Raw genomic sequence first — 62,117 nt, forward strand, 5'->3', positions numbered from 1 at the left:
GGGTTTCATAAACGTCATAAACGATTTTCATAAGTTGGAAAACTTATTTTAACCACTATTTCTATGACATTGTCAAGCGTTGTTATATAAACGATGTGATAGATTGGCTTATTGATATGAACTATATCACGACTATGCCTACATGGTTTAAAAACTATTTTCATATTACTTCCAAAGTTATGTTTTTTTCCTATTTCAACAAATTCTGAGTGGTCGTATTGTTAATTATAACCATGATGAAGGAAAAAGTCCATGGGGTCCCAAATTCAAAACATCCATGTTTCAAAATTGTTCAGTTGATCAATTATTCATTAATTTTAATCAATCAAAGTGAGGAACCTAGTATGATTAGCCAACACCTTTATCGTGTTATGTTTGACCTCATACAGTTGGAAAACAGCCACGGTTTATACTAAATGTTATTTTCAATCAAAAGAATTCATCCATCGACATTGCTCGTCGACATATAAACTCAACACCTGAGAGACTCCGTTTGTTTTTCTTGTTTTCATGACATAACATCTACTTCCTTCTTGTTTGTTATGTAAGAACCGTTTTACGATTGATTTGATGCATTTTTTATATCACTATTTTAATAAAGAATCCAACAGTTTGAACACGAACCAACGTATGCCTTTCAGCAGCACAATGTACCGGAACCAACGTGTGCCTTTCAGCAGCACAATTTACCGGAACCAACGTGTGTCTTTCAGCAGCACAATGTACCAGAACCAACGTGTGCCTTTCAGCAGCGCAATGTACCGAAACCAACGTATGCCTTTCAGCAGCACAATGTATCGGAACCAACGTGTGCCTTTCAGCAGCATAATGTACCGAACCCAACGTATGCCTTTCAGCAGCACAATGTATCGGAACCAACGTGTGTCTTTCAGCAGCACAATGTACCAGAACCAACGTGTGCCTTTCAGCAGGACAATGTAGCGGAACCAACGTGTGCCTTTCAGCAACACAATGTACCGAAACCAACGTATGCCTTTCAGCAGCACAATGTATCGGAACCAACGTGTGTCTTTCAGCAGCACAATGTACCAGAACCAACGTGTGCCTTTCAGCAGGACAATGTAGCGGAACCAACGTGTGCCTTTCAGCAGCACAATGTACCGGAATCTACGTCCACATCACTCACTTAACCTGTTAACGGCAACTATTTACATTGAAGGAAAGAAACAAAACACGGGGAAAATGTGTAAATACTTTATTTTTTTTATACTTTACTGATACAGAAACATACGTTTGAACAATAATGAATACAAATATACCTTAATTACATCATCAACTATATTGTTTTGCAGTTGTATAAAAAAAGACTAACATTAGATACATTGCCAAAGTGTATCATTCTTGAATACCTAAAAAAATCTTTTTTTTTTCAATTACAGGCCTCAATAAAGAGGTGAAAATCCATGATTTACTTACCACAATCATGTCAATATAAAGATCAATTAATAGGGCAAGATATTCATTGAAAAAATTATCAATGGTCATATTTGACCCAGGAATACATATTAATTAAAACAACTATCATTGTCCAATCGATTGAGGAACAAATATTACAATTAGGTTTTTAAAGCATATTTGATTTGGGAATATTCCAATGCACATTAAATCATATATTCGGTGGATGGATAAATCAACAGACATATCTATAGATAGTTCAGGAATACTAGATCTACATACACAATGGTCCATAATAGGAGGTAGATTATTCGAATGGACACTCATTAGCTTGTAAGCTTACAATACAGCCATTCAGTTAGATGTCGATATTGGTTTGATTGTTTTACCCTGCTTTTTCAGTTTTTCATCAGGACATATTACGTCATGTAAGTCGCATTATAAGTAAACTTACATGTTGGCTGTCCGTTTCATATGTTGCAAAAACTGTTTCCATATTAATACAAAGAGGTACAGCGTTTTTAGTAAGATAAATGTCTAAAACTGCTCATTTTATCTCTGACAAAACAAACAAATCTTTGGTAGTTCTGTCTTGATTAAAGAAATGAAGAACATAAACCATTCAATGTACAACGAAGAGATGTTGAATAACTGTCCAACTGTCCATTGCAATTTAGGAATCATAAAAAGATGGAGACATAATGACTTAAGATGGTCAAAGAAAGATCCTAATAATAAAAGTTGGTAATTGGCATTAGTCGTTACTTCACACTTCTCGTTGGACCTCTTAAAAATAATAAAATAATACCGAAATTTAAAAAATAACGTTATAAAAATAAAAACAGATAAAACATAGATAAAGTATGAACAAAGGAAAGATTTACAAAGATACCATTGAAATGGTTTTTTTTATCGGACCAGACATTCCGGCGGGAAAAGCGTCGCTTGTTTCATCTACAACACCCGCAAGGGATTATAAAGATCAAGTCATAGCAACTATTTTATTAAAATAACATATAAAAAAGAACGTCGATGATACACTTACTGCTCTTTCCAGCAATTAGGATTGTTAGATGGCGGCATAACTTAGGTAATTTGTTTGACAAAAAAAATGGCTTATTGATTCCCGTTCATAAGCTGTCAGTGAGCTGATCAGGAAGATGGTGACTGGAAAGTGAGATAATCAGCTAAGTGTTGGTTACGTAGTCAGACTCATTCGGAACACCTCGCCCCGATTACAGTTTCATACATCCGAGGTTAGATGACCGAATCGGCAAAGAAGTTCCGAGTGAGTCAGACTACCAGATTAGCGGTGGCTACATAGTGGACAAAAGAATCGGTGGCAGGATAGTGAGACTACCGGATTATCGGTGGCTAAATTAATGAGTCTGGCTAGTGGGACAACCAGATAAGTGGTGGCTAAATTAATGAGGCTGGATAGTGGGACAACCAGATAAGTGGTGGCTAGATAAATGAGGCAGGATAGGGAAACTACCGGATAAACGGTGGCTAAATTAATGAGGATGGACAGTGAGACAACCATATAAGTGGTGGCTAGATAAATGAGGCTGGTTGTGGGACAACCAGATAAGTGATGGCTAGATAAATGAGGCTGGATAGTGGGACAACACGATAAGTGGTGGCTAAATTAAAGAGACTGGATAGTGGGACTACCGGATTAGTGGTGGCTAAATTAATGAGGCTGGATAGTGGGACAACCAGATAAGTGGTGGCTAGATAAATGAGACACGATAGTGAGACTACCGGATAAACGGTGGCTAAATTAATGAGGCTGGATAGTGGGACAATCAGATAAGTGGTGGCTAAATTAATGAGGCTGGATAGTGGAACAACCAGATAAGTGGTGGCTAGATAGAGAGACAACCAGATTAGTGGTGGGCTGGATAGAGAGACAGCCAGATTAATAAAATATATTACGTGTAACTGAGCGAGATCGGGTTATCTCAGTCGAGGGTTACACAATCCCAACCTCGGCGGATGTTACAGAATCTTAGCCCGAGACTGAGATAACCCGATCTTGCTCGGTTACAGGTAATTGGGTTTTTTACGTACGTCGGAGGTGCGAGAAAAGTGTTGGCTGGATAGAGAGACAACCAGATAAGTGGTGGGGTGGGTAGAGAGACAACCAGTTAAGTGGTGGGCTGGATAGAGAGACATCCAGATTAGTGGTGGGGTGGATAGAGAGACAACCAGATTAGAGATAGGCTGGATAGAGAGACAACCAAATTAGAGATAGGCTGGATAGAGAGACAACCAGATAATTGGTTGGCTGGATAGAGAGACAACCAGATAAGTGGTGGGCTGGATAGAGAGACAACCAGATTAGTGGTGCGCTGGATAGAGAGACAACCATATTAGAGATAGGCTGGATAGAGAGACAACCAGATTAGTGGTGGGCTGGATAGAGAGACAACCAGAGTAGTGGTGGGCTGGATAGAGAGACAACCATATTAGTGATAGGCTGGATAGAGAGACAACCAGAGTAGTGGTTGGCTGGATAGAGAGACAACCAGATTAGTGGTGGGCTGGAAAGAGAGACAACCAGAGTAGTGGTGGGCTGGATAGAGAGACAACCAGAGTAGTGGTGGGCTGGATAGAGAGACAACCAGATTAGTGGTGGGCTGGATAGAGAGACAACCAGAGTAGTGGTGGGCTGGATAGAGAGACAACCAGATTAGTGGTGGGCTGGATAGAGAGACAACCAGAGTAGTGGTGGGCTGGATAGAGAGACAACCAGAGTAGTGGTGGGCTGGATAGAGAGACAACCAGAGTAGTGGTGGGCTGGATAGAGAGACAACCAGAGTAGTGGTGGGCTGGATAGAGAGACAACCAGAGTAGTGGTGGGCTGGATAGAGAGACAACCAGAGTAGTGGTGGGCTGGATAGAGAGACAACCAGAGTAGTGGTGGGCTGGATAGAGAGACAACCAGAGTAGTGGTGGGCTGGATAGAGAGACAACCAGAGTAGTGGTGGGCTGGATAGAGAGACAACCAGAGTAGTGGTGGGCTGGATAGAGAGACAACCAGAGTAGTGGTGGGCTGGATAGAGAGACAACCAGAGTAGTGGTGGGCTGGATAGAGAGACAACCAGAGTAGTGGTGGGCTGGATAGAGAGACAACCAGAGTAGTGGTGGGCTGGATAGAGAGACAACCAGAGTAGTGGTGGGCTGGATAGAGAGACAACCAGAGTAGTGGTGGGCTGGATAGAGAGACAACCAGAGTAGTGGTGGGCTGGATAGAGAGACAACCAGAGTAGTGGTGGGCTGGATAGAGAGACAACCAGAGTAGTGGTGGGCTGGATAGAGAGACAACCAGAGTAGTGGTGGGCTGGATAGAGAGACAACCAGAGTAGTGGTGGGCTGGATAGAGAGACAACCAGAGTAGTGGTGGGCTGGATAGAGAGACAACCAGAGTAGTGGTGGGCTGGATAGAGAGACAACCAGAGTAGTGGTGGGCTGGATAGAGAGACAACCAGAGTAGTGGTGGGCTGGATAGAGAGACAACCAGAGTAGTGGTGGGCTGGATAGAGAGACAACCAGAGTAGTGGTGGGCTGGATAGAGAGACAACCAGAGTAGTGGTGGGCTGGATAGAGAGACAACCAGAGTAGTGGTGGGCTGGATAGAGAGACAACCAGAGTAGTGGTGGGCTGGATAGAGAGACAACCAGAGTAGTGGTGGGCTGGATAGAGAGACAACCAGAGTAGTGGTGGGCTGGATAGAGAGACAACCAGAGTAGTGGTGGGCTGGATAGAGAGACAACCAGAGTAGTGGTGGGCTGGATAGAGAGACAACCAGAGTAGTGGTGGGCTGGATAGAGAGACAACCAGAGTAGTGGTGGGCTGGATAGAGAGACAACCAGAGTAGTGGTGGGCTGGATAGAGAGACAACCAGAGTAGTGGTGGGCTGGATAGAGAGACAACCAGAGTAGTGGTGGGCTGGATAGAGAGACAACCAGAGTAGTGGTGGGCTGGATAGAGAGACAACCAGAGTAGTGGTGGGCTGGATAGAGAGACAACCAGAGTAGTGGTGGGCTGGATAGAGAGACAACCAGAGTAGTGGTGGGCTGGATAGAGAGACAACCAGAGTAGTGGTGGGCTGGATAGAGAGACAACCAGAGTAGTGGTGGGCTGGATAGAGAGACAACCAGAGTAGTGGTGGGCTGGATAGAGAGACAACCAGAGTAGTGGTGGGCTGGATAGAGAGACAACCAGAGTAGTGGTGGGCTGGATAGAGAGACAACCAGAGTAGTGGTGGGCTGGATAGAGAGACAACCAGAGTAGTGGTGGGCTGGATAGAGAGACAACCAGAGTAGTGGTGGGCTGGATAGAGAGACAACCAGAGTAGTGGTGGGCTGGATAGAGAGACAACCAGAGTAGTGGTGGGCTGGATAGAGAGACAACCAGAGTAGTGGTGGGCTGGATAGAGAGACAACCAGAGTAGTGGTGGGCTGGATAGAGAGACAACCAGAGTAGTGGTGGGCTGGATAGAGAGACAACCAGAGTAGTGGTGGGCTGGATAGAGAGACAACCAGAGTAGTGGTGGGCTGGATAGAGAGACAACCAGAGTAGTGGTGGGCTGGATAGAGAGACAACCAGAGTAGTGGTGGGCTGGATAGAGAGACAACCAGAGTAGTGGTGGGCTGGATAGAGAGACAACCAGAGTAGTGGTGACCGAAGTAAGAGTTTCGGTAGCGCATGTAGTAATGTAGATAACATGTGAAATCCTCAAGGTTATGTGATCCAAAACATACAATCCCGGCATGTAAATGTTTACATACAACAATTAATTTGTTGACGATGACAATGAAAACACTTACATAGTTATACGTTTTATTGCAAGTATACAGTAAAAACCTTTACAAAATAATATAAATATATATTTATATACCATACCCTATTCAAATACACAAAATATATAAATGTTTCACAAAAAATACTTCAAAATCTTTTTATCAGTCACTGAAACTCAATGGCACGGGAAAATAACAAACACAACATACAGTATTCTAATTAGATGACAACCATCACATTTAACAATAGCATGACAAAAACAGTAACTATCAACCCTGGTCAGTGATGAAAAGTCAAATCCTACATGGCTCATAGTACTTGTTAGACGGGGAGCAGGACACGCGACATTCTCTCCCTCTGACGTTTCTCAAATGTTCACCATTTCTGATCAGAGGTTACGCCTCTAATTTCTGTATCATTGTATCGACTATACCTAACTTGTTGACATCTGTCACATTGTACGGTGTACCAATAGGCACGGAATTAGATATTTCACATAAATATTTACATTATGGTAGCTTTATAAGGTTAATGTTTGCGCGCTATTATATGACACTGGGTTATGGTTTTATAATCTTTGATTCTTTGTTTGTTTGAGCGGTTTTACGTCCGCTTCACTACCGGGTAGTTCGGTTATTGGCCTACGTCTTTAAAGTGAACAGGTTAGTCACCCAAGGATTAATAAATAACTTTTAATTTCAATGATAATATATTTTCCCATTTTTCGATAGTTTAACGACAACTTGAAAATACATTAATTTTATCCACTCTACCAACTAATAATTTAAAGTGCTTGTTAAGACATTTTACATGTTTAATGCAATTCATTTTTTCCATTGAGAAGCGTTGACTTATGGAATCGAGGAATCGGCGTCAGTGTCGGTGAGACTGGTGAACATTCGTACGGCATCATGGTAAAACCTGGTAAATCAAGACTACAATCAAAGCCGGGCACAGTCCAAAACATTAATTATGTGAAATCTCATATATCATTTTAACTCTATCTATATTCAAGTGTCATAACAGGTATCATAACCCATGCCAGTGTCGTGACAGATCCAGGATCGTTTTTCGGACATTAATTATTTTAAAGTTAGTGCAGGTTTTTTTTGTTATTTTTGTTATTTTTTTTCAAATTTCTAACAATGCAAATATATCATACATAAACATTATTCCTGTCACACATTGCAATTCATTCATTAAATATTCATTTATAATAAAACTGCATATTTCCAGGTATAATTAATAATTAATTATGTTTATGTATAATTAAATTCCATCTAAATTGTGTCCGTTATATAAAAGCATTGTTTAGAAGTGATAGAAAAGAGGTTAGAGCAGGTCCTAGAGGTATAGAAGGGAAAGTAAGACTAAGAGAGAGAGAGAAAAAAAGAAGAAAGAAAAGAAAAAAGAAAAAAGAGAAAAAAAAAACGAGGGGGGGGGGATATTGAGAAATAAAGAAGCTATATAGATGTGTTGGAAGGTTCAAGGAGTTTTACATATAAGTATTTAGAAGTACATGTTTATATAAGAAAACTCGATAGTTATATGTTCATATTTTGGCAAAGACAGGGTTTAAGCAATATTAATTAGACTTTCCCATTTTTTCCACTCAGTATTGAATTTCAATAAGAATAATTCACTTTTATTAACAGCAATATATCTCTGAGTAAAATATGTGTCCTTGATAACGTTCTTAACTGCAGCTACTGACAATGACATCTGTAACATCTCGATTTATAAATATATTGTTTTATAAGTAAAATTATGGTATTATCTACCCTACTACTGATACTATTTTGATTAAATAAATCGAAAATGAAGGTTTCCTTGTTAAAACCAAATGGGATTAACAATGCATCATAAAAAAGTCTTGTACTTTCTCACATTCCCATAGTGTGTGAATTATTGTCGCTATTTCAGTCTTACATTGAAAACAAAGAGCACTATCGGTAAGAGCTGCTTTAACTAGATAAGAGTTTGTTGTTAAATGTGTTGATTTATTCTGTATTGAAGCCATTGTAATTTTGAATTTCTAGTTACTGTAAAAGGAAGCATATATATCAATTTCCATGTGTCATCATCAAATTCAAACAATTCAATCCATTTGTTTTTCCCAGTGGATATGGTACTATTTTGGCACAACAACTTATAAAAATCTTGAGTTCCTTTTTTATGCATCATAAATATTTTTAAATTTAAGGGTATGTATGGATAACTAATCAAAGTATTTAAAGTATCATCATTGGACATGTAGTTTTTTTATAGTATTAATAATACCTTGATATGTGAGAAAGTTAGTTTTTACAGATCCAGGATCGTTTTTCGGACATTAATTATTTTAAAGTTAGTGCAGAGTAAACAAAACTAACAACAATTGTTATCGGTTGTACCCAACAGAAAAGATACGAACTAGATCCAAAGGGAGATAACTTTGACTATTTCAACCCACTTACCGGTTTTCATGATATGGCTCCGGCAGTTTAAACGGGTCTCCATCTATATTAATGCCGAGATTCTCTTTAAGTGGGCTGTCCTCTTTTACTTTCATAATATAACCAGCTGCCTGATAGCACTCAAGGTAGTCTCCTTGTAACTGTTAAAACACAAAGAAATATAATGTTATCCTATACGGGTATGAGGGTAGTCATGTGCAATACAATCATTATACATTATTCTAAAATTGATATCTGCAGTAATGTATCCCAGATAAACCCCGTTACGTTTAAATCATCGGGACTATGAAAGATCCAGAGTTAGATACACCACGTACATGTATAAACTCTACCGAGCTACACAAGCTCAAAATACATAGAAACCATAAAACCTTTACGAGGTACCGAGAACACAGATTAACTCCCAACATTCTTGAGTTCATGCACATAGAGCAGAGCATAGTGTTTTCCCGATGTTCCCGTGTTACGCTACATAGAATACCATCCCAAAATTGAAGTTATGACGTCGAATTACACAAGAAAACATAGAAAATCCATAGAATACATAGAAACACTCCCAAGGTGCCCGAGTTACTACTTAACGACTGTTACCCACTGCTACGATATCAGTGTTAAATGTATAGAAATAAATCCTGATATCAAGATTGACCCGATCATATAGGAAATATATAGGAATTGGAACATAACAATGTCAGAAAATCTTAGCTCAACTATCACATATAAGATTTAGGTAATGGATTTGTGCGCCCGTTTGCAGCCTTAAAAACCCTAGAACTAACTTAAAGCTTCATAGGTCTTGAAGTAATTATTTTTTTGTCACTTAGTAATGACTGGCCTTTTATTACCAGATAATCATTGTTAATATATTAATTACACAGAAGTCGCTTTTTGACCTTTGTGTAAAGCAATGTTGATTGTCCTTGTACAAGTCAGTGCAAACCAAAGGAGGATTATCTGCGAACAAATAAGGAGAACGGATGGACGACTGAAAATAATATTCTGACAAAATAATTATTAATTCAGTTTTCATTCTAATAAAAATGTCTACCCCAACGCATGGTCTCTTCATAAAACGTATCTAATTCCGTTAAGTAACTTTGGCGAGTATACCTGTCTGTAGCTGTTACATTGTACCATTGTCACTTGTTTTGATGTTGACATTTGAGATTAATGTTTATAAAGAACCATCTTCCTATCATTCCTATCTCTAATTCATAAGATGTTTATGGATTCACAGGTTTATTTCTGGACAAGCACGGTTGATTGGTGACAGCAAAATGCGTTTTAGATGTTAAGATGTGAACCTTGTGTGTGTATGGGACACTCCACCTGTAAACATGATCACAAATTGCTACTTTGATCGCAAGTGTGATGTCACAACTTGATTTGTTTTATGCAACAACAATAAAACAAATGTAAATAATATAAACAGTTGCCTTTTAAGCCAAGTAATGAGAAGTTAAAAGACTCACCGCCTCCTTTTTGGCCTTAAACAATTTCACAACATGCCATAGGAATTGATATCTGGTGCATGCCTTTTTGTACAGGATGAATGTCTGGAAAGGTCCTCTGTTCGGCCATATCTGGGGTTTACCGTGGACATCTTTTATATTCCAACACAGCACCATGGTATTGAAAATGTCTCCCTCAAACTTTTCTGTAATGGATTGTTGTTTGCTTTGTATTTTACGTATTATCAAACATACTATACTTGCATCAGGATTTTTAAATACAAATATAAGCCAACAAAGACCAAACATTCATACAATTGATGATTTCAGTCATGTAGCCCCCAAAGTAGTACCGTATAACATGAAATGTTCGTTGTATATAAATATTCGTTGTTTTCGTGGTTGCTATTGAACCACGAATATAAATACAGCTAATTTGAATGATACACGTATCTAATGTTTGTTAATATAGGATATCAACCAAAGTCTGTATCACGAAACGATCTTAAAGGCTTTCAAACCACGAAGGAAAATATCCACGAATATTTCGTGTTATACAGTATCTAATAACCTGTTTTAACTGAATCGTAGCATTATATCGTCAATATAAAAAGAGCAATATGACTGCCACAGATGTATACCAAATCAAAGTGACTCTTCAGATAATATGTATCCCTATGCCTTACATGATTCTACTTCTACGGGAAATATTCAAAATGACACAGTAATGAGGCTTTTAAACGCTTTAACATTAGGAGGCGTGGTAGTCTAGCGGTACATTATAGGACGCCGGGCTCGTGACCGAAGGATTGCGGGTTCGAGTCACGGCACGGCTCTGTGTTGTATCTTTGAGCAAGATACTTTACACCGCTTGTTCCAGTCTACTCAGCTGTACATGAGTACGTGGTTGGGCAGTGCTAGAACTGTGGAATGCTAGCTGTGAGCGCCGAAATGGCAGCACCGGCTTTATGCTCCCCGGAGAGTTGAGAAAAATATTGGCTGGTTGCAAAGGCCCTAAAACCACGGATAATAATTTGTGAACCGCTTTGAGACGATCTACTACTAGGTTGTGATAAAGCGGTATATGAGAACCTGGAATTATTATTATTATTATTATAACTCTTTTTTTCTGATCACCATACGATTTATGTGTTGGGTTACTGAGCAAAACTGCATAAGGAGACTCCACCCTCGAGTTATACGGATATCTTGTATTTTCTCGTTTTCATTTCGTGTTGTATATCAGGCATTTCACAGCGGTAATGTAAACCATAATTAACACTGGAGTACATGTGCTATCACAACACGATGTCAAGACGTTACTTGGAAATATGTATGTAAAGACCCTAGGAAAGTTGTTTCACGCAATCTTGCGAAACAGGACATATACTGAGTCCTGGGAAGATAATGACACACGAGAAAATCACTCCCAGAAGATGATGTATGAAGCGGATGTGGACATTTGTTTTTTTGGGTACCATCATCACGAGGCCGTAATAAGATATCTGCAACACGCCAAACACGTAACACTTAATCAGGTATACTGTAAATCACGTTAATATATATATGATTGACTGCGAAATTACTGTACTGTAAAACATCGAGATCCCAGTGGAAATGCATGGCTAAAGGCGCACGTGTGAACAGCAAACATTGAGGTATGAATAGTCTCACAGAACTTGTATTTTGTAACCTAGATGCTAGTGAAGTTGATGTGCCAATTTTGATAACATATTTTAATACTGACATAATATTAGTTGAATTTCAACCTTTTTAGGTAAGTATGTGAAGTGAGATAACTCTAAATATGAAGGTTCCATATATTCAATGAGCATCACTCTCATAAGAACGAATTGTTTTTGAAATACATAAAATGAGACAAAAAGAAATGTGTACAATTCCACTTTTGTACTTGTTTGCATAACTAGATACTTATCATTATATTTATCCAGTGTAATGTGTTGTTGATATTTTTGATGAATGAAATTTGGTTAATTGACATTTTTCCCCCCTTTTCTAACTAAGTGTTATTATAGTTCTAAATATTGTCATATATCCCAACTAAATGGTAAAAAAGGAAAATGGGCGAAAAGTCATTTTTTTCGTTTTTTCTCTGGATTCATCGGAAGGCTAAGATTTTTATAAAATCATAAACACAATGTGCATAACCATTATGTTAGGATTCAACGGGTTCTGCCAGTAGATTGCGATAGGATAGACTATTATTTCACTAAAGAAGAAGAGGAACACCCGTTTCTAATGCTGTGAGTATTTCTGAAATAAAGTAAATAATGTGGATTACCTTCCCTTTTGGTGTAGGTAATTTCTTCTTTGTCGCCTTCCGTCATTGGCTTTTTCTTCCTGGAAATAAATTCATGACGTATCTATATCAGTTTCTCTCTACTGGAAGATCAGACAACCAAAAGTATACATAATTTATTTAGCCTACTATTTATCTGGATGCCTAATTGATCAATTCTTATAATGATCTGGTTACACTGTTACATCATTTAACTTGATCAATCTTAATAATGATCTCGTTACACTGTAACATCATTTAACTTGATCAATCCTAATAATGATCTGGTTACACTGTTACATCATTTAGCTTGATCAATCTTAATAATGATCTCGTTGCACTGTAACATCATTTAACTTGATCAATCCTAATAATGATCTCGTTACACTCTTACATCATTTAACCTTATCAATCCTAACAATGATCTGGTAACACTGTAAAATCATTTAACTTGATCAATCCTAATAATGATCTCGTTACACTCTTACATCATTTAACTTTATCAATCCTAACAATGATCTGGTAACACTGTAACATCATTTAACTTGATCAATCCTAATAATGATCTGGTTACACTGTTACATCATTTAACTTGATCAATCCTAATAATGATCTGGTTACACTGTTACATCATTTAACTTGATCAATCCTAATAATGATCTGATTACACTGTAACATCATTTAACTTGATCAATCCTTATAATAATCTGGTTACACTGTTACATCATTTAACTTGATCAATCCTAATAATGACCTGATTACACTGTAACATCATTTAACTTGATCAATCCTTATAATAATCTGTTTACACTGTTACATCATTTAACTTGATCAATCTTAATAATAATCTGGTTACACTGTTACATCATTTAACTTGATCAGTCCTAATAATGATCTGGTTACACTGTTACATCATTTAACTTGATCAATCCTCATAATGATCTCGTTACACTGTTACATCATTTAACTTTATCAATCCTAATAATGATCTCGTTACACTGTTACATCATTTAACTTGATCAATCCTAATAATGATCTCGTTACACTGTTACATCATTTAACTTGATCAATCCTAATAATGGTCTGGTTACACTGTTACATCATTTAACTTGATCAGTCCTAATAATGATCTGGTTACACTGTTACATCATTTAACTTGATCAATCCTAATAATGATCTGGATACACTGTTTCATCCGTTAACTTGATCAATCCTAATAATGATATGGTTACACTGTTACATCATTTAACTTGATGAATCCTAATAATGATCTGGTTACACTGTTACATCATTTAACTTGATCAATCCTAATAATGATATGGTTACACTGTTACATCACTTAACTTGATGAATCCTAATAATGATCTGGTTACACTGCTACATCATTTAACTTGATCAATCCTAATAATGATATGGTTGCACTGTTACATCATTTAACTTGATCAAGCCTAATAATGATCTGGTTACACTGCTACATCATTTAACTTGATCAATCCTGACAATGATCTGGTTACACTGTTACATCATTTAACTTCATCAATCCTAATAATGATCTGGTTACACTGTTACATCATTTAACTTGTATACAAATAAACATAAGACACGGGATTGCACTATCAAGGTTTTTAATAGGAAAGTTTCACTATAATGAATGACACTACACCATAACATGTTGTCCTTCTAGGACTCAACGGTGATGTCAGGGGCCGAAAGGGGGCAATCCCAATATATCTAAGCCCCTCTTTACTATGAATACGAATGGTCGATGCTGGTGTCTTATTCCCAGAAGTATATTTGTTTAATTTTTTTTTTATTTAATACGTATTTAATTTCTTCACAAGCATTCTTAATAACATTTTCGTCGTTCTTAACGGATATTTTAAAACGTAGAGAATTGTATGCATAATAAATGCTAAGTTTGCTTTTACGAAATGTGTCTTCTTTTTTTTCTTTTCTTTTTTTACTGACGCGACAAATTGAAGATTTTTGAGTTGCTTCCGGAGGTCTAGAGTCGAGACACAGGTCAATCGCACTCTTTACTTGAAAACACTGTTCGTGTTCAAAACAAGCTTAGCCTACATCATTCTTATCAAAATGTTGAAGCTAATTTCGAGCATTTTATGCAGCTTTGAGAAAACACTTTCCCAAAAATAATCTACATCAAATGCGACCCACTTGTACAATGTAGCATTGTTATATGTTATGTATATGTATGTAAGAGCAACCCTACCTTGTGTCGAGGGTTATTTCAGTTGTAAAGTTCCGAAATCCGCTAAAAAGCATCTGAATAGGTACCCCTATAACAATAGAAAGCATCTGATGTAGTCATTGTAGTACGAACCCTGGTACCCAAGAAACTCGTATATATATATATTATATATATATGTATGAAGGTGACAAACATTTCATTTACAGATCATGGTGCACCATTCAATCACAATGCTCGGTGGCCATCTTGGATTTTATTAAATACTCCAAAATGGTAATCATACAGTGGTCTCCACCATGTTACTCACAGAGCAGTCTGAACATGCCCATCCACCTCAGCTGGTCTCTCCTGTCCATCATATCAGCGATGAAGCCGCTACTGACGCCCACCAGACTGTATCGGATCAGTTTTCCTCCACTGTATACTCCACTGGCTCCAATAGGGCGAGTGTTCCCTAGATATTCATAAATATCAACATGACATCCCAAACTGTGAGATAATAACTTCGATTGATATGGAATGACATCTCGAAATCAAAGGGTTCCGCATTCACATATTTTCTCTGCACATTTGGATTAGCCATTCGATTGGTTTCAGTAATAAAACTGGGTAATTGCTAGGCCGAAACATTTCCTTTGAAGATTACAGAGAAGCTACACCAAATTCAAAGGCGATCACTATTACCGTTTTGCTGCCGCGCAATCCATTGATCTTGTATTGAAGAAAGCAAAAGGAGCAGACTTTCCAGACTAGTCAGCTCGTATCATGAACAAGTTTAGTCGAATTTTTCAAGATATATCCCAGGATGTAGAGAACATATGAATATCGAGAACGGTATCCTATATTTTGAAGTGCATTTTACCAAGAAGTACAGAAAAGTTACATAGGTTCCTATGGAATGAGTGTCGTCTAAAAACAAAAAAATGTAAAATGTATAGAGTAAGTAGAAAAAAACACTCAAGATTAAACGTACTTTCAAAGAGAGTGTATATTTACTTTCAGTAACACACGACTCTGTACGTTTACCTGTAACACTTTGCATTACTTACCTTTGATTATACTCAGTGTTGCTGTAACAATGTCCACGCAACCATTGCAGCAATATGACATCACATTGGCAGTACCTTTATAGTAAAAACCATAGACTGTATATACACAGTACGACATCATAGTGACAGTATCTTTATAGTAAAAACAATAGACCGTATATACACAGTACGACATCATAGTGACAGTACCTTTATAGTAAAAACAATAGACCGTATATACACAGTACGACATCATAGTGACAGTACCTTTATAGTAAAAACCATAGACTGTATATACATAGTACGACATCATAGTGACAGTACCTTTATAGTTAAAACCATAGACCGTATATACACAGTACGACATCACAGTGACAGTACCTTTATAGTAAAAACCATAGACCGTATATACAGAGTACGACATCACAGTGACAGTACCTTTATAGTAAAAACCATAGACCGTATATACAGAGTACGACATCACAGTGACAGTACCTTTATAGTAAAAACCATAGACCGTATATACAGAGTACGACATCATAGTGACAGTACCTTTATAGTAAAAACCATAGACCGTATATACACAGTACGACATCATAGTGACAGTACCTTTATAGTAAAAACCATAGACCGTATATACACAGTACGACATCATAGTGACAGTACCTTTATAGTAAAAACCATAGACCGTATATACACAGTACGACATCATAGTGACAGTACCTTTATAGTAAAAACCATAGACCGTATATACACAGTACGACATCATAGTGACAGTACCTTTATAGTAAAAACCATAGACCGTATATACACAGTACGACATCATAGTGACAGTACCTTTATAGTAAAAACCATAGACCGTATATACACAGTACGACATCATAGTGACAGTACCTTTATAGTAAAAACCATAGACCGTATATACAGAGTACGACATCATAGTGACAGTACCTTTATAGTAAAAACCATTGACTGTATATACATAGTACGACATCATAGTGACAGTACCTTTATAGTAAAAACCATAGACCGTATATACACAGTACGACATCATAGTGACAGTACCTTTATAGTAAAAACCATAGACCGTATATACACAGTACGACATCATAGTGACAGTACCTTTATAGTAAAAACCATAGACCGTATATACACAGTACGACATCATAGTGACAGTACCTTTATAGTAAAAACCATAGACCGTATATAAACAGTACGACATCATAGTGACAGTACCTTTATAGTAAAAAACATAGACCGTAAATACACAGTACGACATCATAGTGACAGTACCTTTATAGTAAAAACCATAGACCGTATATACACAGTACGACATCACAGTGACAGTACCTTTATAGTAAAAATCATTGACCGTAAATACACAGTACGACATCATAGTGACAGTACCTTTATAGTAAAAACCATAGACCGTATATACAGATTACGACATCATAGTGACAGTACCTTTATAGTAAAACCCATAGACTGTATATACACAGTACGACATCACAGTGACAGTACCTTTATAGTAAAAATCATTGACCGTAAATACACAGTACGACATCATAGTGACAGTACCTTTATAGTAAAAAACATAGACCGTAAATACACAGTACGACATCATAGTGACAGTGCCTTTATAGTAAAAACCATAGACCGTATATACACAGTACGACATCATAGTAACAGTACCTTTATAGTAAAAACAATTGACTGTTTATACATAGTACGACATGATAGTGACAGTACCTTTATAGTAAAAACCATAGACCGTATATACATAGTACGACATCATAGTGACAGTACCTTTATAGTAAAAACCATAGACCGTATATACACAGTACGACATCATAGTGACAGTATCTTCAGAGTCACACAATCACATGTAGCATTCATTTAGAAAGCATAAAATTAATGTCGATATATTTAACAAGTAGCCTAGAGGACCTGTATCGCCCACCTGGAAACTTTAGCAAATTTGAAGTTGAAATAGCCAGATGTTGCTGGTAGTGTACATGTATTACATGGTTAGTCAGGGGTTATATGTATATGCAATTGGACAAAATCCTGTCATTCCTACAGGGGGGTCAGACCCACGGTTGATACCAAATTTAGTCCCCTTCACCCAAGGATGCTTTAGACCAAATATGGACAAAATCCGGTCATTCCTACAGAAGAAAACGAGTTTTAAAGCTATTTTTCTACTTTCCCTATTTGGCCCCGCCCCCATGGGGTTTAAACACACCATTTATACAATTGATTTCCCTTCCCATCTGATGCTACTGTTTAAATTTGGTTAGAATACCTTCATCCCTACGTAAGAAAAGGGATAATAAAGCTGTTCCTCTGTATCCCCTATAGGGCCCCGCCTCTCTGCCCCCAGAGGGGTCAGACCCACCGTTTATACAAAATTAGGTCCCCTTCACAAAAGGATGCTTTAGACCAAATACGGACAAAATCCTGTCATTCCTACAGAAGAAGAAGAATTTTAAAGAATTTGCTTAAATTACCCCATGGGCCTCACCCCTCAGGCCCCAATAGGCTCAGACCCACCAATTATACAAAATTGATTTCCCTTCCCCATGGAGGCCACACTCACTGTTTATACAAAACTAAGTCCCTTTTGCCCAAAGATGCTCAAAACCAAATTTAGATGAAATCCCTTAATCCCTATGGTAAAAGAAGGATTTTAAAGGTTTACATCTATTTCTCATATACGCCCCCCCACTTCTCCCCTCCCCCCTGCCCCCAGGGGGCCACACCAACTTTAAATACAAAATTGAGTCCCCTTGGCCCAAGGATGCTCCAGATTAAATAAGGATAAAATCCCTTAGTCCCTACGGTAGAAGAAGGATTTTGACTGACGGACGGACGACGAACGCTGCGGTATTGCATAAGCTCACCATGGTCCTTCGGACCAAATCAAAATAACCTTAAAAAAATATACTTCAAAAATTCTCCGCTAGTAATTGGATAGAAACTTGAGTAAAATGTATATGATGATAAGAAGTAAAATGTAGTTGTATGATTGTATACCTTATTATACAGGGAACACACTACAAACAAGTGATATCATTTTACCTGTAGGGATATGTCCAATCGGAATGGCAGTTGTTGGAACCTTGACTTTCGGGTCATTGAAGTCCAAGTCTGCAGCCACCATCGTTCTCCTCAGTAGAACATTAGTGACCTCAGAGAGAGTACCATCTCCTCCACAGACGACAATACTGCCAACAAAGAGAGGTTGTGAGGTATTACTGGTGTCTGACGCAGTGACAGTGAACACACACCGATGTCATCTCACACACAGAGACTGTGTGACATAGTACTGGTGTCTGACGCAGTGACAGTGAAACAATAGACCGTATATACACAGTACTGTCACTATGATGTCGTACTGTGTATATACGGTCTATGGTTTTTACTATAAAGGTGCTGTCACTATGATGTCGTACTGTGTATATACGGTCTATGGTTTTTACGGTGTCTGACGCAGTGACAGTGAACACACACCGATGTCATCTCACACACAGAGTCTGTGTGACATAGTTCTGGTGTCTGACGCAGTGAGAGTGAAACACATCGGTGTCATCTCACACACAGAGACTGTGTGACATAGTACTGGTATCTGACGCAGTGAGAGTGAAACACACCGATGTCATCTAGGTATTACTGGTGTCTGACGCAGTGACAGTGAACACACACCGATGTCATCTCACACTCAGAGACTGTATGACATAGTACTGGTGTCTGAGGCAGTGACAGTGAAACACATCGGTGTCATCTCACACACAGAGACTGTGTGACATAGTACTGGTATCTGACGCAGTGAGAGTGAAACACACCGATGTCATCTAGGTATTACTGGTGTCTGACGCAGTGACAGTGAAACCCACCGCTGTCATCTCACACACAGAGACTGTATGACGTAGTACTGGTGTCTGACGCAGTGACAGTGAAACCCACCGCTGTCATCTCACACACAGAGACTGTATGACGTAGTACTGGTGTCTGACGCAGTGACAGTGAATCACACCGATGTCATCTCACACACAGAGTCTGTGTGACATAGTTCTGGTGTCTGACGCAGTGAGAGTGAAACACACCGATGTCATCTAGGTATTACTGGTGTCTGACGCAGTGACAGTGAAACAATAGACCGTATATACACAGTACTGTCACTATGATGTCGTACTGTGTATATACAGTCTATGGTTTTTACTATGAAGGTACTGTCACTATGATGTCGTACTATGTATATACAGTCTATGGTTTTTACTATGAAGGTACTGTCACTATGATGTCGTACTATGTATATACAGTCTATGGTTTTTACTATAAAGGTACTGTCACTATGATGTCGTACTATGTATATACAGTCTATGGTTTTTACTATGAAGGTACTGTCACTATGATGTCGTACTATGTATATACAGTCTATGGTTTTTACTATGAAGGTACTGTCACTATGATGTCGTACTCTGTATATACGGTCTATGGTTTTTACTATAAAGGTGCTGTCACTATGATGTCGTACTGTGTATATACGGTCTATGGTTTTTACGGTGTCTGACGCAGTGACAGTGAACACACACCGATGTCATCTCACACTCAGAGACTGTATGACATAGTACTGGTGTCTGACGCAGTTGGAGTGAAACACATCGATGTCATCTCACACAAAGAGACTGTATGACATAGTACTGGTGTCTGACGCAGTGACAGTGAAACACATCGGTGTCATCTCACACACAGAGACTGTATGACATATTACTGGTGTCTGACGCAGTGAGAGTTAAACACACCGATGTCATCCCACACACAGAGACTGTATGACATAGTACGGGTGTCTGACGCAGTGACAGTGAAACACACCGATGGTGTGACATAGTACAGGTGTCTGACGCAGTGAGAGTTAAACACACCGATATCATCTCACACACAGAGACTGTGTGACATAGTACTGGTCTCTGACGCAGTGAGAGTTAAACACACCGCTGTCATCTCACACACAGAGACTGTATGACATAGTACTGGTGTCTGAGGCAGTGACAGTGAAACACATCGGTGTCATCTCACACACAGAGACTGTATGACATATTACTGGTGTCTGACGCAGTGACAGTTAAACACCCCGATGTCATCTCAAACACAGAGACTGTATGACATATTACTGGTGTCTGACGCAGTGGGAGTGAAACACATCGATGTCATCTCACACACAGAGACTTTATGACATAGTACTGGTGTCTGACGCAGTGACAGTGAAACTCACCTATGTCATCTCACACACAGAGACTGTATGACATAGTACTGGTGTCTGCCGCAGTGAGAGTTAAACACACCGATGTCATCTCAAACACAGAGACTGTGTGACATATTACTGGTGTCTGACGCAGTGAGAGTTAAACACACCGATATCATCTCACACACAGAGACTGTGTGACATAGTACTGGTCTCTGACGCAGTGAGAGTTAAACACACCGCTGTCATCTCACACACAGAGACTGTATGACATAGTACTGGTCTCTGACGCAGTGAGAGTTAAACACACCGCTGTCATCTCACACACAGAGACTGTATGACATAGTACTGGTGTCTGACGCAGTGAGAGTTAAACCCACCGATGTCATCTCACACACAGAGACTGTGTGACATAGTACTGGTCTCTGACGCAGTGAGAGTTAAACACACCGCTGTCATCTCACACACAGAGACTGTATGACATAGTACTGGTGCCTGACGCAGTGAGAGTTAAACACACCGATGTCATTTCACACACAGAGACTGTATGACATAGTACTGGTGTCTGGCGCAGTGAGAGTTAAACACACCGATGTCATCTCAATCACAGAGACTGTGTGACATAGTACAGGTGTCTGACGCAGTGAGAGTTAAACACACCGATATCATCTCACACACAGAGACTGTGTGACATAGTACTGGTGTCTGACGCAGTGAGAGTGAAACACACCGATGCCATCTCACACACAGAGACTGTGTGACATATTACTGGTGTCTGACGCAGTGAGAGTGGAACACACCGATGTCATCTCACACACAGAGACTGAGTGACATAGTACTGGTGTCTGACGCAGTGAGAGTGAAACACATCGATGTCATCTCACACACAGAGACTGTGTGACATATTGCTGGTGTCTGGCGCAGTGAGAGTGAAACACACCGATGTCATCTCACACACAGAGACTGTGTGACATAGTACTGGTATCTGACGCAGTGAGAGTGAAACACACCGATGTCATTTCACACACAGAGACTGTATGACATAGTACTGGTGCCTGACGCAGTGAGAGTTAAACACACCGATGTCATCTCAAACACAGAGACTGTGTGACATAGTACAGGTGTCTGACGCAGTGAGAGTTAAACACACCGATGTCATCTCACACACAGAGACTGTGTGACATTGTGAACACACACCGATGTCATCTCAAACATAGAGACTGTGTGACATATTACTGGGGTCTGACGCAGTGGGAGTGAAACACATCGATTTCATCTCAAACACAGCGACTGTGTGACATATTGCTGGTGTCTGGTGCAGTGAGAGTTGAACACATCGATGTCATCTCACACACAAAGACTGTGTGACATATTACTGTTGTCTGACGCAGTGGCAGTGAAACACATCGTTGTCATCTCACACACAGCGACTGTGTGACATATACCTGGTGTCTGACGCAGTGACAGTGAAACACATCGTTGTCATCTCACACACAAAGACTGTGTGACATATTACTGGTGTCTGACGCAGTGGGAGTGGAACACATCGATGTCATCTCAAACACAGAGACTGTGTGACATTTACTGGTGTCTGGTGCAGTGAGAGTGGAACACATCGATGTCATCTCACACACAGAGACTGTGTGACATAGTACTGGTGTCTGACGCAGTGACAGTGAAACACACCGATGTCATCTCACACACAGAGACTGTATGACATATTACTGGTGTCTGGTGCAGTGAGAGTGAAACACACCGATGTCATCTCACACACAGAGACTGTGTGACATATTACTGGTGTCTTGTGCACAAAGAAAGGTGACAAATAAATGAATTGTCAAACAAAACGGTTCGCACACGACTGTAATATCAAACAAAGACGATGTATAAAATTAGAGTAATATCAAGTAAAGTTGGTTAACACATCTACCAGGACAAAAACAAACACTACTGTTATGAAAAGATGAAACAAATCCTACTATCACATGCGTATGTCACAGCAGAGGTGAACGTATTATTCTCATCACACTAAATTCTAGTGCCTATACTGTAATTTTGATATGTGTGTTACCTTTATCAGAGTTGACAGTATGACATAACATGAACTGATTGGAAACGTCTTACCCGTCAACGTGTGTAAGGTCCTGAGACTCCATCACTTCAGTACAAACATTCGCTCTCTCCGATACTAGATATCAAGCAATAAGAAAAGATACGTATAATGTAGTGATAGTATTGTTCAAGTCTCTGCTGGGATAAGATGTACAATATGTTACTCTCAATATCGGTAAAGGAGCCGATATAAGTTAAGTAGTTGGCCGCAATTATTTTTCAAAAAGTTTATTCTTTACAGAAGTACTCTGTAAATGCATTTTTTCTGGCATTTCAAAATGACAAACCTCCCATTCAAATTGCGGCTGATGTAGCGAGATTTCTAAAGAAATGAACAAAAATGTTTCCCCCTCTGTAATCTACATGTTAAACATGAAAGTAGTAACATGGTTCATAGCTTTATTTATAGGAATCATAATTGAAACTGTTCCAAAATATATAATTTTCTTTACCTTTCATCGATATCATTTCTCAGATTGTTTTTCTGAATAAGTTGACTTTTTTCAATTAGAATTATTCTTTTTCATTGATTTAATGGATTTAAAGAGTTTTAAAAAATGTTTATCAATCTTTAACATCCTTTCCTCCAAAATGTATCTTTTGTAAGTTCCCTTTTTACACTACCAAACTTAGTACCAAACTAAATGTATGTCTTCGTTCTCTTATTTTGATAGCTTTCTTTTCCTAGAAATACGAACGATGATATAAACAAAAATTTGTAAACTCTCTGGAGCGTATATTGTGAAAACGATAGGACAAAAACCAAGAAAAAAAACTGAGAATGAAATCATGATAATGATTGAGTTCCTGGTTGAAAATATTTTGGTGTTTACGTTAGAAAAACTTTCCAACAAACTGCAGACGTTCCTCTAGAAAGAAATAGTACCGCCCTTTTTATCGACTCTCATTTTGTCATATGAGGCTGAATATTTAAAAGAGATTATCAGGACCTTATCAAGTTCTTCAATTTTTTTATTGACGTCGTCAACTGTATTGTAAAAACTGCTGAAAATTAAATCAAGGACAGTATAAACGATTCTACTTCAGCGCTTTCGTCGATTTATTCTTGCAACATCAATTACAAGGACGGTATACTATTACGATTTACGATACGTGTAACGATTTCAAATCTCCTATCGTGAACTTTCCATCTCTTGACAGTAACATCCTGGTTTTCCCATCCTACGGTGTCTACATGTCGCTGTTAATTGGAATAAAAGATCTTGCACCAAATGTGTGACGCATTACCCGGTATGTAACAGAATAAACGAGCTTACCTACAACCTGGTACGTAATACTTGCGAGGTCAAACAGTGGTTTAACAGTGTCTTCAAATGTTTTCACTCCCGTCCCTTTTCCTCCAATAGGGTTGATAAACACAAGGAAATGTCTTGGTTTTGAAGTAGGTACTAAAACATGAATTCACAAAATGTGATCAATTTTATTAAACAAGTAGCACAATCTTAAAGATCAAACAAAAGTTTTCTCAAGAAAAAGACACGGGATTAATAGTTTTATATAGGCAAAATTTCAAAATTTAGAGGGGTTGTGTAAACGATCCCTGGCTCTGATAAAAAAAACACCTCCGAAATCCCTTTCCTTTGAGTTGAGTTGGGAATGCTACAAAAATGCACGAGGTCGCCAGGGTCAACAATGAAATACAAAATTTCAACATGTTTCTTTAAATATAAAAGTTATCGTTTGAAACGAGCCAGCAACTAGACGGTTTATTTGGTCACAACGGTTTACGTCAGTAGAGCAACCAGTAAACTCGACATTTTGACACTACAGTATGATAATGTGACCAAATGGGCGAAATGTTCATACAGTTCTGTGTACAAGGTCAATAGCAAATATTTACATCTCTACTGAACTTGGAATCAATATACCTACTAAACATTTTAAAGGTTATTTTTCACTGAACTTTCCAGTTAGCGTAGGAATACATCAGCATATTATCAACCTGATTACTGTGTTATTCCGCGGAGACAAAACGTGCTACATCATATATGTGTTTGTGGATAGAAAATTTATTTTTATATATGAGATGTTGACTTCGTGGTGGTTTTTTTTTAGGAAATAATGGTTTTATACTTACCCTTCTTAAATTTGGCTCGTACATGTTCTAGAAACTGTTTGACAATAGAAGCTTCACCACAGACCTTGATAACTTCCTTTGATAGTGAAAATGCTGATTGTTTGATATAGTGTAAAGTAACGGACTGTTCCTGGTCATTGTTTTCAGAAGTCTGGTCCGACACAGCTACCAGGTCAGGAAACTCAACACACACTGTAAAACAGTATGAGAACATACAGTACTTAAACAACAGATTGTAACGTGCGGGCGGTCATCCATGATTTAGTGAGCGGGTCCTCGGGCTATACCGCATCACTAGTAGCTTGCCAGTCAGGCAGTATTTCCCCCTAACATTCTTTAGTTTTAACAAGATATGAAATTTTGCTTATCTTGAAAATTGGAAAATACCGTCCAACAATTGATGTATTAGTTATTAGAATGTACAGTACTTAATGTGAGAGCTGGGAAATGGAACGATTATTTGGTGTGGTTTTATTAAGTGTAGCGTTTCTATGTTAACAGAACATGTATGTTGGTATGTTTGCCATGTTTGTTTACCGATCGGAAATAAAATGCGTTACGTACATCAACGCGTTACGTACATCTACAGATTACGTACATCTACACGTTAACCTACGAATGCCCATGACACGTTTCAAACGTATCCAACAAGTCATCTCTAAATAAACATCCGGAAACCAATTTGGCGGAATGAAAATAATAAGATGAAGAAGGAGGAGATACGTACTGTAATAAGTAAAACAATAGCCCAACTTCGTTTGGGGTACTAAATAAAGGGCAGTAGAAGAGGTCGATCAGAAAGGCGTCACTGTTCTTAACATCTGGGAGGAAAGTTGCATAGGTTATCGGTCTCGGTGGGACAAAGCTGTGTCACTGGGTTTGCACAACAAAACGCTGAGTGAACACACACGGTCTAGATCTCTTAAAAGATCGTCTAACTGTCAGGTAGTCAGTTGTAGCGCTCTAATCGTGCTATATCAGAAAGACAATTGTAAAAGAACTGTATCAGGCGCAAAAAATAACTATAACCCGTAGCTAATGGATAGAATCAACGAAAAACTAGGGGGTTGAGCACGGGGCTAGCAGCCCTGCCATAAAGACGATATAATCTGGGCTTCCATTAATACTATTGAAAGATATTTTATATCGCAGGTAAGTAAATTCTTTATTGTTTCTGTTCTCTTCTTGGACAATCACACATGACTGACAGCCAGACATTCATTATTTCCTCTAATAAGAGATTACATGGTCTTGTCGTTTTTAACAATTTCAACAATTTACAGAACACTACATATTTACATAATACTACAATTTCTTACAGTATTCTTCAAACTATGCTTAAGAGCTAGAGCTGCTTTGGAAAGGTATGTTCATTTCTGTGAACATCCCAGCAAGTTTGTCACTTATAGCAACCATCAGATTGTCCAATTCTCCATCGTCCAAAGAAATATCGTTCCTTCCACCAAGAACAAAAGAACATTTTTCGTCTTCCTCTAGCAATTCGTATTGCACATATTTTTCAACGCTTATAAGATTAACTATTTGTTCCAGCAAGATGTCTCTACTTTTAAATAATGTGGGACATTGTATAATGAAATGTTTAACGTCACTGTTCACAACTATTTTGCACAATTTACAGATCATATTTTGGAATTCGGCCCTGTAGGAAAGCTTGATTAATTCACAAATTTTCCATGTGCTTTTAGGCAATTTTAACGTTAGAGACCATAAGGGATTGGGTCCAATATATTGATGAACTTTTGAAACGATTGTGAGGTGAACATGAATGTACATAAGCGAATAATAAATAGAGATTTCGAGACAAAAGATAATTTTACAGTTTTCTGATTTCTACATCACACCATAAATCATCAGGTAAGTCAATTGCTCTGGTAGTTATGGCCGACGACGAAGTTTTCTCAAAACCCTGGCATCTTCGTGCAGCATACCGCATGGTTCTATTTAACATATCAATAGACTTCTGCGTAGCATTTGCCCAAAGTTCACATCCGTATATAACACCTGGTATGATAATTGCTTTAATGAGTTGCGCACTTTTGAGAGGATTCAATCCGCCTGGATGGATACCAAGACTCATTAGACTGTTAAGGTTCCTTCTACCTTTGTCGCACGCGCTTTCTATACCGACATGAGCTTTTAGGTTTGAACAAAAAGTAATTCCCGCGTAAACCTTTGTATCGGTCCATTCGATAATCGCACCTCCCAGAGAACATACAGCTGATGGTTTATTGACGATTCGTCTCTTATATGAAAATTCCATCAGCTAAGATTTAGCAGAGTTATAATTTAGCCTCCAAAGATTAGCATACGCATTTACGTTATCTAGTTGAGCTTGGAGATTCGTGATGCTTCTAGCTAATAAGAGCGTGTCATCAGCTTATAGTACGCAGGGGATTTATAGCTTTTGAATCTGCAAACCCTGTTCCGCTTCATCCAGAGCACGTGCGAGACCGTTTATCATAACGAGGAATAGCCAGGCTGATAAAGTTCTCCCTTGACCGACCCCTTGCTTAACTGGATAGTCTTTACTAATTTTGCCGTCATACAGTACACGCGAGGTCACGTTTTGAAACGAATTTTGCAGTATTCTCCAAAATTTACCATTAAAACCGAGTCTGTACACCTTATGTAATAGCCCGTCTATCTAAATGCTTTTGCATTGTCCAAGAAGGTAGCAAATACTTTTGTCCTATTTTCGATAAAATGACATATCGATTCCTTGACAGTGAACGCTGCCATAATACTTCCACATTCCGCTCTAAATCCCGGTTGTAGTCTATGCGGAAACTGCATTTCAGCACATCGAACTGTTAACCTCTGATATATAACTGTTTCGAATAGCTTTTGCAGAACTGGCGTTAACGTGATGTCTCTATAATTGTTTTTATTCAATTTGTCTTTATTGCCACCTTTGAATAATGTTATTACTATACCTTTTTTAAAATGTACTGGGTATTCCTCCTTTGTCAGTATTTGATTGAAGAGTATAACGATCGCGTCCAGCAGACTTTTATCACCGTAACGAATATGTTCGATGACTATATCTTCATACTCTTGATCGCTGTCGCAGTTTCACTTATTGAAATAGCTCGATCGCAAAAAACATCAATATTTGCAAAACTTCTGACGAACATATCGTGAATATCTAACTGTATCTTAGCCCGATGACTATCATAGTGCTCAAACCAAACATTCTTTAGTTCATCTGAATCGCGGATGATTTTATTGTCAAGTTCTGAACATCTGTAACCATTACATTTTCTTACCCGAACAGCCTTATAGAATGTGCCGATATCAACTTCAGCTGCTTCCTGCAGGTGGTCGAGTTGCTGCTGTTCGTATAGCTCCCTTGCTTCTGTTAATGCTTTACGAAAAATGTTTTTTGAATCCTTATAATCTTTGTATGATTTATGTTCTGTACCGCGCGGACGTCCTTCAGCTATCCACACTCTACGATACTGCCTCATTGACGTATGCAGTTCTTTAACACTTCCGAAGTTCCAATATGGTTTTAAGTAATTACGATACTGCTTAACTGGCAATGTAGCTTTCGCTGAATCCTTATTCGCGGAAACAATATCCTGTACTAAGCTGTCGAGTTCATCTAAATCCTTCGTCTCGCGGAGTTTAGTAGTATTACCGATCATCTGCGCTACTTTGCCGGCATAAGCAACCTTTTGCTCGGAAGACACTTTTCTCCAATTAACGGCCTTTGACGACAATCTATCTCTATGTGTGTTCCTTAAAGTACAACAGAATTCTAACGACACAGGTAGATGATCAGATGCGTTAAGAAAATGGTCGTCGTGTATTTCGCACGTTTTTACATTATCTTTATCATGTGTTCTTATTAAAATGTGGTCAATCAATGAGCTCTTCGAGCCGTCCCACGATACATAAGTCACATCACCTCCTTTCGACCACTGTTGTGAATTAACAGAGATGAGATAGTTTTCAATAATAAGAGTCTCAAGGAGCTTACCTCTGTCGTTTGCCTCGTAGCGATTCTTTTTACCAAACCGTTCCGATATACGTGCATTAAAGTCGCCAAGAATAATAACGGTACCTTCCTCGCTATACCGTTGATATAAATCAGACAGCGCTTGTAATAGTTCTCGGTACAGAGTCATAGATAGATTAGTCGACGGCATCAATATCCCGAAACCATACACAGACGACGTGTACACCAGTTGTACTGAGACCCCTATCATACGATCATTCCCTTCGTTCATCAGGGGCGTTATCTTCATGTATTTCTTCCATAGAATAGCAATTCCACTAAACCCTCTCGGATGCGTCCTCAGTTCCAACTCTATAGGGATGCGTGAATCACTCCGTCCGAACGAGTCAAAACTACGGTCAATACTGTTCAGAAAATTAAGCTGTTCTGGCGGTAACAAATGTTCCGTTATAACAGCAATGTCCGTATCGCGAAGAATCTCGAGTGTTCCACGTAAGAAGCCTCACGAAAATAAATAGTAAGAACGAGAGCATCAACATAGAGTTAATCACCACGAGTATGGAATGTTGGAACGACTACCGTAGCTATCTTCCCGTTCACCCCCGCAATTTTTGTACCGATTATCGCCACGATCCTCCCACTCGCGTACAAGAACACCGTCCGGACAGAAGTATGGATCGGTTGCCGTTGCGAAATTTTCTTCGCAAACATTTATGCGTGCCGTGTAAGTAGGATAGTCTGTGTCACAGAACTTAACAATACGCATCATAGTGACGTTCACTCCTCTTTCCGCTGCGTATGACCTTACAGAGAGCTCACAACTTCATCTGCAGTGGCATCTGCAGTAATACGCGACATTAGGAGCCTTTTGCTTCTAGGTCTACGACGAACACCACGGAATTCGTATGTAGATTTCCCTGCTTCCTCATTAGGTTGTTGATGTTGCGTATTCTGCCAATGAGCAGAAGCAATTGATTTCGTGCGTTTATCTCGCGTGTCTTTAGGATCAACATGTTCATTACGGCCCTTGCTTTGTGTATTCTGCACCGATTCATCGATCGCAGTGTCTTTATTTCGGTTAGATAATTGCTCTATTATTGGCGCTGTCACTCTACCTTTAAGAACATTGCCATGCGTGGTGGGGTTGGATGGAACCGACACTTGTACATGTACCAAGGATCCAAACCAAGTTATCAAATGATTGTTATAATTAGATCTTGGCAAATAGTGGTATGACAAACTTGACACGGAACGTCATATAGACGACTGCTTATTACAGGCTTCAATTTTGTATTCCCGACCAATCTCTATTAGAGCATTCACAACTCGGGAAAATGGGGTATCATTTATATAAAGTATCCGATGAGCATTCCTCAGTCATTGTTGAGAGTAGAATAGGAAATCTCGAACAGCCTTCACGAGGTGCACCTGCGTCCAAACACCATTTTCGGCAAAAATTTCAGTGTCCAAGTCGCGTGCCAAATTGTATCATACAAAGTGTAATAATACAGAATAGGTGTTTTGTTTTGAAAAGCAGATATTAAGACTTTACTGAAAAACATATTTTATAACGTCCCTTATTTAATTGTTCATCTGTGTTACTTAAAATGATGTAAGCGTGCTGTACTTGGCTTAGTAACACAGGTAAGTCTGGGATACAACAAAACAGCAACAACTCATGTTACGCCTGCCGTCATTTCATTCCGCTAATGACATCTAAATTAAAATACTGCGTCGGTCAAAATATCCTGAATTAATGAACAAACCAACAAAACAAAACAGAACAGGAATGGAGGACATATTTCTCCTTCAGAACGTAAATCATAGTGACATCTCACAGACCAGTACATTAATACCGTACAACAATAAATATGGGACTCAATAATTTATGATGTAAAATTCTACATCAATGTATTACGAGTTACTTCCCTTGCATTGACGTTAACACAAAAAGAAATAAAATGCATAAAAAAAACACTCCATACATTGCTGTACTTCACACTTTTTCTACCGACAATTTTTTTACATATGGTTAGAAAAGTAAATCCGATGTATGTTTCAGCAAAAATAAATTTCGGAAAACAACATCAGCAGCATCTGGGCGTGCCCTTTTATCCAAAGTCCCCTTATTATTATAATTACGTAGGGACGAATATCAGAGCACACTGCACTTACCTTTTTCGTTTACGTGCGTGAAAGTGAAATGATTTTCGTCAACAATCACATCTAGATCTGTATCAACATCAATTTTTAACCTGTATGAAGTCATCTTTGAAGATGTCAACAAACAACCACTGGTTAAATAGACGCTTTGGAAACCTCTTGTACTAAGTCGCAATAAATTAAAACATACCACAGATGCAGATCACAAAGAGAAAGTAGGTCGAGCTGAACATTAGCTCATCCTACATAATGTATCCATACTTTGTTTGTTTTAGATGCCGTCGATTTACACCAGTTCTAAATTGATTCAGTCAAACTTTCACTTCTTGTGACCAAAACCGAGTCCAGAAAAAGGTAAATATATCGTGAACGAGAGAAAGAACTCTACCGGTTTAAATTAGTGTGGACTAAAAATATCAACAAGGCAATTAATATATCTGATCATTGCATATGATTTCAAGCTCTTGCGTCTGCATTTAAAAACGATACACAAAGTGTTCACCTGCTAGGATTTGCACACTCCTTAATTCTGGAGATCTTTAAAGTATAAATGAAACAAACATGTGACCTAAACATATACCACTTTAGCATTAGAATGATCTTGCGTCAGAAGTTATCGCAATAACTCAGAGTCTTGGTGATCAGCGTCATACCAGAGTTGATTGTTGATACTAGGTTCTTTGTAACTATGTAAGAATTCAATATCAACATTTCGTCTCATTTAGTTGTACTGCTAGGACTGAAAACTTTAGACTCTATAAGCGGTCATTTTAGCTTGATGCAATGGGTTTACAAGGTTCTTTTTAGCAAATATCGTTGAAATGTTGACACAGATGCACAAAAATCGGTGGGTGTCTGAATGTACATGATAAAAAAAATCCATTTGAAAACTGTTCGGATCTTTTTGTCATACTGTTAAAGTATTTGGTTAATTGACCTGACAGAAATGGTTAACATAGAAAAAACACCCCACACAACTACTGTTGCACCATTAAAAAAAAAAAGATTTTTAACCTTCCAAAATTTAACAATAGACTTTTGTTATTGTTTTGAATGTAAATATGACATTTAAACAGTTTATAAATAATTGATAATAAAGATGAAATTCCATAAGAATGAAAACTTTTTATGCTCTTGATCTTTAAACCTGTTTTTGGGATAATTTTCTGAATACAGTTGGTTGTATCACCTGTGGTTACAATGTCCGTCCGACTGGAGGTGAAGTCCGACGGGATTCTGTGTTACTGTACAGTGGAGGATGACACTGTGGTGTTATTGCCGAAGACCATTGAACCGTGTCCTGATGAGAAGGGATCCAGTGTTGATGCTGCTGACCATTCATGTATGTGTATTTATGTGCTGTGTGTAAAGCTGTGTTACTTAAAACAATCAAAGTTCCAATAATATTAAACCACATGAGTACATTGATAAGGTCCCACCTCAGCCTGGGAACATAATTCCGGAGTCCTGTCTTGGAAGTGACCATGATCCCCATCCTATAATTACATATATATCTGCTGAGCATTAAGAGACAAATACATTCAGGCATCTGGAATCAGCCCTTGGGTAACGCATCACCCTTGTAACTAGTCATAGGACCATAACATGAAATCTGTTGAGATTCTGATATGTCGACAAAAGGCTATTCTGACAAAAGGCTATTCTTCCCGACCAGTTGATCATATTGTATGCTATGAAGCATTCTTTGAACTAGGGAACCAAACATCATAGAAAAGATGGGTGTAGTCTTTCTTGTTGCTGAGAGGCAGGGCTCAAAATGGAAGAAATTTGCAAAACATGTTTTACTGTTTATGATAATAATGTTTTACCTTCAAAATTGTTTAACTAAACAGGTGAGCAATACAGGGTTTTCATAACAAATATACTTTTTAAGTGGTAAATGTACATGTATGTGTACTCAACACCTGCAAATCTCTAGTAAAGGGAAATGTATGTGTACTCAATACCTGCAAATCTCTAGTAAAGCGAAATGTATGTGTACTCAATACTTGCAAATCTCTAGTAAAGCGAAATGTATGTGTACTCAATACCTGCAAATCTCTAGTAAAGGGAAATGTATGCAAGTGCATGCATGATTGTCACACTGTGTTATGTAATATATACTATCAGAACCAAAACATTCCAGAACCTGAGTAATAGAGATCTATCTCTGTAAACCAAACTATATTCTGAAATATTGTAGAATATTTTCTGTTCTAAACATATTGATCTATTTTCACAGTTACCTTGGCCTTTGATGATATAATCGCCATAAAGAAGGAAGACTCAACTTGTACAGGATCAACAGAATCATTTGTAGATCATCCCAATCCTTCCTCCTCCTCATCAACCATCATCCATTATATCAAGAAGGTTCCAGATGATCCAAAATGGAGTCACGCCACTGTTAAGATATCTCCAAGCTCGGAGAAGGAATGTGATTACAAAATAATACTGGAAAAAGTGCAAGCCAAGTTTGATAAAGGTATGTGATGTGTTGTTTTATTCATTTAATGTTATTGTATTTGATAAAGGTTTGTGATGTATTGTTTTATTCATTTAATGTTATTGTATTTGGAGAATTTATCACGTAATTGTTGTGTTGTTGTGTCCACAGTGGTAGAAACGAGACCAAACAAGCTGCTCGTTCTGATGAACCCTATCGGTGGGAAGAGACAGGCCCGGACTATGTATGATACCGTAATGACACCTTTGTTTGAGCTTGCCAACATTTCCTGCCATCTCATAGGTACAGTACTTATTGAATAATGTTTCTATATCTAATGTTCCAAATTTAATTTTCCTTGCATTGAAAAAATGGAGGAATTGTTTTAATAGACTTTGAAATTATTGTTTAAAAATAAAATACATCTAGTTAGTGTTGTTTTTACCTTGTTAGTGTTTCTTGTTCTTAGTTCTATATTCAGTTAGTTTACATTTAGTAACTGTTAGTTAATCATCCAGTTAAGTGTTAAATCTGCACATGTACAGTTAATGTTAAGTCTACATCGAGTAAATGGACATCTACCACAGTTACATGTATAAACAATGTAGTATACATTTTATATCTGATAAGTTTAAGTCCTAGTCACCATTACCTTTCTGAGTTTTTAGTCTTATAACTCAACTTCAGTCTTACACTTCAGTTTCGGAAAGACCCAAACATCTGATTGAGGTTCTCAAAACATATGACTACAAGTCCATGGATGGGTGAGTGATCTGTCAATCTCTTGATGAAAACAAATAATCTTGTATATACACTGTATTACTTGTGTTGCATGAAAAATATTATCATTAATTTGAGGATTTTTCTATTGTTTGTCTGCAGGATTGTGATGATGGGAGGAGATGGCACGTTCACAGAAATTATAAATGTCCTGATGAGGAAAACCCAAGAGGAAGCTGGTGTAGACTACAATGATCCTACAGCTAAACTCCAGAGGGTATCCACACCACTGGCTGTTATACCTACAGGTAAGTGTTCAGGTGTAGGTCAGGACCTTACAGTCACTGGCTGTTATACCTACAGGTAAGTGTTCAGGTGTAGGTCGTCAGGACCTCACAGTCACTGGCTGTAATACCTACAGGTAAGTGTTCAGGTGTAAGTCAGGCCCTCACAGTCACAGACTGTGATACCTACAGGTGAGTGTTCAGGTGTAGGTCAGGACCTCACAGTCACAGGCTGTTATACCTACAAGTAAGTGTTCAGGTGTAGGTCAGGACCTCACAGTCACTGACTGTTATACCTACAGGTAAGTGGTCAGGTGTAGGTCGTCAGGACCTCACAGTCACAGGCTGTGATACCTACAGGTAAGTGTTCAGGTGTAGGTCAGGTCCTCACAGTCACTGACTGTTATACCTACAGGTAAGTGTTCAGGTGTAGGTCGTCAGGACCTCACAGTCACAGGCTGTGATACCTACAGGTAAGTGTTCAGGTGTAGGTCAGGACCTCACAGTCACTGACTGTTATACCTACAGGTACATCATGTAGGTGTTCAGAGGTTAGTATAAACCACAATTAGGCTTTTTGTACTCACTTAGCATGATGCTGATCTTCTTTAAACCGCTACTTGTCTTGAAAGATTGTTTTAAAAGGATAGTTTTAAGAATTATCAATAAACAATTTCATACCACAGATCTGAATGTTGTTTTTTACGTTGTTTTACATATTGACTTCCGATACTTTTACAGGAACAGGAAATGGAGTGGCAGAAGGTCTCATTGGATGTCAAGATGTCCTCACAGCCACACTCCATGTTATTAGGGGTAAGTACTATTACGAACAGTAGTTGGTAGGCACGCATTCAAATTACTTCCATCAGTCGGCAAAAAACAATCGGTAATGCTTAGTTTTGACTCTGGCATCAGAATAAAATTTTCTCTGAAAATTTTAGAATCACATGAAAGTGAAAGTAATACTGTAATTTAACTGTGTTTCTGGTGTGTTGGTCGAAGGGTAAATATCAATACAGCGAGATTCATTTTCATTAATGAAGGGGTCCCTTTAATCATTACTATTTTGCTACCAATGTGATAGTAGAATTAAAAACTGGTACATACCAAGTCTGCCCATAACAAAAGCAATGGAAAGAGGCTTCCCCATTGATAGTTGAGGTAGTGCTCTAATACTCTATAGATCTACCTGTTATCAGACTAGGGTAGAAAGGTCCCCCCGCAGGGGAGGGCAGAATTACAGGACCATCAAGGTTTTAATAGCATTTGTTCTTCTTCCTTAACAAAACAAAATCCCAGGTAAAATACGGACCAACAGGATACTGGCCACCTATGCTGACAGTAGACTGGTAGGGTACAGTGGCTGTGTGTTTGGGATAGGACTGGCCGCAGACATGATGTATATTGCAGACAAAAAGCTTCGCTGGTTGAAGGCTGCCCGCTACCTAGGTGAGATTACGTTACAGCTATAACATGATATAAATAAAGGGGATAGACTCCAGCAGACATAAAGTACCTGGTATACACACCCTTTACTAACCCCACTCCTTGTGTTCACAGGTCGGGGTTGATGTGGTATAAAAGGGCTTTGTTCTGATAGGTGTGTGCTGCTGATGTACAAATTTACTACATACATTTTTTATAGAGTTACGATGATATATAGATAAGTGTTATGGTATAATATTTCTGGTGTTATATGATGGTCAATGTGTTTGATTGTGCTCATTAGTGACCTTCACTGTTTCCTTGTCACTATTCCGTTTCTTGTTTTGTGGCATGACTTGGATTGTACCTATATTTACACGGCGTGTTTCACTTTGATGGACTAGAAGATGTGTATTCCTTTTGAACACCTGGTCTATTCTCGTTGTAGTTTTTCAATTGTCTCCATGTTGATAATATCATTTTATCATATTTTGCCTAGTTTCAACAAATTTGAGTTTGAGGAATTGTTTTTTGACACATCAGTGTTCTCTTCTTTTATTGCTGTTTCCACCCAAATACAGTTAAGTCATAGCTTGTGACATTAACAGGCAATGAATACTGTCTTTGAACATTGACAGTGGTAGGGTACTTGCTTCCACCCAAATACAGTTACAATAAAACAGACTAGCAATAACGTTTGTTATTATGGATAATGGCATTGCAGTTCATCAAAAATCGTCCCACAGCTTGTAAATCTGGAAGTTTTAATACAGGCAAGGTAAGAGGAAACAGTTTTAAGTAAATAGTTAATAGAAGTTTGTCGACTGATTGCTATGGGGTATACTTTGTAACTTGATTACTGTATCACATTATTGCTATGGGGAATACTTTGTAACTTGATTACTGTATCACATTATTGCTATGGGGTATACTTTGTTACTTTATTAATATATAACATTATTTCTATGGGGTATAGTTTGTAACTTGATTACTGTATCACATTATTGCTATAGGGATTTTTTTGTAACTTGATTATTATATAACATTATTGCTATGGGGAATTCTTTGTTACTTGATTATTATATAACATTATTGCTATGGGGAATTTTTTGTAACTTTATCACTACATAACATTATTGCTATGGGGAATTCTTTGAACTTGATTATTATATAACATTATTGCTATGGGTTATAGTTTGTTACTTGATTACTATATAACATTATTGCTCTGGGGAATTCTTTGTTACTTGATTATTATATAACATTATTGCTATGGGGAATTCTTTGAACTTGATTATTATATAACATTATTAACATTAATGCTAAGTGTAATTCTTTGTTACTTGATTATTATGTAACATTATTGCTATGGAGAATTCTTTGTCACTTTATCACTATATAACATCATTGCTATGGGGAATTCTTTGTTACTTGATTATTATATAACATTATTAACATTATTGCTAAGTGTAATTCTTTGTTACTTTATTACTATATAACATTATTGCTATGGAGAATTCTTTGTAACTTGATTATTATTTAACATTATTGCTCTGCGGAATTCTTTGTTACTTGATCATTATATAACTTTATTAACATTATTGCTATGGGAAATTCTTTGTTACTTGATTATTATATAACATTATTGCTATGGAGAATTCTTTGTTACTTGATTACTATATAACCTTATTGCTATGGGGAATTCTTTGTTACTTGATTACTATATAACATTATTGCTATGGGGAATTCTTTGTTACTTGATTACTATATAACCTTATTGCTATGGGGAATTCTTTGTGACTTGATTACTATATAACCTTATTGCTATGGGGAATTCTTTGTTACTTGATTACTATATAACCTTATTGCTATGGGGAATTCTTTGTGACTTGATTATTATATAACATTATTTCTATGGGGTATAGTTTGTTACTTTATTACTATATAACATTATTGCTATGGGTTATACTTTGTTACTTGATTACTTTATAACATTATTTCTATGGGGTATAGTTTGTTACTTTATTACTATATAACATTATTGCTATAGGGTATAGTTTGTTACTTGATTACAATATAACATTATTGCTATTGGGTATAGTTTGTTACTTGATTACTTTATAACTTTATTGCTATGGATTATCACTATGCTCTATATACCTGAATACTGTTGGCGATCAGATTCATTTGCTTAGTCAATGTTGATAATTCCTCATAAAATTAATTTTGTAATGTCACGTGACCTGAGTTTGTAATGCAAGGCGAGTCGCCAAATAACAATTTGTTTTTATACGACTTTTGAATGATTCGTTTACGACATTTGCTTTAATACCTCCACAAGTTTACCAGTGATATTCATTGTTACTGTTCCTGGGAGACATGAGATTTTGGTTTCAAAACAAGTCAAAGACATGTTTTTAGTTTATATTTCATTGTTAAACATGAAGTTCTCTGTTACAATTTCATGTATTTGAGTGGGTGCCTATATCTTTTTTTTATCTTCAGCATTACCGTTTGTCTTTATGTTAAGAGGCATACGACATACTGAAGCGGAGTTCACCATGAACATAAGGTAGTGTCTTGATCAATAATACATTATTTTTATGTATCAAATATTAAGTGTAAAATCTACCAAATGTTTTACCACTGACCTTTCTATATGTTTTTTTTTTTATTGTGTGTCCGGAATCGGCCCTTTTCTCCTTTAAAGTAACAAAATGATACTTATACAGTTAACAACTTTCAGAAAAAGGATCACGATGAGAGACGGATCAGAGCAACACGAGGAATTTGTGTTTGAAGAGGGTAAATATACAATGTTATAGTAGTATGGTGACGTGCTATCATTGAATGCCTGGGGAGGGGAGTCACTTAAATCTTATATCTGGAGTTTAAGATGTTTATCACACATACATAATCTGTTATCCCTTTGGTTATGTGTGTCATACATGTCAAATGCACAGAGCATGTTTATCACGCCTCTTTCTAGATTAATAGTGCCCTTGCTTATGTGCCACACATAAAGCTTATTTCTCGAACCTTTGCCTTGAAACCAGAACATGTAGTTACATTTGCAGTCATTCAGTCCCGTATGTTGCGATTCATTGGTTCTGTGTGTAACATACGTTGACTCATTAAGTTTAACATCCTCTTAGTAGTAATGACTGAATGTGAAATCCGCTTTCATTGTGTTCATATATTATGATCTTGATGTCATACAATGTAATATCATCTCTTCTTCTGAGCCTTTGCCACGCCGATAAAACCTCACAAATCAGACTTACGTTACTTTTAGTCTATAAAACGTAACTAAATCACACCTCTCCCTATAATCTATCAAACTCAGTGGTTTATAAAGTCATCATTAGTTGTTATTAAACTTTTTTTCAGAGAAAATAAATCAAGAGACCAGCATGGTCATGAGCTGGCCATTTCAACTTCTGGATGATGCTGGTCACTTTAACCTCTTTAAATCCTGCATACGCAACGTCACCAGGAAACACAACGGAGACATGTTCATGGTGATCTATGAACGTATGGGCTGGCTACAAATGCTTCAACATTTTCGTGATCTTCATGCGAGAAAAGATGGTGCGGTAAGCTGCGATTATCATAAAAATCACATGTTGATGGGAGGGAAATTTTCTTATTTAACTGATTCACTAGTATGTTCCGCTTTATTTCAGTGTCATTTGTCACATTGTATTTAATACCTCTCCTCTGGTATTTAATTAACTGTTTTTGACAGGATTCAATATGCATTGTGAGCTCTCGTTTCTATTTTTTCTCAAAATACAGGGCTAGGAAAAATATTTCTTGTTCAATGAATGTTATTTTCTCTTGCTGGTATGAAGACATGCGGGCCTTTTGAGGAAGTACGAACATTTTGAAATGGTATTTTGGAATGTTTAAGAAAATTCCGTGTGGCGTGATGATAAATGATAAAAAAAAATATTTCTTTCGAATGGACTCTTTACATTGTTAATTAACGGACAACCAAGCAATTCTAAGTCAGGAATATGCCGAACTATTTGGAACACTTCAATGTTGGTACACCAGGAAACATTATCGGAAGCCGTCATAAATGTTTTCAAATTACATTTTGCGTTAATAATTTTGTAGAATGTTGTATCTGAATGAAACTTCCTCATCCGCAAGCACATGTCATATGTAATTCTGATCCTTGTGCAAACCTGTATTGTCATCATTTAACGGTGTTTTTTTTCTCTCACTTGCGTCTTACTTAAAATGACTCTTTATTTATTAACAACAAATGCTTCAAAGTTTAAGCTTGTTTTATATGTTTGTTCCTATAAATGACCATTACCCACTTTCAAGATCACAGAGTTTAGATGTATAAAAACCATTTAGACGATTTCTTATGAATAACCAAGATACCTAGGTTCAATATTTTGCTTGAAGTATTCGGGCCTAGAGGGCTAGGGCTATTAAGATTGTTTAAATGAATTTATGCTTGGTATTCAACGTGTCACAACACCGAATACCGACTGAGCGATACAGGCCTCTGTTGGGCCTCTTGTGTTGATCAAACCATCTTAACTACTGAATATGATCTAAAGTTAATTTTAAAGGCTAGTCTTTTCCAATCTTATAATAATAATGATAATATACAACATTTATATAGCGCCTTATATAATTTGTAAAATTACTTTAAAGCGCCTTACAACATATGGATGATAGTATTAGTTATAATAGTGAAACAAAAAAAGGCTTACAATCACCTTCATACATTAAGCAATCAGATAGTCATCGCAATGTGCACATATATGAATAAATAAAGGGTGGTATTTACATGACGTCTTTGCAAAGAGTTATTACTCGACATTTATTTTATGTGACTGCTGATTATAATATTAAAGGACGTTGTTTTCTCGGGTTCCAATACCATGCTTCCAGTTATAGTCACCAAAGTACATATGCCATTCTTTTGATTGTCAATAAGGTAGGAAATGTCGTAGATATTGGGCCTGTTGACTCCACTCTGTTTATAAAGAAATGTGTATCACGTATGTTTAGATGCAAATTTTGTAATCGCTGTCCGCTTGGTTTTCACTGGAAAACTGATTTATTCAGCTGTATCACTTATGATCAAGTAAAGTAAAGTGGTAAAGTATATAAAACGAAATCATGATTTTATTTTGTAATTAGTGTTTTACGGTGTTAGAAAAAGCCTGTTATAAAATAAATGTCGAGTGACAAAGTCAACAGGTTTACAGGGAGTTCCTCTACCTCTCGTTTGTTAGGTTGGGAGGTGTTTGTGGTTAAATATGAACATCTTATGTTTCAGTTTGAAAAGGACTTTATAAAAATACGCCGGTGTCAGTCAATTAAAATAAGATTGAAAGAAAAGCCAGGAGAATCTAGCATTTACAATCGCCTAGTTTCTATTGACGGAGAACTTCAGGAATGTGAGAACCCCGAGTATTTTGTAAGGTAGGTTCCAGTAAGAAAGAAGGTAAGCTTGACCGTTTTCACGGAAACAGTAACCAGATTTCCATACTCGTGTCTAGGTTGGTGTAGTGTCTAACTTTTCCGTTAATCTCCCAACTACTTTCTGTAGCTTTCAGCTATATATTACCAGTCATACCAAAATTCAATGATATAACGACACACAAAATAGACAAAAACGCTGAGAATTCTCTTCTTCTAATTTGTATATTTGTAAAATTGTATGTAAAATCTTTATAGATATATTTATTTACATCGTGTTTATCACCAGTATTGATATGTGTCGGGTTTTAATTTCAGAAATTTTGAAATATTGAAAAATTTGTGTTTTACTTACAGAATTTTGGACGGAGCTTTGAATTTGTTCTGTAGTACTGATCTTGTTTGATTTATTGTCGTGGTCTGACGAAGCAGTACAGACTTGCTCTTTGGATCTGCCTTATGTCGTACAAGTAAATATATGTTTTCCTTAAAGTACCAATTTAGCGCTGTTGTATTATTGTTATATATCGTTTGTGTATGCAGGTGCATGCATTCTAAGGCTCTTGTTTTTGTAAAATTGCGAGTGGTATCTGAAGTCATTACAAACTGGTGAAATCTGATAATCTTATCTTATAATACCGACAATTAAAACCCTACGAACGGTAAAATATTCTTTTATCACATTATGTGCTGTGTTATCCAGTGAATATACCCATGTCATATTTTTTACGTATTAACCCATGTAAAATCACCTATCAGCCCTGTGATTGGTTGTAAATTCCAATTGTTTCAATTGTGCCGTTACGCCTAGGACAAGAACATGCCGTAACAGACTTACGACCTGGAGTCAAAATGGCAGCTTTTTACATTTCAGGGTTATATGAAAATTGTCGTTTTACATGAATAGATGTCACAAATCTTGATTATGTGGAAAAAAAATGATCTTACAATCGTTTTCATTTCATATGAAATTTATGAAACCGTCACGAATCATTCATTTTAGCTCGCCAGAGGCTCGCTGCCAGAGGCTCGCTAAAATGAAAAAAATCAATCTTAGACTCGTTTCATAAATCTCGTATGAATTGGAAACTCATGTAAGATCCTATATATGAGTACCTAATAACAAATTATGTAATGAAATATACATTTCAGTGTGTTTATTATGAACATTGATATGATTAATTATATATATATCTTGTTTAATAACACAATGTTTAAAGTAGCGTTGAACATCCTTTCGTAAATATTTTTACATCTGAACATTTGACTCATTTTCAAATACTGTATACCAGGAAACTTTCGCCCTTCGTCAGTAAAATACATATTGTCCTGTCATTAATTTTGTTCTTCATATTTGATTCCTATGTTTGTGATGTTGATTACGGAAATTCGCTGTTATGATACATTCGCCCTCATAGCGTTGGGCGAAAATGGCGAAATTTAAACAGCAGTGACTATTTCCCGGTATACAATATATCGGTGATGGGTTGTCTTTAAAGAAAAAGAGAAAACAGTAATCAATTGATAACCCTTTCTTTAATTGTTTGATACATTAGGTAACAACAAATTATGACGAAGGTCTGAGGGTCCTTCGCAAATCAGGTATCGGTGTCGACACTGTATACCCCCAAACGTTTTGATAGCTGCATGTTTGAAAAACTACTTCGCTGTACTAAACATTAAATGAAGATTTTTAAGTCTTGACCCCAAAGTACGAATCATTAATGTCTCAAGTGGTTCCTATAGAGGAACTTTGCAAAGTTTTAACATTGTCTTTCGTTGCTGTATTCAAATTCCATGTGCTTTAATGTATGTAATTGAAAAGTGTAGCAAATAACAACAGTGTTTACTCTTCCGGAACACCCGCTTTCATCCCCAGTTGTTTTGTAGGTTATTTTATGGCTGCTCTTTTTGTTTGGTAGGTTATTTTATGGCTGTTCTGTTTGTTTGGTATGCTATTTTATGGCTGTTCTGTTTGTTTGGTAGGTTTTTATGGCTGTTCTGTTTGTTTGGTAGTTTCTTACATGGCTGTTCTGTTTGATTGGTAGGTTTTTATGGCTGTTCTGTCTGTTTAGTGGGTTATTATATGGCTGTTATGTTTGTTTGGTAGGTTTTTATGGCTGTTCTGTTTGTTTCGTAGGTTATTTTATGGCTGTTCTGTTTGTTTTTTAAGGTTATTTTATGGCTGTTCTGTTTGTTTGGTAAGTTTTTATGTCTGTTCTGTTTGTTTTGATGTCATGACTTCAAGTTCGAGTTAAGCTTTTCTTCGAAGGTATCCGGAAGTTTATACTCAAGATTGAGGCCTTTCCGGTAGACTACAGATACAGAAAACAATAAGCAAAGTCGTCATCGTAGGGGAAATATGAATGATAATAAAAAAAAATTTAAAAAAAGGATAGAAACGACAGATATTCTCTTCATGGTGTGAACATACCTAATTATTTACATTTTTTCACACTTTGTACAAAATACAGCTTGCCTCTATCTCACGATAGCTTGCCATTGTCTGCCATTGAAACACATACCCCGATAATAATGTACGTATTCATACCCTTAGATAGTGTTTTTTCAATATATTTTAATAGCATCACATTTACAATATACAGTAATTTTTATATACAGTGTAAATTAATATTGTGATTATCGTTCATATTTTACCCAATACATGATTGTGTAATCGGTTGTTATAATCTATTTCTTATACATTTTAAATTTTATAGCATGAATTGTCTACATGTATCGGTGTATGATCAACACTAGCCAGATGACAGGTTGTCTACACGTCTCTGTGTCTGATAAACAATAGCCCGTTGACAGGTTGGCTACATGTCTCTGTGTATGATCAACATTAGCCAGATGACAGGTCGTCTACATGTATCGGTGTATGATCAACACTAGCCCGGTGATAGGTTGTCTACATGTCTCTATGTATGATCAACACTAGCCCGTTGACAGGTCGTCTACCTGTCTCTGTGTATGATCAACACTAGCTCGTTGACAGGTTGTCTACATGTCTCCTGAGGGTCCTTCGCAAATCAGGTATCGGTGTCGACACTGTATACCCCCAAACGTTTAGTACAGCGAAGTAGTTTTTCAAACATGCAGCTATCAAAACGTTTGACATGTAGACAACCTGTCAACGAGCTAGTGTTGATCATACACAGAGACAGGTAGACGACCTGTCAACGGGCTAGTGTTGATCATACATAGAGACATGTAGACAACCTATCATCTCGCTAGAGTTGATTATACACAGAGTCATGTAGACGACCTGCCATCTGGCTAGCGTGATCATACACAGAGACATGTAGACAGAGACATGTAGACAACCTGTCACATGTAGACAACCTATCATCTGGCTAGTGTTGTTCATACACAGAGACATGTAGCCAACCTGTCAACGGGCTATTGTTTATCAGACACAGAGACGTGTAGACAACCTGTCATCTGGCTAGGGTTGATCATACAGAGACATGTAGACGACCTGTCACCGGGCTAGTGTTGATCATACATAGAGACATGTAGCCAACCTGTCATCTTGCTAGTGTTGTTCGTACAGAGACATGTATACAACCTGTCATCTGGCTAGTGTTGGTCTTCCACAGATACGTGTACACAACCTATCATCTGGCTAGTGTTGTTCATACACAGAGACATGTAGCCAACCTGTCAACGGGCTATTGTTTACCATACACAGAGACATGTAGACAACCCTGGCTAATGTTGGTCTTACACAGAAACATGTAGACAACCTATCATCTTGCTTGTGTTGATCATACACCGAGACATGTAGACAACCTGTCATCTGTCTAATGTTGATCATACAGAGACATGTAGACAACCGGTCATCTGGCTAGTGTTGATCATACATAGAGACATGTAGACAACCTATCACCGGGCTAGTGTTGATCATACACCGATACATGTAGACGACCTGTCATCTGGCTAGTGTTGATCAGACAGAGACATGTAGACAACCTGTCAACGGGCCATTGTTTATCATACACAGAGACGTGTAGAAAACCTGTCATCTGGCTAGTGTTGATCCTACACAGAGACATGTAGACAACCTGGCATCTGGCTAGTGTTGATCATACACAGAGAAATGTAGCCAACCTGTCATCTTGCTAGTGTTGATCATACACAGAGACAGGTAGACGACCTGTCAACGGGCTAGTGTTGATCATACATAGAGACATGTAGACAACCTATCATCTTGCTTGTGTTGATCATACACATAGACATGTAGACGACCTGTCATCTGGTTAGTGTTGATCATACACAGAGACATGTAGACGGCCTGTCACCGGGCTAGTGTTGATCATACATAGAGACATGTAGACAACCTATCACCGGGCTAGTGTTGATCATACACCGATACATGTAGACAACCTGTCATCTGGCTAGGGTTGATCATACAGAGACATGTAGACAACCTTTCATCTGGCTAGTGTTGATCATACATAGAGACATGTAGACAACCTATCACCGGGCTAGTGTTGATCATACATAGAGACATGTAGCCAACCTGTCATCTTGCTAGTGTTGTTCGTACAGAGACATGTATACAACCTGTCATCTGGCTAGTGTTGGTCTTACACAGAGACATGTACACACCCTATCATCTTGCTAGTGTTGATCATACAGAGACATGTAGACAACCGGTCATCTGGCTAGTGTTGATCATACACAGACATGTAGACAACCTGTCAACGGTCTATTGTTTATCATTCACAGAGACGTGTAGACAACCTGTCATCTGGCTAGTCTATCATCTTGCTTGTGTTGATCATACACCGAGACATGTAGACAACCTGTCATCTGGCTAGTGTTGGTCTTACACAGATGCGTGTACACAACCTATCATCTGGCTAGTGTTGATAGGTTGTCTACATGTCTCTGTGTGAGACCAACATTAGCCAGATGACAGGTTGGCTACATGTCTCTGTGTATGATCAACAGTAGCCAGATGACAGGTCGTCTACATGTCTCTGTGTATGATCAACACAAGCAAGATGATAGGTTGTCTACATGTCTCTGTGTAAGACCAACATTAGCCAGATGATAGGTTGTCTACATGTCTCTGTGTATGATCAACATTAGCAAGATGATAGGTTGTCTACATGTCTCTATGTATGATCAACACTAGCAAGATTATAGGTTGTCTACATGTCTCTGTGTAAGACCAACATTAGCCAGATTACAGGTTGTCTACATGTCTCTATGTATGATCAACACTAGCCCGGTGACAGGTTGTCTACATGTCTCTGTGTATGATCAACACTAGCCAGATGAAAGTTTGTCTACATGTCTCTGTGTATGATCAACACTAGCCAGATGATAGATTGTCTACATGGCTCTGTGTATGATCAACACTAGCCAGATGACAGGTTGTCTACATGTCTCTATGTATGATCAACACTAGCAAGATTATAGGTTGTCTACATGTCTCTGTGTAAGACCAACATTAGCCAGATTACAGGTTGTCTACATGTCACTATGTATGATCAACACTAGCCCGGTGACAGGTTGTCTACATGTCTCTATGTATGATCAACACTAGCCAGATGACAGGTTGTCTACATGTATCGGTGTATGATCAACACTAGCCTGGTGACAGGTTGTCTACATGTCTCTATGTATGATCAACACGAGCCCGGTGACAGGTTGTCTACACGTCTCTGTGTATGATCAACACGAGCCCGGTGACAGGTTGTCTACACGTCTCTGTGTATGATCACCACTAGCCAGATGACAGGGCGCCTACATGTCTGTGTATGATAAACAATAGCCCGTTGACAGGTTGTCTACTTGTCTCTGTGTATGATAGACACTAGCCAGATGATAGGTTGTCTACATGTCTCTGTGTATGATCAACACTAGCCAGATGAAAGTTTGTCTACATGTCTCTGTGTATGATCAACACTAGCCAGATGACAGGTTGTCTACATGTCTCTGTGTATGATCGACACTAGCCAGATGATAGGTTGTCTACATGTCTCTACATGTCTCTGTGTATGATCAACACTAGCCAGATGATAGGTTGTCTACATGTATCGGTGTATGATCAACACTAGCCAGATGATAGGTTGTCTACATGTCTCTGTGTATGATAAACAATAGCCAGATGACAGGTTGTCTACATGTCTCTGTGTATGATCCACACCAGCCAGATGACAGGTTGTCTACATGTATCGGTGTATCATCAACACTAGCCAGATGACAGGTTGTCTATACGTCTCTGTGTATGATAAACAATAGCCCGTTGGCAGGTTGTCTACATGTCTCTGTATGATCAACATTAGCCAGATGACAGGTTGTCTACATGTCTCTGTGTAAGACCAACATTAGCCAGATTACAGGTTGTCTACATGTCTCTATGTATGATAAACAATAGCCCGTTGACAGGTTGGCTACATTTCTCTGTGTATGATCAACACTAGCCAGATGCTAGGTTGTCTACATGTCTCTGTGTATGATCAAAACTAGCCCGGTGACAGGTTGTCTACATGTCTCTGCGTATGATCAACACTAGCCCGGTGACAGGTTGTATACATGTCTCTGTGTATGATCAACACTAGTCCGGAGACAGGTTGTCTACATGTCTCTGTGTATGATCCACCCTAGCCAGATGACAGGTTGTCTACATGTCTCTGCGTATGATCAACACTAGCCCGGTGACAGGTTGTCTACATGTCTCTGTGTTTGATCAACACTAGCCAGATGCCAGGTTGGCTACATGTCTCTGTGTATGATCAACACTAGCCAGATGATAGGCTGTCTACACGTATCTGTGTAAGACCAACACTAGCCAGATGACAGGTTGTCTACATGTCTCTGTATGGTCAACACTAGCCAGATGACATGTTGTTTTTAAGTTCTATTTGTATACAAGACATCAAAATATTTCAGGATTATTCAGAATATGAAGGGGTTTTGAAAGCTGTATGTGCCATGTGCACATTGACAGAATGTGGTGTCTGTGCCTTATTTACTAAGTGTTAATGCTATAGAGCTGTCTTGGCCATGTACGCAGAACTTTTAAGTGTGTGAAGTGGTGCCATGTTGACAGATTGATAACGGTATTTATTTATCTGTGAATATCGTTTTAACATTTTAACAAAAAGATGGGTTCTTTTTTATTTTTTGCCATTTGATACATAAAAAGTATGTTTTTCTAGTATCAAAGAACTTCTGAAAATTCCTTCATAAGCATCAGTGAACTAAGAGTCTAACACGAAGTGCTAAACTTATATTTTAAAAAAAATCATTAGTTTCAGCTTAGGGTTCCATTTACCATTCCATTTAGGTAAATAGCAATCACCTGGCATATGACTCGTTTCATTTGCAATAAGGTATGGTAATGGATATATATACACACTCCAGACCCAAATCATTTTTAGAACTCTTCGATTTGAAAAAAGACTTGCCGCAAAGAGACTTTGGGCTGCTGATAACCTAACCGATCGTTGGGACTGCTTCTTTCAAAATAGAACGAGATTGCTCATATGATGTCAGTTTTCTACATGCTCATGACTATATATTTTATGCTTTACAATAAGAAATGCATGCCAATACCGAAAACTAGCGTCAGATTTCAAACATTTTTAGTGCATAATCATTGTTTGCTATTTTCTGACAATTCATCAAAGATTCAAAGAGACTTTTGAAGAAAACTGTCGGCGAGTCAGTCTAAAGAATGGATCGGATTACCTCAAATCGATATTGTTAGTCGTAAGAGAAATCATTCATGTGGATTTAAGTGAATTAAACAATTACAGTGTACCTAATAAGTGTTTGTTTTCTTTTAACTTGTGTTGAATGAACTGTTCATATCATACAAACTGCATGCAACATTATGGGATAGCATGGCGTCTGTCGTTTTCTTAGAGTGAATCGTTCTCAAGACACATGAGGTAATTAAGAGTTTGAAATATGGTGTGTAGTTTGTTCAGGTCGGTGGCTATGAAGTTTGTTTAAATGAATGACCTTGACACCCACTTTCTACGTAAAGGGGTTCAAATATGTCGAAAACTGAAAATGACTTCTTTTAAAGAACCATGAAGCCTAGAGTCGTTATATTTGGCATATATATGTAGCTTGCTTGCCTAAAGTTGTTTAAAAAACGACAAAGTATTGTGAGGAACCTATGCCCGTCACCTCTAGAATGACATAATTTTTAACAATGAATGAAGAATAATAAGTATATAGTGGGGTTCAACACCAGATTTCACTCAATCTTCCCAAAAGTTGTTCGCATACTAATGTTAATGGTTCAAATGTACAACAAACAACAGGTAAAGAAATGTTTAATAATGATTTAATTTAACTAAACAATTACATTAATTAATGTTACAGAACACTGTTATATGAGGTTAGTTTTAAAACGTCAGTGCAATTAGTTACTGCTACATTTAAGGAATGTTTTTTTTTTATATTTTGGTTGGGCTATGAGATGACTAAGTCCAGATAAGCACGTGTCAATTAAATGAATGAAGTGGAGTTATCACCTCATATCCTGACCAAAATAGAAAACTATTCCTTATATTTACAATATATTTTTGTGAATCGTATATAACTATATTATACATTACATTAGTCTGATCAACGGAAGCAAATTTCATTTTCGAAACATTTTACATGTAATAAATGATCGGTTCAATATAAGTAACGGCCTGAAATTTGCATAGGCCTTGGTTAACTCTGCCCACACCTGCTGTTGATCAAGTAACACAGGTGTGTCTGGTTTGCGGAAAAACTTGCATATCTCTGCCCACATGTATTGTGGCGTCATGGAAACTCATCACGTTCTATTATAACGTTATAATTCCAGTTTCCAGGAACATAGGTTCTTGAGTGAATGACGTTATAACAGTAAAAATGTATATACTGCTACATCTAGATATATTGTGGTCAGTAACAACTAAACATTGTCACATAAAGGTAAATCATTAACAGAGATTAAAAACGGAGTCATTACCATTCAATATTTGTGGTATTCAGAGAAAACTTGATTTCAATTAAAAAACTCTGTTCCTTCATGTCAGCCAATAATGTGCAGAACAGTTCAAAGTTAGGAATGACTTGGATGTCAGTATTACCCCATTTATTATAATCAGAAGAAAGGAAAAACTGCAATTTCATCCTTTATTTCTGTCGCACTTATGGAGTCATGCAAAGTTTAGTTCATGTGCAGGCATATTTACCAAAGGATACATCTTCAAACTCAATACAAAAATACCTTTTATTTCTTTGAGGAAATATTTTCAAATTCAGTTTTTACGAGTTCCACAATTTCGTTTTAGATCTAATTAAATCATAGTTTATCCCCCCCCCCAAAAGTATTTTTTTCCACTTTTCAAATTTCTTACAATATAAGACTTACGGATGTACACCTCTGAGAAGTCAAAAATTTCCTGTATTAAACTTTTTTTCTTATATGGATTTTTGGAAAAAAGAGTTAATGGCATAGTAGAAAATGCAAAAAAAACAACTATATGTCAGTGTATTCGTTTTTGTGCTATGATCGGTCAAAGATATCAATTTAACACAACATGTGATTTTACGTGATTTTTTGGGTTTTGACCATTTGCAGAACAAATTCATACAATTTCTTCCAAGTGTGTTATCAGATATGTATGAATGTTTGTAGAATTGATGAAAATATTATTTTCTTTTAATTTATGGAAGTAAAATTTCTTTATCTTATGCTTTTAACTCAGAAAGCCGATTTTAGTTACCCCTACCCCCTATTTTTTAATGAAAAAATACTCATTTTTTACATTTTTTTTGCAGATTAAACGCTTGATAGAAATAGTTCTGGTATTAAACTTTTTTTAATATTTAATGAATGAAATAAAACATCTACAAAATTGGGGGGCAGTGTGCTTCTTTTTTTTGTCCCATTATCATTTGTTACCTTTTTACCTTTTTCGGGGTCAAAAATTAAAAGTGCTTCAGTAACACTAAATACGTAAAAAAATATCAATAATGTATAATTTTCCAGTTTCTTGCATATTATTTTTATCATATTGAACATTATAAAGTTGTACAGCTGCTACAATTAAAATGGCGACACAATGACAACTTAAGTGATCAATCTAGTGTCAAAAAAGGTGAAATTTTGGCCTTTTTTGAAGCGCAAGAAATACACATTAATACACATTTTCAAAATGGCCGCCGAATTGGTATTTTTTTAAAATCCTTGTAAAAAATGTTCTACAAACAACAGGCATCTAGTTTTTTGACATATTTTTCTGGTGCGTGTTTGCTAATAAACTTGATCGTAATTTGTTAAATATTACAAAAGCTCATTACACCAGATCAAAACGAGACTTGAACGTGATTGAAACCTCAGAAGAGTACATCCTTAATTCGGTTTGCTCCTTCATATTGTGATATTAATGCTGTGTGTTAAGAAACATTTGTAGTTATGACGATTTCTCGTAAATATATATACAGACATCAAAACCAATCTTATAAATTGTAAATCAAGTTTAAGTAACATGATAATAATATTCACAATATTTATATTTTTCCTTGTCTTGATAAAATATAAGTCAATGACTGTATCAACATAAATGTACTGGTACATACAATAAATATAAACAACAAACAAATAAATACGATCTTGCGTTATACTCTAGCTGTTCCCGTTCCAGAAAAAAAAATGTTCGGTAGAGTTCAAAGTTCACCTGCCTTGGCCTTTCGACCTGGTAAGAATGTGGACTTGCCTGAAGAAGAAAAAAAGAAAAATAGTTATAGATATTGTGTACGAATTTCTTGTAGGATGTTATGTTTATCAACACAATTTGGTCTTTACCACCAACATAGACATTGTTAAAAGTGCATTCAAAAATAATCTACTTCACACATGTTGTACCTTGACATGTGTAAATACACAGCTGATAAACAACGTAATTATGTTATTAATTTGTTTAAGGTGATCCTTAAAAAAAGGTTGTTTGCTGTTTCCGGACTAACTCACTAAAAACGTCACCTTCTCAAACCTTGATTTGGAGCTTTCCGTAAATATTTTTTTCCTTTATGAAAAATTACTTACTTTAGGGTTTTTAGATAGAAACAAATCTCAACCTACCTACCAACTAAAAAAGAGTGAGGTAAGAAACTGCAAACAAACATTTTTCAATGATAGTCTAAACAGTATTTTACCAGTCAGAAGCAGCCTCGCATATATATAAAATAAAAAAAGGTTTCCAAAATATGACAACTTTAAATTTGTATCACCATATAATTATATTTCCACTGGAAGCCTTATGTAAACACAAGAAATGTTAATTTACAGAGCTATGAATGCAACTGGATAAATGTCACCGTGATGCTTCTCCTCCTTCGAATAATGTAAGCCCATTGTAAGAAGCAAAAAAATAAGGTGTCATTACTTATAATACAGAAACTTTAATACTGCAAATATTAGGGAATATGAATTATACATTATGAATGAAAATGTTAAGGGTGACCTTTTTTTTCAATTTTCATGCCAGGAGGAGTACAAGACAGTTTTATACACATTGACTTCGAAGTCCAACTTGTTTGAAAACTGAGAAAATAAATGTTTTTCAATTGCTATGTTGTGTATGTGGTGTTGTTTTATAATAAACTCAATACGAACTTCTAAACTGATTACTTGTTGATTGCCAAGAAAAGATAATATGTTGTAATTAAATCTTAAATTGACACTTAAGTACATATAGATTATCAAGCATAGAGAAAAGTGGGACTTACTCTGAGGTTGCGTTATCTTTGATGTTAACCAAACAAACGGTTCAATTAGTGACTGTCTGCTCTTGACAGACGCCTCCCACAGACGGACTGTAAAATAATGATAGGTAAACAATCAATCAGGTAATCCTTCAACCAGGTAACCCAATCCTGTAAATAAACAAAGCAGGTAGCCAAACAAATTAGGTAACTATACAAATCCATCAGGTAACACACCCAGTCAATCAGGTGGTACACTAATCAATCAGATAACCCAAACCAATCAATCAGATAACCCAAACCAATCAATCCGGTAACCCAACCCAATCAATCAGATAACCCAAACCAATCAATCGGATAGCCCAAACCAATCAATCCGGTAACCCAACCCAATCAATCAGATAATCGAAACCAATCAATCGGATAACCCAACCCAATCAATCAGATAACCAAAACCAATCAATTAGATAACCCAAACCTGTCAATCCGGTAACCCAAACCAATCAATCCGGTAACCCAACACAATCAATCAGATAACCCAAACCAATCAATCCGGTAACCCAACACAATCAATCCGGTAACCCAACCCAATCAATCCGGTAACCCAAACCAATCAATCCGGTAACCCAAACCAATCAATCAGATAACCCAAACCAATCAATCCGGTAACCCAAACCAATCAATCCGGTAACCCAAACCAATCAATCCGGTAACCCAAACCAATCAATCCGGTAACCCAAACCAATCAATCCGGTAACCCAAACCAATCAATCCGGTAACCCAAACCAATCAATCCGGTAACCCAAACCAATCAATCCGGTAACCCAAACCAATCAATCCGGTAACCCAAACCAATCAATCCGGTAACCCAAACCAATCAATCCGGTAACCCAAACCAATCAATCAGATAACCCAAACCAATCAATCCGGTAACCCAAACCAATCAATCCGGTAACCCAAACCAATCAATCCGGTAACCCAAACCAATCAATCCGGTAACCCAAACCAATCAATCAGATAACCCAAACCAATCAATCCGGTAACCCAAACCAATCAATCAGGTAACCCAAACCAATCAATCAGGTAACCCAAACCAATCAATCCGGTAACCCAAACCAATCAATCAGATAACCCAAACCAATCAATTAGATAACCCAAACCAATCAATTAGGTAACCCAAACCAATCAATCAGGTAACCCAAACCAATCAATCAGATAACCCAAACCAATCAATTAGATAACCCAAACCAATCAATTAGATAACCCAAACCAATCAATCAGGTAACCCAAACCAATCAATCAGATAACCCAAACCAATCAATTAGATAACCCAAACCAATCAATTAGATAACCCAAACCAATCAATCCGGTAACCCAAACCAATCAATCAGATAACCCAAACCAATCAATCAGATAACCCAAACCAATCAATTAGATAACCCAAACCAATCAATCCGGTAACCCAAACCAATCAATCAGGTAACCCAAACCAATCAATCAGATAACCCAAACCAATCAGTTAGATAACCCAAACCAATCAATTAGATAACCCAAACCAATCAATTAGATTACCCAAACCAATCAATCAGGTAACCCAAACGAATCAATCAGATAACCCAAACCAATCAATCCGGTAACCCAAACCAATCAATCAGATAACCCAAACCAATCAATCAGGTAACCCAAACGAATCAATCAGATAACCCAAACCATTCAATCAGATAACCCACACCAATCAATCAGATAACCCAAACCAATCAATTAGATAACCCAAACCAATCAATCAGGTAACCCAAACCAATCAATCACCAATCAATCAGATAACCCAAACAGTATTCAGTTTGTTGTAGAGTTTTGAGCCAATGGTAATGGTCGTTTAATTTCTACATGGATGTTATATGTTCTATCAATACCGATAGCTTCTGAGTTATATTTACTATCAGAAAAACTTCAAAGTTTTAGTTATAGAGAGATATCATTCGTTTCAGCAGAGTATTCGCCGTATGTGTAGGAAGGACATATTTCAGAGAGAGTAGATACAGATAAGTTACTCGTTTACAGTAATATATTTACTTTATTTTGAAAAGATTACTTTGTAAGAAAAGCTAACAAAATTTCTTTCACTAATTAATCTTATATGATACTAACAGTACCTTTCTCTCTGTTAGCCCACATTAACAGTACCTTTCTCTCTGTTAGCCCACATTAACAGTACCTTTCTCTCTGTTAGCCCACATTAACAATACATTTCTCTCTGTTAGCCAACATTAACAGTACCTTTCTCTCTGTTAGCCCACATTAACAGTACATTTCTCTCTGTTAGCCAACATTAACAGTACCTTTCTCTCTGTCAGCCCACATCTGTGCTGTATTAATCTTATATGATACTAACAGTACCTTTCTCTCTAGATCTGTTAGCCCACATCTGTGCTGTATTAATCTTATATGATACTAACAGTACATTTCTCTCTGTTAGCCCACATCTGTGCTGTATTTATCTTATATGATACTAACAGTACCTTTCTCTCTGTTAGCCCACATTAACAGTACCTTTCTCTTTGTTAGCCCACATTAACAGTACCTTTCTCTCTGTTAGCCCACGTCTGTGCTGTATTAAAATCCACTTGACGACTTTCTTGCTCCTCACTTTTGTTTCCAATGGCAATAATATGTATCTGAAACAATCAATACTGGTTTTTTACTGCTGCTAACACACATGTTGTTTCACCTGTAAACCGTATTCTATTTGGCCGTCAATCACTCTTCACAGCAGTCAAAAGCGTAACAGTGCTCATACATAAACAGTAATAAACATTTAGGCAGATAAAATGCCATCTTCAGGGATCAACTTAGACCAACAAACCACCTGGTCTAATTCTATTAATTAATCATTTACAAATGATACTGATATTTAATCCGTATAAAGTTGGTTTATTATGCACTGACAGATACCATTTTACAGTGGGTTTTTTACCTAAATTTTACAACAGCATGTTCCTTTTTGAATTGGAAAAATATAGCATTATTTTTATTGACATTGGGAATATATTCCTCATTTTTGGTCTATTTGGGAAAATAAGGCACTTTTTAGCTAGGGGAAACAGCCTGTCTCCGGGTGTAAAACTGAGACAAAAAATCACTGTTACATGATAACATATTCCATTTTTTACTTCTATTAGAGCAACTTAAAGCTGGAGCTGCTGTAACCTAATTAATCTGACACGACACAAATTACATCCTGTATTTATTAATTATGTGTTAGAGTGTTTACTTGTTTACCTTGGACAGATTAAAGTATGTATGGTGTTTATAATCTACAGAAACTCATCAATAAAGACAACATTTTGGAAACTAAAGGATGTGAGCATGGCTCCTGCTGGATCACAGGGGAAGTTCTATTTAAGTAACATTTCACTTTAATATTTTTGAAATAGTGACTTCGATGATTGACAATGCTCAATCACCCTCATATTTAAAACTGGCCAAGATATATTCAAGGCATACATACCCATGGAATGACACCAAGTCTGTCAAATAATATGGTCGATAACGTGATGACAGTATGTGATAGACAGAAGGACAGACAGGACAAAAACATAACAGCCTCGCTCTAAATAGCAGAAACATGTTCCTTATATACAATCCCTTCCAGATATCTTACCTCTCTCTTCTCTCTGTTTTTATCAATGTCCTTTTTAAGTTTTTCTAGTTTTTGAAATGAATCCCAGTTTGTCACATCATACACCAGAACAAATCCCTGTGGAAACAAACATATTAATGTAAACTATAGCATGAGTACAGAGATACTACCTCATTAGTATGGATTCTTAGGTTTTACTGGTATATAAGACTGTATGGAGTTATATACATAATTGTCCTTAATAATAGTAAGACTGTATGGAGAGTTACATAATTGTCCTTTAATTGTCCTTAATAATAGAAAGACTGTATGGAGAGTTACATAATTGTCCTTAATAATAAGACTGTATGGAGAGTTACATAATTGTCCTAAATAATAGTAAGACTGTATGGAGAGTTACATAACCCCCTTAATAATAGTAAGACTGTATGGAAAGTTACATAATTGTCCTTAATAATAGTAGGACTGTATGGAGAGTTACATAATTGTCCTAAATAATAGTAAGACTGTATGGAGTTACATAATTGTCCTTAATAATAAGACTGTATGGAGAGTTACATAACCCCCTTAATAATAGTAAGACTGTATGGAAAGTTACATAATTGTCCTTAATAATAGTAGGACTGTATGGAGAGTTACATAATTGTCCTTGATAATAGTAAGACTGTATGGAGAGTTACATAACCCCCTTAATAATAGTAAGACTGTATGGAGAGTTACATAATTGTCCTTGATAATAGTAAGACTGTATGGAGAGTTACATAACCCCCTTAATAATAGTAAGACTGTATGGAAAGTTACATAATTGTCCTTAATAATAGTAGGACTGTATGGAGAGTTACATAATTGTCCTAAATAATAGTAAGACTGTATGGAGAGGTACATAATTGTACTTAATAATAGTAAGACTGTATGGAAAGTTACATAATTGTCCTTAATAATAGAAAGACTGTATGGAGAGTTACATAATTGTCCTTGATAATAGTAAGACTGTATGGAGAGTTACATAATTGTCCCTAATAATAGTAAGACTGTATGGAGAGCTACATAATTGTCCTTTAATTGTCCTTAATAATAGAAAGACTGTATGGAGAGTTACATAATTGTCCTTAATAATAAGACTGTATGGAGAGTTACATAACCCCCTTAATAATAGTAAGACTGTATGGAAAGTTACATAATTGTCCTTAATAATAGTAGGACTGTATGGAGAGTTACATAATTGTCCTAAATAATAGTAAGACTGTATGGAGAGGTACATAATTGTACTTAATAATAGTAAGACTGTATGGAAAGTTACATAATTGTCCTTAATAATAGTAGGACTGTATGGAGAGTTACATAATTGTACTTAATAATAGTAAGACTGTATGGAAAGTTACATAATTGTCCTTAATAATAGTAGGACTGTATGGAGAGTTACATAATTGTCCCTAATAATAGTAAGACTGTATGGAGAGTTACATAATTGTCCTTAATAATAAGACTGTATGGAGAGTTACATAACCCCCTTAATAATAGTAAGACTGTATGGAGAGTTACATAATTGTCGTTATTAAGCTAACTATTTCTACAAAAACTGAAATTCTAGACACCATATACAATGTACATACTATAAACATACCTATTTCACTGGTAATCTTATTTTTGCACTTTTCGTTCTTTAAATATTATTGCCTTAAATTATAACTGAAGTCTGAAAAAAGAATCCTCAAAGGATGTCAATGTTTACAGAAACATGTATATAGGTTCCACAATAACCACAGCATTCTCATTTTCAAAAGTTGGAAACCTACCCAGTGCTTCCATATTGTAAGGATGAAAAATATGGAGGAAGAAACAGACTACCTGAAAGTAAAGTTTTGGATTGTAGTGTGTGGTAAATTTGATATCGAACAAAGGATATATTTAGAGGACAAAATACTCACATCAGGAAAAGTTAGGTAATGTCGTGGTAGATCAGTTTTTGCTCCATCCTGTGCAACATCAACCAAACTGATCAGTTAAATTTAAATAATATAAACTCACTTACAATTATTTCCTTCTGGATTTTGACATCTATGTATCTAACAATGTAGACATAAATGTGATTAATTTTAGCAACAGGTAAAACACGACTTTATATATTGGAACAAAGACAAAAACTTGGTTTGTTTGTAAATTATGAGACATCACAACAAAAACAGATCAGTCAGTGACATTTAGATAATAAATGCTCTTGGATACAGTAACACTTATAGCTTTTATATTTATACAGAAAGAACACATCAGAAATTTTAACCTGTTATTGCAGTATTTTGATTTTAAAGATGAATTTTGTCAACGCTGCTTCCACCAATCTGACACAACCTTATTTACAGAGATACAGTGTATATATATTACCAATCCTCCTGTGTCGAAGATTCTCACTTTCTCCTTAAGTCCTCTGTCTGTTTCTATCATAGCTGTATAAATGTCCTCAATGGTGGAGTGCATGGGCTAAACAGAAATAAGTTTTATAATTTTTTAACAGAACAACTGTTTGATCAAGGACATAAGAATATGGAGGGCATTGGGAAAGTTTACCCTGGTTTAACCCTTTCACCCCTTTGTAACTTTAGTAGAATCTACCATGCATTGATATGGATGAGTTCATAATGGTCTACAGTGTCGAAAGGGTTAAACATGATTTACCTCCCAAGATAAAACTCCTGGAAAGCCGAAGTACTGCCAGTTTTTCAAAAGAAAGAAATTGAAGAGATGTTTTTGCAGAAATAAGTGTTAATTAGAAACTACTATAAGAGAAATGAAAATTAATGATATCTGTATACCAACCATACAATGGCCATTTTGTTTTCGTTACAAGTCTGTCCACAATGTTATGTCTGTCATACCTACCAGATTTACTAACCACGTGGATTTTGATGGAAGTCTTTGTCCACAAAATAATGTCTTTACTTACCATACCAGCCACATGGTTCCCATATATTAGCTGTTCTATGGCAGCAGTCTTTCCAACACCTGAGTGTCCACATACCAAAATCTTACTGATCTTCCCCATTGTTTTCAGCTGTCAGCCGTCACCCACGGCACATATTTAAAAAAAATATATTTGCCAGACCTACAACACATTAAAAATGTATTGTTAAAGTATCAGTTTATTTGTAAGTTTAAGGAGAAGTTTAAGCTGAGGAATTTGCAAAAGAGTTAGATCAACTTGCACATTTTTTTCTTTCTCCTGTTACACTTTTAATGAGTCATGTTTTTTTTTTCTCTGCTCAGTTTATGTGTTAGACCACGGAATTAGAGTTATCTAAGTCCGTGGTTAGACATAGCTCTTTACAAAATTATTTTACAAAAGACGCAAAGTGAACCTTCTTGTAACTGTACATGTTTGCAACGATGTTAGCCGTCAACAGGTCAACTGGCCAAGGAAGAGTTAACCTTGGTTTTCCAAGAACTGTGTGTGAGGGGCCAGAAGTATCAAGTACAAGATGTCGCGAAGGACAAATATGCTTTCCTGAACACTTTCTATCAATTTATGAATTCGTTGGCATGCATACACACCTGTAAATTCTGTCAACTCCAGGCCTACTTCGGGCCTAGGTGTTTCCGATCCGTGTTGTCATTTTCCCGAAAACTTGTCTGTCTCATCACAACTCTTATTTTGTACAAGGACCTACGCCTATAACTTAAGCATCTTTATGATAGAGACAATATTTGGCTAGCCTCCAATTTATTGGCTGCAACGAAATGCACTTGTTTTCCTATTATGGTTGGACCGCATAAAACAAAGTTGTTCGTTTATGATATGGGTATAAGAGCCGTTGGAGAACAGCGATCAACGGGAAGTAACTCGTAAAGATATTCGGATATTTTCGCAGCTCAATTCATTTCGTTTGCCCCTGACGTTTGTCTCCCTTATCAACATCACTACGTCCTTATAATGCTGTATCCTCAAGGCTAGCTTTCACGGACAAGGATATGGATATATCGACATTATCGATCCACGAGTAATTTTGCAGGTCACTGTTTATATCTTCTGCCATAGTAGGTTAATAAAAGTTGACATTTTATTATTTTAGATTACATTAATTATAGAACATTATGAAACCAGGCGCGTAACAACCTATGTAGCAAAAAAAGCCCGGGCTTACACATTATTTTTGACAAAATGAAAAAAATATAAACGCAACATAGACTATATGATATAAAATATTAAAAAGCAATGACAGATGTTTTGTATCTGCTATAAAGACCGCCAACTAAAATGCTTGGTTGCAATCAAAGTCTCTAACAAATGTAGAACTGAGGGTAGCATATTCATTCGGCATGGTAATCGCGCCAGTGAAACTCTAGCCTTGCTAATTATCGGTGTACCCCAAAATCTAACTCTAGTTTTCCCCGTGAAATAAAGTGTGTCTAAGTTTTTTTACCGCTTTTAAACATATAAAGGGAACAATATGGTTGGTAGCCTGGCTTCAATCATTTGACATGGTAACCGCGTCAGTGCAACTCTAGCTCTAGCTATGCAAATTATTGGTATACACATAGTACTCACTAGCCCCCCCCCCCCCGTGAAATAAACTGTTTCTATGATTTTTATCCCCTTTATTAATACAAAATACATATGGAATGGTCATAAACCATGGCTTTATATTTTACACATTGACCAGTATATCGGTTCTTATGTACATAATGTTAAACTATTCCTAGTGCTAGCTTGTGATACTAGTCTCATATCCCTGCGCAACCGGAGTCACAGTCGCGAGGAGAAACGTCACACTCTTACAACAACTATCCCAAAATCCACATGATTTTAGATTTTTCTTTTCCGTGGAATAATGTTACCGAACTCCATAATAGAATTGGCGTAGATGAGTACCAATCCCTACGTACCCAAAAAGAAGCAAAATATTTGTAAAATAATAGGGGAAAACGATATTTTCTTGCTTTAAAATGGCCATTAAAACTGACACCAGAACAAGGGAGAACGCGTCTCATGTGTTCTAGAAAACAAAATTCTCCTGGGGGAGACCCCCCAGACCCCCACCAATGGGAGGGGGAAAACCCCCTCACATACCCTCCCCCTCCTCGCGCTACGCGCTTCGGGGTGCTGCCTTCGGCAGCACACTTCATCATTGGGCTTACACATTGAAAACCCGTTTGTTACGCCCCTG

At 37.1% G+C, this 62,117-nt stretch overlaps 3 protein-coding genes across 3 annotated transcripts; 1 reads left to right on the forward strand and 2 right to left on the reverse strand.

Annotated features, from left to right (window-relative positions):
* Positions 1-6,198: 6,198 nt before the first annotated feature.
* Positions 6,199-31,410, reverse strand: LOC110443540 (ceramide kinase-like). Its single transcript, XM_021487812.1, has 12 exons — positions 31,281-31,410; positions 25,124-25,315; positions 24,303-24,434; positions 23,038-23,101; positions 18,750-18,895; positions 15,690-15,764; positions 14,948-15,094; positions 14,662-14,728; positions 12,435-12,493; positions 10,154-10,338; positions 8,682-8,821; positions 6,199-7,146 (listed from the first exon to the last, which is right to left on the reverse strand). Exons 1-12 carry the CDS (start codon positions 31,372-31,374, stop codon positions 7,077-7,079), a joined length of 1,371 nt encoding a protein of 456 aa, XP_021343487.1. The 5' UTR covers positions 31,375-31,410; the 3' UTR covers positions 6,199-7,076.
* Positions 31,411-31,493: 83 nt separating this feature from the next.
* Positions 31,494-42,287, forward strand: LOC110443548 (ceramide kinase-like). The gene is made up of 13 exons (XM_021487825.1): positions 31,494-31,622; positions 32,445-32,610; positions 33,511-33,753; positions 33,886-34,017; positions 34,415-34,478; positions 34,597-34,742; positions 35,460-35,534; positions 36,021-36,170; positions 38,652-38,718; positions 38,893-38,951; positions 39,537-39,742; positions 41,455-41,600; positions 41,955-42,287. Exons 2-13 carry the CDS (start codon positions 32,469-32,471, stop codon positions 42,001-42,003), a joined length of 1,479 nt encoding a protein of 492 aa, XP_021343500.1. The 5' UTR covers positions 31,494-31,622; positions 32,445-32,468; the 3' UTR covers positions 42,004-42,287.
* Positions 42,288-51,923: 9,636 nt separating this feature from the next.
* On the reverse strand, positions 51,924-60,604 carry LOC110443442 (NF-kappa-B inhibitor-interacting Ras-like protein 1). Its single transcript, XM_021487667.1, has 8 exons — positions 60,505-60,604; positions 59,900-60,058; positions 59,341-59,436; positions 58,887-58,934; positions 56,980-57,075; positions 55,900-55,993; positions 53,343-53,429; positions 51,924-52,330 (listed from the first exon to the last, which is right to left on the reverse strand). Exons 2-8 carry the CDS (start codon positions 59,996-59,998, stop codon positions 52,281-52,283), a joined length of 570 nt encoding a protein of 189 aa, XP_021343342.1. The 5' UTR covers positions 59,999-60,058; positions 60,505-60,604; the 3' UTR covers positions 51,924-52,280.
* Positions 60,605-62,117: the final 1,513 nt, after the last annotated feature.

This window comes from Mizuhopecten yessoensis, unplaced genomic scaffold (assembly GCF_002113885.1).
Source record: "Mizuhopecten yessoensis strain PY_sf001 unplaced genomic scaffold, ASM211388v2 scaffold1961, whole genome shotgun sequence".
Classification (NCBI taxonomy): Eukaryota; Metazoa; Mollusca; class Bivalvia; order Pectinida; family Pectinidae; genus Mizuhopecten; species Mizuhopecten yessoensis.

Coding starts and splice junctions, on each gene's coding strand:
- LOC110443442 (XM_021487667.1), bottom strand. CDS start 59,998: ATGGGGAAGATCAGTAAGATTTTGGTATGTGGACACTCAGGTGTTGGA. Junction 59,437..59,899: donor GGAACCATGTGGCTGGTATG/GTAAGTAAAGAC, acceptor ATTTCTGTTTAG/CCCATGCACTCCACCATTGA. Junction 55,994..56,979: donor AAAACAGAGAGAAGAGAGAG/GTAAGATATCTG, acceptor TGATTGTTTCAG/ATACATATTATTGCCATTGG.
- LOC110443548 (XM_021487825.1), top strand. CDS start 32,469: ATGTCCGTCCGACTGGAGGTGAAGTCCGACGGGATTCTGTGTTACTGT. Junction 32,611..33,510: donor TGATGCTGCTGACCATTCAT/GTATGTGTATTT, acceptor CTATTTTCACAG/TTACCTTGGCCTTTGATGAT. Junction 41,601..41,954: donor AACCCCGAGTATTTTGTAAG/GTAGGTTCCAGT, acceptor TTTTACTTACAG/AATTTTGGACGGAGCTTTGA.
- LOC110443540 (XM_021487812.1), bottom strand. CDS start 31,374: ATGACTTCATACAGGTTAAAAATTGATGTTGATACAGATCTAGATGTG. Junction 15,765..18,749: donor GATTGGACATATCCCTACAG/GTAAAATGATAT, acceptor TTTACTATAAAG/GTACTGCCAATGTGATGTCA. Junction 10,339..12,434: donor TACCTACACCAAAAGGGAAG/GTAATCCACATT, acceptor AATCCATTACAG/AAAAGTTTGAGGGAGACATT.